Consider the following 72089-nt stretch of genomic DNA (forward strand, 5'->3'; position numbering starts at 1 on the left):
GCTGCTTAGACACCTAACGTATTTAAACTCAGGTGTCTCCAGTCTGGACCCAAGTCCTGCCCAATAATTCCAAAGAAGGAATGAGGCCAGCTAATACTCCAAAGGCAAAAGTAGGTAGGAACAGTCTTCTATATTTACCTGCGCTTATGTAGGATAGGCTTGAGATCAGCAGTAAATCTCCAAGGTGCCATCACAAACCATTGGACACCAATGAACAAGTGCAACAGGTTAAGACTTTCATTAGCCAGCCTAATGTTGCCTTGCTAAAATAAGAAAAAGAGAGAAAAAAAATAAGCCTACCCAACTGCTGCCAATAAATATACACGTTGTCTATCTTGATATGATTTGCCATCCACAAGAATAGAAACAAATTAAAAGTTTATAGTTTAGATGCGAAAGCAAAAAAACACAAACACAACACTCCAAAGTCTCACCTAAATTATTTTTCTGTTCTTAAAGACACTGTTGATAAAAGCTTCGACTACCCAGAGAAAAGTTCCTGTCACCTTCTCATTTGCAAACCTGTGCTGGATAGTGTATTATAAAAGAAGTTTGAGAGGAAATAAAGACACTTCCACTTTAAGTATGAAAAAGAGGTTTGGGGTTTTTTTTACTCTTAAGAATTCAGACTCTCTTCTTCTGCAATGCAAATAATGAAAAAAACTCCTAGAAGCACAAGATTAGATCAGAGCTCTGCTGTTCTATATCCTGGGCAAACACAAATTAAGCTTTAGAAGTCTTAACATTGCACTGCTGAATGAAAGCAAAAACAGATGGGTAGAAATAAGAAAAGATCACTAAGCAGATCAGGAATAAAGAGCCCAGGTGCTAAATCCGTGTGTGAGCTTAGACACAGCAATGCCGAACTCACATGCTGATATGACAGTACCCAGGACTAGACCTTAAGGAGCTTGAGAAAGCATTTTGGTGACAGCTGAGTTCCTCGGAGATAACGTGGAGGGAATGTTAATCTTTAGTCCTGGACACTAAGAAGGACTGGATCCTTTTCAGTGCTGTTAGCTGGGCTTTTACTTCCACGTGTGATTTCTCACCCTACATATGACAGGGTCTCATCCAAAGGTCTGACTGGAGCTTCCTTTTGACTTTATACCCCATGCCGTTTTTTTAATTGGAGTTTTGGGGAAAAAAACATGGCTTTCTTTTTAACAGCAAAAAGTAGCATTTTCAGCAAAAAGATGTCTCTTTCCAGTGCTGAAGGTGAGTAAAGGAAAAACTTAACTGAAAAAGCTGCTGACTGACAGATTCTGAACTGCCAGCTACATACCAGCTTTATTTTATACAATTCTATCATCCTGCTAAGCACTTCACAATCTTTTGTTTCTTTCTCTTCATCTTCTGCAGGCCCATATTAATCTGTTCTGTATATCATGGTCTTTATATTGAAAGCCACCTGAGATGACTTAGGATTTCTCAAAACAGGACAGCAGGTTTTACCTCATGGGTCAGTTCCCTCTCAACACAAATATGGGAATCGGTAAAGGAGGTATCAGGGCCATGGCTACCCGTAGCTGTCTTTTCATAGCTTTTCTGCCCAAACAGCTCCTTGTTTGCCCATGCCCGAAGGCTGTTGAAGGGGAAATTCTAATTGTAACTACTCAGCAGTAGTAATTTGTGACTGAGGTCCTGTCCCAGCATTTCTCATTTGAGTAACACCATCTCTAACTTGGAATAGAAAGACCTGAAGTGTGTCTTAATGTCCCTTATAAAATTCTATCTGGCCACAAGAAGCAGTGCAGTTGCTTGTGGGACATTTGTGGCGAAGTCGGATATTAGGAGTGGATGGAAAGGCTGCCTTTTGAACATCAGCCATCCCCAATCAAAGGCTTTGTGGATAAGGGAAAGACTTAAGCACAGCAAACCCCTGGAGAGGTGAGGATGTGCTTTTTCTCCACATACACACCTGGAAGTTAACATTCTTGAGCCCACACTTCAGTGAGTAGGGAAAGAAGAAGGAGAAAACTAAAGTCTGCAGGCTCAGGGAGCAAAATATGTAGCTATATGTTCTTCTTATTTTCTCACAGCTTTCTCTTTTCCCTGAACTGAGTACAGAAAGCTTTCTTCTCTTCTGAGAGGGGAACAGCAACAGAAAGGGGCAAGGCATACAGGAGGTACGTTTTAGTAAAGAGGTTACAGAATCAGCAGAAATTTCAATAGTCTGATGCAGACCAAACCTCCCACAGGGCAGCTTTGGCCAGGGAATACAAAGGAGCATTTAAAGAGAGAGTGCATGGCTGACAAACAAGATCAAGCATGATAAAACAGATGTAGAGATTTAGGATGCCTCTTGCAGGCTCAGAGCTTGGGTGAGAAACGAAGTAGCATCCCTCAATCGAGCACGAGTACTGCAGTAGGAGGCACCCTCAGGGTTGTATTTTAGGAAAAAGCAATTGCAGAGACTGAAAAGAAAATAAACTCTGATTTCTAAATGCTTATGGATAGCTGATAGCTCAGAGTTTTAGCAGTTGCTTCCATTACTGCCATTTCATGCAAATATTGCAGGTGAATCATTATCATAATCGCCCAGTTTGGAATACAATCATCTGTGTGGTGTTCCATGTGAGAAATATTAATTCTGTTTTCTTGCCTCTGCCAGTGGTGCCAGATGAGAAACTCCACGCTATTTTTTTATGTGTGATAATAAAATCAATTGGATTCCACAATTGTTCAGAAATAAGGAACTTAAATATTTTAAGAGAAGTTGGTCTAAAATAAGAATAGGAAAAAAAAATTATCTCCAACTGTAATTTCTTGCTTGACTGCACAACAATTTTCTACAAACTATCTTCTTCTGTAGATTCAGCTGGAATTCGGCCAGGATGGATCCTGTTAGAAAAACATTTACATCTATCTTTAAAAGACTTGACATCAGCCGTACCCACACTTCCTTTGCTTTGTCTACCCAGAAAGTTAACCCGGGTTTACCTGCCTCTGAGTAGCTGGATGGGGAAGACCTGGTACGTGGCAGCTCTTCAACAGCTTCTCTTGAAACACCCTTTTACAGAAATACAGCTCTTGTCCATATAGATTAGGCAGGTTGGATGGATTTTAGGGAGCATCTTGTGTTCCCCTAAAGGAGGGGAATATGGGAGAAAAACTGAATGTGGTAGATGGAGAACTGACACAACAAACAAGCAAAACAAAACAGCAGCAACATGTCTCCCCACATGTAGTAGCTCAGATTCTTACTTCATCCAACAGGTGGGAATCTTCCATGGAAGTAGTTCTCCATCTTCTCTTATTACTAGTGCTGGTGAGCATTTCCCATGGGATATTTCAGTTTTTCACTATTTTTCCCATTTCCAAGCTCTTTTTTCCCAGGGAAACCTTAAGGGATTAGGCTTTCAGCACTGCAGTCTCCCTCTTGAAAAAAAAATAGTATATTGACTTAGTTGCCCTTTTTTCTTTCTTTCTTTTTCCTGCTAGGAATCTTGACAGGACAGATCAATTGGGCCTACTTAAAACCTGTTTATTTCTAACCATATTATTTTCAGTTAAACTTAACAGAGACACGTCTCTGGACTGCAATCTAAATGCATCAATACTCATTTCTGAGCTGCACAGGTGAAAAAAGCCTCATTTTTCTTTAAAAGAGACATATACTCTGTCACAGAGTCTAAAAAAATACATAGTTCAAATTGCTTCTTCTAAATTATTGAACAGAAACCAAGCAGTAAAGGTGTACAATGTTGTGTATATATAAAATGTGGAAGTCTTTTTGGCTGTATTTGTCAACCAGTTCATTGAATTTTCCATAAATGTAACTTCTGCAAAAGAATATTGACAAGAAACTATTAAATAGCAGTGTTCTGTGCACAAACTTCCTCCATCTGGATGTATTGGGAAAAAAACAGAGGTGAAAAGCATTGAGGAAAATGTGTTTCCATGGGCATTTGCTAATGATTAGAACTCTGCTTAAAGTTTACTAATTGCTGAATATGTCAAAGATTAGTATAGTCTTAAGGACACATACATGAATATGTATAAACATGTTTTATATACTTATAAAACAAAAAATTCATGTGATTATTTCTTCTTGGGGAGACTGACACAATCTGTCTGGTTTTACTTTCTTAATTTTGTTGGTCATTTTTCCACCTTTTTTTTTTTTTTTTTTTTTTTTTTACATTTGAAATAGTTTTCCATGATTTCTAGGTGGAATTATAAAAATCCAATTTCTTCTCTATTTGAATTAAGATGTCCTGGAAGATGAAACTAGGCACCCTTGGATTCAGCAAGCTGCCAGTCCAGTTTCTTCTTTGTAGACAGAAATGTCCACATGAGCATCAAGCAGTAAAAAACATAGTTGGAAATTGGTATAAGATTGCATGGAAAATCAGTAAGGGCAAAGCAGTCACAGGATGAAAGTCACAAGAAAAAGCTAGTGCTGCATGTAAAAGGAAAGCACAGGAAAATAGTGTTGTACTATTCACAAACAGCAAGTATAAATAGGAGAGAAGAGAACACACGACACATCAGTATGAAGCCTGATGTTTCAATGCCATTATAGAACAAAGGACAAAAAATCAGAAGTATTTTCTTATTTTCTGATGCAAACTACTCTGAATATTTACTGTTGTCAGAACAGAACACAGGGAAGAAAGCAAACAAAAATAGTTGAGACTTGTTTCTAAATATAACTTGTCAATAAGTATAAATTGTTCATGACTCTCCTAAAGGGTTTTGCAGGTATCTGGATGGTAAAAAATAAGGTAAAGCTTTTTTTTTTCTAAATACTGTTACAGTGTTTGCATATACAGTTCAAATACTTCCACATTTAAATAAGCAGTTGAGCCTGGACTTTAAGAAAGCAGTTAATGATTTACAGGGCAATCTCCAGTTGGAATATGTTTTTTAAACATCAACAAGTTCTTCAAGAAAAAAAATGTCACTGAATATGTTTGTAAAACATGGTTGATTATTTAAGCCAAGCCATTTCCATACACATGCATGACTTCAAAGCATTCAAATTACATGCACATTTTTTTATTAGGAAAAATGATTAGGATTTTTTCTTGTTAGTAATAAGAAGATTAACAAGTTAATAATTACTAGATCTAGAATATAATCTTTGTTTGACAGTCTAGTCCAATGATCAAGTTGGCAAGTGCTCCACGACAAGAACTTCCATAGGAAACTCCTAAGTATCCTGCAGCACTTCCCTACTTGCAGCACAAGCAGAGGCAGCTGCAGCAAATACAGTTATAACACATCCAGAAGAAAGATTCTCTAAGTCAAGTTTGGGAGGTAGCAAAGTTAGAAGATAGAAATTTCAAATTCTGTCTGCTTAGATAAACAAGAAATATAGGAAATAATAGTGGCAGTGGCAATTCTTGAAAAGCTTCAATTTGAAGTATTTTAATCACTTATTCTTTTAAATTGTAATTGGTTTGGGGGGGTTTTGTGTAGTTTTCAAGATGGTGTGAGCTAAAGCTAATTGGGAAATTCCATAAAAGGGGGAAGATTTAGAAGGGTGCTATCGCAAAGAGGCCACTCGAATGAAGAGAAAAAGAATGTTTTTAAAAATAAACAGGTATATGAGACAACAGCCAAATGGATACTACTTACTGTTTTTCCCACTCAGCCCTGGGCACTTGCTGGGTGTCCATCTGCAGCCTTTAATGAATATGACTTCCAAAAAAAACAAGCTCATAATGTTATGAAAACAGGGTACCTTTCATGTGCCTTAATTTTGACAATCAAAATCAACAATGCTGAAAGCTTTAAAAAGCAAAGGGTAGCTTGGACTTGATTATCTAAATCCAGTTTTGGGGACTCGTATCCTTTTGAGACTCTCTGTCTTTGGACTTAGGGTCCCCAAGACCTCCATTATCATGGAGAAAATGACACGTGCTTATCCCACAATTGCTTTGTGAGGATAATCATATTGAAATATGTGGATTGCTTGAAAACTGTGGTGATGGTTTACGGGTTAGTGAAGGATGGTGCAAGCTGAAATTCTCTGCATGTCTTCCCTGGCAGAGAGGATCTAATGCCCTGAGAAAGCAGCTTGCTCACTCTCAGAAATTTCCTTCTGAAGACAAGTTTTGCTCTGTTGGCTTTCGCTTCCAGTGATGGTGACTTCTCTCCTCTATTCTCCTGGCCTGGAGATCCATCTCTCCCTCCTCTCCTGGTAGTTATGGTTGGTAGGTAGTGATGCAGAGGGAAGTCTGTTATGGTAAACTTCACTTTACAGTCCCTGACTTTCCAGAATTATAGTGTTTGTCTGTTTATTACCGTGTGACATTCTACTAATGCCATTCTATTCACATTATTTTAAAGGTCAAAACAGAGTTCTTTAAAAGTCAATAGCTAGATGGTTTGGACTTCCTCTTCCCCCCCCCCCCCCCCCCCCCCCCCCCCTTTTATTTAGGAATTGTTTCTCATTATTATTGAAACCAGCTGAAATAAGATAGAAGCAGAGTAAAGACAAAATGAGGGCTAGAGTTTATAAAACACAAAGCTCTATACAGCACAGAGCATCTGCTTGAGTCAAATAAAACCTGAAGCTGTGTAATGTTTCTCACAAGGCAGTAAGATGCCATAACCACTCATATCAAAGCTATATTTTGGTCAAACAGAACAAGCATTCACCATTTATCAGGAGTTGAGCCTAGTAAATTATTTGTCACTCTCCCCAGTGCTCCCTAAGCACTGTCAACTTTACGTACTTTGACTGTTTTAAAGGCCTTTTCTTTCTTACATGACATTTGAAAGGGTGGTAAAAGCAGCTTTTTCTTTTTGATATATAATTGTATATTGTTAATATTTGGTACACCATCCCAGACAGTTGATAAAGTACAGAATCCCATTGCCTGTAGGGCCAGTAAGGGCGAAAACAGATTTGAAAAAAGAGCTGTTAATTGTTGTTGTGAAAGGATACTTTATTTTCTACTGCAAGAATACGTGATAGTTGAATGAAGCAGACGTACACCTAAGCTGCAAAGAGTGTGAAAGTTCACATACTTATTCGGTCTCCCACACTCTGGGATTTGAAGCTACCTCCCCCCTATTCCAGAGAACTATTCAGATTATTGAGTTATTTTTACATGACTCTGTCATTTGGCCTTCATTTTGACTTTCATCCCAGTTGTGCTAAAAGATCATTTCAGCATAGTTTTAGTAAAATCAGTACACTCAAAAACATTAAGGTTTTTGTGACTGACATTTTCAGAGGGAAAAAGTCCTTTTATCAAAAATCTCCTTGGCTGGCGGACAAGCAGAGTCAGAAGAGCTGTTGCTTTCAAAGCCCCAAACTCTATACAATATTGAAAACCTCCTACTTTAATCAAGTAAAATCTGTACCAACTCTAACTGTAAAATATGCTGTTAAAGGACAACCACGTTGAGGATGGAAAGTCAGAATTTCTGGGGAGAGTATACACAATACAGGGTTCTCTGAGGTCATTAAGGATGTTTCTTAGATGACTCTTACTTTCAACAGTTAATAACTTGAGTTTCTTCAAACCATTGTCAGCACAGAGTAAATGGTGAATTTAGGGAAAATCCTCAAGCTCTACAGCTATAAAGCATGCAACAAAGTATGCCTAAAAGCCAGGAGTGAATGGTCTCCCCTGTGATGCCACTGGAAGATTTTTTTCTATTGGGAACCCCAGCATCAATTTAAAATGAACATTTTTTTGAGAAGGTAAAGCATAGCAGATCTTACTGTTCCATCTACAACTCCTTGTGATTCATCCTACCCAAATTTAAAAAGTACTGTATGGATGTCTATTTCTGAGATAGTCACTCAACCTTCCTTTAGGATCAAAAGAAAGAAATAGCTATTTTTAGAGCAGTTTATCTGACCTATTTTAGAAGTGCACCTGTGATGATTGAGAATTAAGCCCCAGTTTCTATTAGCTATACTGACTACCATATTTCTGCTGCCTGTAACAGAGAACAAGAGTGAATTTCTCAGATGTTGATACTTACCAATAAGATGAAGCCAACTATGTAACCTAAGTTTGGAAAAGAATCTCTGTGAATTCCAAGTGATCTGCAGAGCAGGTCCTAAGGAATGGTAGTGCAAAACGATGCATCAATCCAACATACTGCCAGGAGTTCTCTCCAAGGATTTTTAGGCTCTTGTACACTGAACTGTAAAGAATTGCTTCTAAAACCATAACACTGACTATGAATGAGAAGGGAACTAAGGACATTTCTGACTTTACTCAGTCTTCTTGATCTAATCTTGTGAAGATTAGGGGAATTGACAAAGCCTTTTGCTTGCCTTTTGCTCCATCTCCCTGCATCATGATTTGCAGAGAAAGGACATCAGAACACATGCCTAAAAGGGAGATGTGGTGTGCTTTGGTTAAGTTCATCATCCAAATGACTGAGGAATGAAACATCTGTATGTTATCAGTAAGTCATCCAGTGACCTCTCTCAGGGCCAAGTGCTAACCCAAGTTGCTTGGGTGACAACAGGACAGCAAGCAGAGAACCTGGGATTTGAAGATCTGTAAAGAATTGTGCTAATGAGCTTTGATCAGATGTAACACAAGATTCAGCCACAATTGGTATGTGTATATGTTCATACTGAATGAAGAGTTAATGAAAAACCAGGTTTTCTATGCATGTATAAATTAAAATCTATATGGGTGAGCGAGAAAATTTAGCTCTGTCTATGGATTTTGTCAATATTATTGAGAAAGTAAAATTTGGTTTACTCTCCAGTTTTAAAACGCTTTTTTGTTATATGTAGTATATACATAGCTTGAAGAGGAGAGGAATATTGTCCTCAGAAATAATTAGAGAACAAAAGCAAGTAATCTCTAAGGGCCTGTCTGCAATTAACTAGGTGATCATATCACAGTGGTAACGCACCTCTAATTTGGACTACTTCCATCCTAATAGGACAACCAAGGGGCTTAAGTGCCAGATAAAAAAACTAACCAGGGGGGATGATCAAGAAGGTATTTTTTTTTCCAAAACACATAACACAATTAACAGTGTTAAAAACATTAATTCTGCACAGGACCTACATCTTCAGAAGAAAATTAGAGGAGACTTAAAATAAAATTTCAATGAGGACAACTTCAGACGTCAGGGTTATTAAGGGGGATAAATAATGAGATGTTTATGAGGAGGAGAAAAGCAGTAAAAAAACTTGTACACTTATGGGTAATTTGAAGACCTAAAGAATGCAATGTGTGATGCTACACGAAGTGACTAAACCAGGAGCATGTCCGTGACTGCAGTAAGCACAAAAATGGACTGAATCAGACCATAAACATTCTCAGAGCAATAGAAAATCTTGTAGTGAGTGAATGGAAGGGATTATTAACTTAAATACTGAAGTCCCTCATGTTGTGATACTGTCCGATTTAAACACATGATAGTCATGAAATCAGAAACTTGTGGTAAATAAACAGAAAAGCTGTTCTAATCAGAGTGGAGAGGTTGTTTTGACATCAGCTGAAGCAGTGACTAAGGTTAGTACTTGGAATGGAGGAGTTGCTTCTGAGCTATGAATTTCTCCCCAAAAGCAAATAAGTGGGTAATAAACAAATTTCATGCAGAGTAAGAGTACTCATTCTTTGAGTAGTGAAAAGCTCCCGTTCAACTGACATAAATGTTTTCAACAGTAAAAACTTAATCTACACTGACAGTCCACTTGAGGCTTCAACTCCACAGGAGGTTGGTACTGAGGCTTGATTTGCTTATCATCCATAGTTCTTCCTTTCACGAAAAGTCTCAGGCTGGATCTGCAGACACTTAACTGGTGCTGCTGGAGGGAACATAAGGACGTTACTGATTACCACCTTAATCCCATCTGTCCTTGCAGTGGCACAGACATGGGTATTCATCTTGCTCAACACCAGGCATTTCTGTGTGGGGAGGTCACCCTAGTTTACCTTTGTAATTAGCAGACAAAAATAGACATCTCCAGGGAGCATTTCACCTGAGAAAATCCTGATTTCTGGTACTAAAAGTGCCTGTTTCCTTCCACTGTGAAAGAAACCTGTATTGACTTGCTCAGATGGAACCTTCCTATCTTGTAGAACCTGGCTTTTGTTATGGGAACAGAAGGAACAGAAAAGTCCACGACTCTTCCTGGCGTATTCCTGACCACACGGGCAGGGAGGACATGTAGGCCGCCCAAACTTAGGATGAAGTTACATTGCTCGTAAAGGTGTTGTGGATACAAGTTTCCCATAGGGCATTACATCAATCCTGGGACTAGAAGGCAAGGTAAGACTACAAACACAGATGTGACTGTGCATCTGTTTCCATCTAATGCTTGGACCACGTAGAAGTTTGTGATCCTGTAATAGCAAAGCAGGCTCATCTATGTCAGGCAATTCCAGGCTTGTAATATTGAATCAAGTATTCCCATTTTTAATCTCATTGTTGATGAATTTAGGATATTGCACCTACGAAGCACATGTGAAATGCTTCCAGGTCCAAAAAAAAATAATATTTTATATTCTTTTTGCAAAGCTGATTGATTCCAGTTTCACCTTACCTTATAGAGAGTTTGCATCTGCACATGTGCAGCCTTACTGCAATCAGGTGCTGCTCTCTCTATGCAAAGAAAGTACTTCGTTTACAAGAGTTGAAAATCTGTATCACTATTTAAGAAATGATCTGACAAGCCAACTAAGCACTGCTTTACAACATTTTCTGATAAACAAAAGCATATAGCCTTTTACAACATAGCTGTGTTGTTCCTTCATTCTTTTGGCCACCTCAGGTCCATCACAGTCTCATGAGGAAAGAAGGGGAGAGAAAAGGAGAGGGCAAGGGAACAGAGAGGACAGGAGGGGAAGAAAAGAGGCTGGTCTTTGGACATTTCTATTGAATTTGCATTTCTTTGCTATGCTAATGAATTGCATAGCCATTCTGAGATTTTTCTGATAAAGCCAGTATATGAAGTTCATAAGGAAAATTGAGTCCAAGATTGATTTTTTCATACTACCTTCCCTTTGGGAATTGGCATCAGCTTATAATATACCTCCTGCACCTTTTGTGAGCCAATGGCTGGAAAAAAAATCAGTTTTTCTCTTCATCTGGTCATTTTAGCTCCATCGGGCCCGAAATTGCAGGTTCTTCAGATCTTTCTCCGTTGTGTTTCCCTTATTTGGCTTGGACCCCGAACTTTCTATTTGTCTGGCAGTAGGTCTCGCTCCTTCTTCCACCCATAAGGATTTTGTGGCCATTTTTCTTCCAAGAAAAATAACTAACTATGGCTTTTGTTCTATCAATAAAAATAACTAACTAAATAAAATGAAGACAGCAAATTACTGAAGCCAAATGATCACAAAAGCCAAGTGTCTCCTGTCTTGCTGAAAGGGAGGGAGGAAGAGTGTTCTTTAATCCAAACTTTGTGATATTCAGTTACATTCAAGCTGTGAGGCAGATGTTCCCTGATGAGCAATTAGCAAAAAATCTGTGACTTGAAATCATAAATCAGTACTTGCCTCTAATCTACAGGGTTGAGAAGTATATCAGGGCATAGGAGGCTACAGACATCACCTTAATGAGATCTGCTAGCTACTGTAAAACTTCTTTGAACAAGGAGTTTGATCCCAGGGTGTGCTGGAAGCCTCCTGAGCAGGCTCCATTCCCATCAAGCCAGTGCTCCCCAAGTATCTTCAAGCCCTTTTCACAGACATAGAAAACAGGCTGCTGAAAAGGTCATTCCTTTACCCATGGCAGGATCAAATACACTCATGGCATGTTTGTCAGATTTTTGTTTAACATGTTTTGTAAGGCTCAAGCAATGGGAGTCTCTCAGCCTCTCCAGCCAATCTATACCAGTGTTTAACTGTATTTGTCATCAGCAAAAATTCCCTGTGAACTGCAGTATTCCTTGGTGCAATGAACTTAAGCCTATTATGTCTTATCCTAGATAATTCCTACTCTCTCTTCAATGATTTTTGTTATGTGTAGTATTGCACAGCAAATAGTACAAAGACTCTTGGGGCCTAGTGAGTGGAAAGAAAAAGTTGAAGAATGTAACTACACTGCAGCATCTATTTAAAAATTGGTACAGAACCGCGATGACCAAAAAAAAAAAAAAAAAAAAAAGAGATGATTGGGTCACTACAGAGATGCCATTGAGACATTAGCCCAAGCAAGTGATGACAGCTAATTGCTTGAAATTAATGGTATAGTTTCTACCCAAGTATTCCTTCCTAAAAGAAAATAACCAAGCAATAACAAACAAGCACCCAAATGAAAGCATCACGCTAGATACGAAACAGAAAAATTAGAATGAAAAGATTAAGGGGAAATTAAAAGATGATTCAAAGATGACCTAGGTGTATGCAGTGTCTTTATACTAATGCTGAATTGGTTTTAAACAGCCGTAAACATAATCATGTATTTAGAAAACAGAGCTGCATGTGTAACAGCTGCCTTCCAAAAACGTGTTCCAAGGACTTACACAGCTAGAGCTAAATGAATTTATAGCCTGCATTAATGGATTGGATTTTGAAATCTAACTGATGACTCATGTCCTCTGAATCTGTTAGAGATAGGAAAAAGCAGTATACATAGACCAATGTGCCACAGGAGTGTTTCCTCATACTACAGCTTAGGATGAGTTCTCAAAGCAGCTCGCTCACCAAACAGCAACTAAGCATAGAAAACGAAGTCAAATTATGCAGCCTTTTTTTTCAAATGCACCTCACACCTGTTTTCTTTTTTAGGAAAAAAACAATCCAAGAATCAATGTTATGCTGATTTAAAAGTACAACTTTCATTGATTGCAGAATGCAAATATCTGTATTGATTATTCTACCTCCCTCTCCTCCTTGCATTTCAAACATATTGTGTCTCTATGTACCTTTCAAACTTGAATACATATCACCTAATTAGTTGGTCAGAGAAGTAAGGTGCATCTGATCAAGATTTCATCGTGACCTTTGATGTGTGTTTCATCCTTCCTCTTCCATGCCATTTCACTTTCAAAGTCTGCTGGATGTTGTTAAGGACTTTGAGCAGCCATCTGAATTCAGTGTCTGCTTGCTGACACTGAATTCTCTTGCTGACAAGATTTCCCAGCCCACAGCGAGGGAACAGGAGACAACTGCCAGGTTGGGGACAGGGAGAAGTCTGACATTTCAAATCATCTTCAGGAAACTTCAATGCAGTCAGAAACTGGGTTATTTGTTGTTGTTTGGTTGGGTTTTTTTCCAAATAAGGTGGAAACCAGGGTGAAAAAATCACTGTAAATAGAAAATATAAATCTGAGATACTATAGGGTGGAAGATAATATAATATTTCCACTTATACCATTGCTCTGACAGATGCAGCAGTAAACTGGATAAAGATCATAAAAAGTTAACACTTTTAGGGGAATACAATTGAATTTTCCATTGAATACCCACTGTAAATTCAATCTGCTAATCTAATTATGAGATAGATTAAATATTCTGTTCCCATTTAGAGTACACATCATGATAAAGACATCATTTGTTGCATTTTGTTTTTGTCTTCTCCAGAGAACAGTTGATAGGAATGAGGAAATGAGCATCAAACAAGAATGAAATAACTGGGCTAAGTTCTGGGTGAAGTTATCGTGCATTTTCATATTGCTTAAAAACTTATGTTTGAGACTATGGAAAAACTGGATAAGGACACACAATGAAGATAAATTCCATAGCAGAAAACCATTAAATAAATCTGGGGCAAAACCAGCAGTATATATTTCAGGAGACAACACATCATTACTGCAAACTGTCTTTTATTTGGTTGTCCTTATCCTCCTTACTCCATTACGGAGAAACAAGACATAATTCATTCACTCAAAGCTATCTACTTTACAGTAAAGTAAATTGTTCTTTAGGGACCATCAGCTCTACTGTTTACCTTTCCATTTGATGATAAAGGGAGCTCATGGTGACTACCTGAGATGGAGATGTCATCTTCCTTGATGCTAGTCAGATGGAACTCATTCTATCAGTCCTGACTACCTGTTCTCTGCAAAGGACTGACATCAGTTTAGAGGTTCTTTAAAGCCAACATTATAATTATACAAGACTGAACATGGTTGGAAGAAATTCATACGTTCTCACAGTCTTCCGGATGACTATGTGGTGAAGACAAGGCTGTAGGTGAAGAAGATCCATTAATTTAACAGCCATTCTATCATGTGGGAGGAATGGTGTAACAACACTCACTAAAAAACAACCAAACAACCTACTTCTATTGTCACCTACTGAGTCTATGTAAGGGAACTCCAACATAGCCATGGTGGAGTAGCGGTGCCATTAAGACAACCAAGGCTTACTTGCACATGAAGGAAAGATTGGAGAGGATAAAGCTCTCAAGTGAAAAGTGGATTGTGCTCTTCTATCTTCTACATCTCTAGTAGCTCAAATAGTTCAACATTTCTTCACTCCATGGGCTAAAACATAGCTTGATTTTGAAATATAAAAGCTAGCCTGTGGGTTGCATTTGTGTTCCTATACAAGCAGAATGTTATTCCATTGTCTAATATAAATGTATACAAATGAGGCTGGGGAGCAGTGAGGTTCATAAAAATTTGGGAACCGGCAAGGAATAAGACACTAATTCTTGTAAAAGTGGGGACATGGACAGGAATTGTGAGCTACCCTGGAGGTCTCCTACACCAGGTCAGCAACATACCATTCTTTTACAAATTTTGGTTTTGCAGCACAATCATCTCCTTACATGGTGTGTATTACTGAATTCCATTACAATCCGGTTTAATTTCTACAAAACTGCACTACTTTAACTGGGTACAGTTACAAACACTGAATAAAGTGTTTTTCTTTCTGCAGGTTTCCCCCCCAAAGTCCCATATTAACATTGGTTCAGATTTTATCTGATTGCCAAGGTAATAATGATTCCTCCAATCAAATAATGCAGGCACAGTGTTGACCCAGGATGTATCTTAGCTCACAACTGAAATGAATTGATTAGCATGGCAGTGTAAAGCTCCCATCTGAAGTCCTTGTTGATTTTTTTATCAATCAGATTTAATCTAATCTATTAATCTCAAATCCTTTCGCTTGTTTTCACTTGTTTTCACTGTTCTTCAGTCTTCTTTAGTTCTTTCTCTTAATATCCTCTTCTACAACCATGTTGTCCCTTTTTCCATTTCCCCTTAACCATTTAAATTTCAATATGGATTGGGTATTTACTATATCTACTATATCTTCACATAGAAGCACGGGAATTAGTGACATAGGTATTTTTTCCTTCAATTTCTCCTTCCCCTTATGTTTCTAAAACAATAAAATGGCATGAAATGCCCATGCTAACTTCTCACTGTCCATCAGTGTAATGGTACCTCTCTTACCTCCATTTTACTTAAATGTACTGCTGCATTTTTATCTTCTAGCCTGCAGGCTCCTTTTTCTAATATTTCAGTTTGAAATGGGAGAGTTTTAAAAAAATTTTTAAACTAAACAATTTATTGTACAGCTCTTATCTGTGAGTCCTCACCTGGTTTTCAGAAAATGAGCAGAACTTGGTAACAGCAAGACATTGCTCCTACACATATGCAGGCCTTCACCTTGGCAAAGGCAGGTCAGTGGAAGGAGATAATGGATCTCTAATGTCCTGTACAGGAAACTATGCTGCTTCTCCATTGCCTATGGATTGTTCAGCATCATATAGAAGTGTTTCACTTTTTTTTTTTTAATTCAAATCGAATAAAAGCATAATACCTTCATAACTTTGACTGACTTCAGTGGGATAACTTCAACATAATGGCATAGAAGAAAAGGGAGAAGAGTTCTTTCCAGTAAAAAAATGCTTATCAAAAGTACAGCTCAATAATACACAAGTGCAGAATATTACTAAATCTCTTGCACAGATTTTTTTCTTCTGCAAAATAGATAAGGTGCTCGAGTCTCATAACAATGAGTAACACATTCAAGGTAACAGGACTAAATGTATCCATGTTACACTAATGTTCAGCACATTATATTCCAACATACTAACTCCATTTCCAATGTCCTGCTTGTTGAACATTTCAGCCATGAAAATGAAAAGCAGTATTAGTGCTTCCATTTCTAGAAGCTCTTTCTGGGATCTTTCTTCTTTCCTGAACATTAGCAAACCATCAATTTAGACATCAGGTTGTCCCTCTAGCCCCTAGCACTCTGCCAGCTCACACAGACACAGATTTCTGCAAGACTCGCAACACCTGTCAACCCTGTGTGGATGTCTTGAATATTCTAAGGTGTCTCAGAGAGTACTAGACAACTATGTTCAGGCAACTGAATTAAGCCCCAGAGAGATATTCAGTTGGCCAGATGCAGACATCTTTCTAGGGTGAGCTGAGGAGCTCCCTACGTTCCGAAGGCTGTGTTGGCGACAGATCCCTTGCCTATGGCTACCTCACACATGGACACCTGCACACAAATATGAGTGTGTGTTTTATTCTGGGAACTGAATTTCCCCTTCTAAAAGCTTCCTCCTCTTTTACTGTTAGTGGATCTTTGCATATATCCAGAAGGTGATTCGTCACATCCAAAGATAGATGTAACATAGATGGCATAAATTGTTTTTCTACTGCTAATGGTGAATGAGTCCTATATTACTAAGCTCGAGCAGGTGCCTAACTTTTAGATGGCTAGGCTTGGCTGAGTCTTTCTGAAACATAAAAAAAGAAAGAAGCTTAAGTATACCCAAATCAGTGGCCATAGTGGTCATATAGTGTTCTATGTTCAGGGATAAACTGGACAAATTCATGGAAGATAACTCCATTGCAGTTTTTTAAATATGTAGAAACATCCAGCTCAGAAAATCCCTGAAGAGAAAATGCCTGAACACTGGGAGAGCACCAGGAGAAAGGACTATATATATCTTGTGCTGTCCTTATGCTTTTCAAAGCATCTACTTTACGTCACTGTTGAAGACTGGGTCAGAAAGTGTTTTAGTCTGTTCCAGCACAACCATTCCTCCATTTTAAGGTGTAATGCTCTCTACGTCCATTTAAGACAGTTGTTGAAATTCACTTTATAGACAGTGACGAGAAGCAGAAACGTGTAGGGCATGGCTCATCTCACTCTGAAGTAGATGTCTAAAATAATTCAGATGGATTGTGCTCTCCTGGGCCAGTTCCTCTCCGCTGGTTATTAAAGCATTGCTGGATAAGTAGCTTAGGTGTAGGTGTCTATATCTTAGCTACTTAAGGTTAGATCCTGTTGAAATGAGAGTTGAGGTGTATATAGGACTTGTCCATTTGTACACTTGTACATTTGGAAATTAAAATAAAACTGCCTGAGCAGTTAAATGTATCCACAAGAAATGCAGAGTACAGGAGGAAACAGTTCATACTTGCCAAATGGATGTCAGAAGACTGACAGAAATGTTGTACTCACTGGGTTATATCCAACACACAAAAGCACCTTCCTCCCAGCCTACACTCCCTCCTGATGCCCTGTTCGCTACCTTTCTTTAACATCCATAATTTAGGTGCCAACAAATTGGGACACGACCCCTTCTTTTTCTATTTGTTCTTCATGGCACCAATCCAGCTTCTATTCACTGCTAAATTTGGATGTATTTTAATGGGGATTGTTTCAGGCCCTAAATGTTGAGATTTCAGGGAAGAAGAGGACTGTAAATAAGTACTGATTTTCTTTAGTTAATTCAGTTAATTAATCTGTTAACAATCAAAACCATGTATTGATTATTCTAGGAATTGTAGATTATCTGCTAATCATACTGAGAGACTTGACTGACCAGAGATGTACATCAGCAAGATCCAAAACAAAAGCATGTCCATTTCTTTGTGGTATAATCCCCTTAAAAAATGGAATTAAACGAATCAAGCTAAAATTTAGAGAGGGTTCTATCAGCACCTCTGAGTCCAGTGGTTTGAGCCTGGGTAAGGGTGAAGGTTTACGATTCTGAGGTCTTCAGTGGGAGGAACATAATACTCATATCACATATGAGATGAGTTCATATCATGTATGATACAAATATTGTGTACAAAGCAAAACAAAACTAAACCAAAACACACGTACAAAGCTAAACAAAACTCAAAGAAATTGGCTAAAAGCCACCTGATTGTTAGACAGTTGCTGTTACAGCCAAAGTAAAACAAAACTCCAAGAAAACTGAGGGAAGTCCAGGCAAAACCTGACCATTCCAGGGGCTCAATACAGACCCTGTGGGCTGGCATAAGCAATGGCCATTTACATTTATGGGGCTACTGGGCCACAGACTACTTCTGCTCTCGAATGGAAAGAGACCATTACGTACACTTCACTGTTGAGTTTGAAAAGCTTTTTTGGAAGAGACTGATGAAGTGACATTTTCATAAAGAGCTTCTGTGAATTTCACTACTGACGCCTATGAAAGCATATCCTTATTTCTTTTTTGGAAGATAAGAGATGACTCAAACATTATTCTTTTTCACTACTACTTCTGCTCCAGTTTGGTTTCGTTTGTCAAATGTAAGGGACTGTCAGAACTAAAGAATATCAGGCTTCCTGGTTCTTTTCCCTTTTTTTTTCAGCCTAACCTGCTGTGTGATCTTGAGCTCAAATTTCTGTACCTATCTCCTCATCTGTAAAATCAGATAGCAATATTTTTGTAAGGTATTTCCATGATCTGGAAAAGAAGTTATTTACCACAACATTTCATAGAAATATTCAGTGCTTGTTGTATACTTGAGATACTTTATGTAGAAGCATCAGTGAGCTCTGCTTGTGGAATTTTTTAAAACGTTGTTTCATATGAAAACTATTTAAGTAAGAGATTGAACCCAATCCCTTGGAAGTAAGATGTGGTCTATTAATTTCTTTATTTCAGGCCCTAAAGGTCATATCATTATTGGAACAGTTCCCTGATTCATACCTCTGAATATATAATCAATGTTTGTTTAGTGAAAAGAGAAGAACTGGCATCTCTTGTTGCAGTGGATGCTGAATATTATTTGATAAATGTGGACACTGAGCATTGATATGAAGATTAAGAATATTATGAGGAAAATGTTTTGAGAAGTGAGTAAAAGATTTTTTTTTCACTCTTCTGTTGATGTACATAAAATCATTCTTCATTGTTTGCATTGGAAGAAAGTAGTAAAATTCCACACTATATTTCAATCATTCTGTATTTAAGTGGTACTTTGCAAGTCCTCCAGTTATTCATTATATTGTTTTACCTATACTCAACAAATTATAGCTGCTAATTAAGTCATCAATTTTAGCATTGCTACCTGTCCCTTGTTGCCCTTGGGATTCTGACAGGGAAATTTTCTGTTATTTGAGGGAGAAGGGAGGGGAGAGTGTGGGGGGAGGATGTAGAGCAACAGCATGTCCCAGTTTTAGTTCAGAAGCAGTTTATGGATATTATAAAAGAAAATTGAATACTTGTGACAGTGTGCTCCCCCCACTCCCAACCTGACCTTTATTTCCCATAACGCTGCTCAAGCGATAACCACAAGTGGTGGGTGTAACGGATGCGTCTGGTCGTGATGGCTGCATCTGCCTCAAAGTGGATTTGGGGGAGACAGGTAACAACCCAACAGCCACGGGTTAATTTGAGCACTGCGCCCACCTAACCACAGTGCTGGTCAAGGTCCGACTCAAGCCAAATTTGGCAGAACCTAACATCTGTAGTCGGTATGTGAATGTGACTATGAGTGAGCTCTCCTGCAGGGCAGCGAGCTGCACGCCAGGACCTCCCCTCGAGTAGGGACGCTTCTCACGGTTGCTCCTCGAGGTTGAGAGAATCCTTATCATGTCAGATACTTGATAAGTGAATTGGGAATAAGAGTGCTGAAACTTTGAAATCTTAGCTAAGTGATATAAAGGATTGATTGCACATATATAACCTTTTAGACATAAACTGTTGACCAAGTGTGGGACTAGGAGTGGATCCAGCTGCACCCAGGCTCCCCTCTGGGAAGGAGTTTAGAACACAAGGAGGTGCTTTCTGAACCTCCTGACTCAACGGGAGGATCTTCCTGACAGTTTTGTCTGACCCTGTCCTCTGTGCAGTAAATAATCAAGTGTACCTTGCCATCAAATCTTGTTACATCACTGTCACATTTACCATTGAAGTTTGTTAACTCACTACTCTATATCAATAAAACATATTGTTGCTTCTCTCTTGCAAGTGAAGTGCATGACTCCATCCGAGACAATACTGCATTCCATCTGTCCTCTCTCTCTCTTTTCTCTTTAGCAGTTAGTGGCTTCTTTCATTATTTAGGCTTAAAGCATTCTGAAAGATAATAGAAATGGAAATAGTGTATAAAAATCTTTCTGTATATTTTTTTTTTTTTTCATGAGAGAAAAGTGCCATTCTATTCTACAGTTTTCATGGGCAAAACATTTTTGCAGAAAGCAAATACACATTATGCAGTTTACAAAGACTCAGGCTGAAATGATGACATCTGCATTACCTCTACTCAGGACACAGACCAGAATTAATGTCTACCTTAGGAAAAAAATGGTTTGGTCTGGGCACAAACATCAGGGATTCCCAGTCCAAAATATGGGACTTTCACACGAGTGCCTAGCACTAAATAACAGTCTTGCAAATAACCTGCTGGAAGGTGGCCAGCTCCTTGAAAAATAAGAAGTCACATGGGCACCTATACAGTGATACCAACACCTTAGATATATCCTCTTTCAGCACTCCAGTCATCAAAACACCAAATGGGGAAAGAAGCACAGCCTCTTGCCCAGCTGGAAACTGGCTTACAGGGCCAAGCATATCCTAAGCATGCTCAGCAGCTTAACAGGCCACCAGTTCATCATTAGAAAGCTTGAAGACTTCTCACAGGTTCAGAGTAATTTGTGAGGTTCCAGCATGACTGAAAGGAAGCAAGCGTGGGAGCTAGTTGGGCTTTTGTCTGGCTGCTCCTGACTCATACAGACATAGCCAGCTGCCAAGTTTGGAGAAAAAGAGTAAATGTGAAAGTCAAAGTGTGTGAATGAAATGTATACATAGAGTTTACATCATACTGTTCAGCCAAGCAACTAAATACGGGATTATTCCTCAGTAGACATAGTTCCATTTGTTGGACTTTGAGGCAAAGGCAGGTATGTTGACAAAAAACATCTGAGGACTAATCTTCTGTGTGAGGCAACACATGTATTAACCCTTCCCTATCAATTAAACCTGTAAATTAGGGACCCTCTGCAACTTTTTTAAGCCAACAAAATGACAGGCCATGGAGGCTTTTATTAGGAAATCACACTGACTGTAAGAAAAGATTCTTGTACTGAAAGAAGACAACACACCATAAATATAAATATATGTGTTTAAGTATTTTAAAGTAGCAAAAAAATTAGATGTTTTTCTGTTTATAACAGCCACAAAAATACATGAACCAATTGACTCCCACCAAACGAGAGTGAAAATCTTGTTCCATTTTTTATGCATAAGAACTCTATACTTCCCTTCATCCTACACCCAAGTGGTTCTTGTCTGTTGCTCTGAAACATCTCTTATTCCTATCAGATTAATTTCTTTTTCCTCCCATATAGGCAAGTATTCCATACTCACTGAGAGACATCTGTTTCTGTCACTACTGGTCATACAGACCATTACTTAAATTTCATCTTGATGCCTTTTTTTTCAAACCATCTATGATTATCTCCATATACTCAATAGGCTTTTATTTTTACACAGAAACATATGCATCTTATTTGCAATGCAAGAAAAGAATACAATACATTCCATTCTTCTCCCAGCTCTTCTAAGAGTGCAAAGGCATCTTCAAATTATTTTTCTGAGCTGAACTCTTATATTTAATCTTACCCTCTCCCAAGAGAGTCGCACTTCTGTATTGTTTCCTTTATTTACTGGCTACTCTGTTGCAATGATGATTGTTTTCCAAGACACAGGGAAAAAAGTAGAAAAATCATATTGAGATAGCCCTGAAAGCCTAGATTTGGCTGAAAAGTGACTTGCTTTTGATTTCTCTTCTCCAATTGCCTTGCAAAGGTCACAGGAAGGCTAAGCTCCGTGATGTTCTTGGTGACAGTGAGCCAGGCTCCTCACTCTAACTTGGATGAATACTCCTCCCCACTTTCCTCTGTTGTCCTAGGAGACAGAGATTTGCAAAGCAGGATTTGGCCTCCCTAAATAGGCATTGGCCTTTTTAGGTGCCTTTTTCAGTTGTGCCTGATATATATCATTAATACAGACCCTAAGTGAGGTGTTTAAGACAGGATGGATACAAGCCTATGTCCCAGTTCATTAAACAAATGGATTCAGAACCATGTAAGTTAGTGATGTCAGATAATATGCCAACATCACCCTAAGGAAGGAAAAGAAGCTATTGGAAAGCAGTTCTTTGAGTATGCTAGACACTCATGTCATCAAGCTGTTTACTTTTATTTCTTGAACTTATGATCTTGTGAGGATCATTTGGGTACAGGTTGCTGGGTTTAAAAAAAGCATCTGAGATGGCTCGATACTAGAATTATATGGCATATGCCCGGGCAAATTTTTTTCTTCAAAAATGATTTGTTAAAACTGACATTCTGCTGGAAAAAAATTGATTTTAAGGAATTTTTGGAGTAAAAAATCAGACAGAAAAAAATTGTATAATTCTTTTACAGAAATGTGACCCTTTGGTTTAGGAAGTATTTTTATTTCTTTGCTTTGAAGTATCTTAGTTTTTTGTTCTTGGAAGTAGATTCAGATATATTGAGCCTCGTACAGAGGAAAACAAGAGGATTTTCTGTGTATGAGCTATGTGAAGATTTTAAATTTCTGAATCCAAATTTGAAATGATAAAGAGCTATCTTACGGTCATGAGAAAGAAGCAATGCATTAGTCAGCTCAGTGGAGGACTTGACTGCCTTTATAACCTCCATTTCCTTTATGCTGTACCAGAAAAGGTTACTTATGCAGCCCCAACGGTAATGACTCTGCCTGACATTTCAAGGCACATCTAACAAACATCAGCATAGAGAAACAACCTTCTCAGCACAGTTTCAGGCAATTAATTTGTCTTCATCCACAGTAACTTGCTTCAATGTCACAAGGATTAATTAATCAATGTTGGTAAACTGGTTATAGGATGAAACGCCATTAGATAGTTTTATTAAATCTGGTTTGTTTCTATGACTGATTTTTTTTTTTTTTTTTTTTTTTTTTTTTTTTTTTTGTTGTTAAAAGCATGATGATCTTTGTGCTGCATTTAAAAAAGGGGGGGAGGGGAGCTCTTAACGCTGTTCTAGCACTACAAAAATCAGTGAAACATTTGCCTTAGTGTGCTGGTTTGGGCTGGGATAGAGTTAATTTTCTTCATGTTAGCTAGTATGGGGCTATGTTTTGGATTTGTGCTGGAAACAGTGTTGATAACGCCGAGATTTTTTCCTTACTGCTGAGCAGTGCTCGCACAGAGCTGCGGGCTTTTCTGCTCCTCACGCCACCCCACCAGCGAGGAGCTGGGGGGGCACAAGGAGCTGGGAGGGGACACAGCCGGGACAGATGAGCCCAACTGACCCAAGGGATATTCCAGACCATGGGACGTCATGATCACCATATACAGCTGGGGGAAGAAGGAAAGAGGAGACATTCAGAGTGATGGCGTTTGTCTTCCCAAGTCACCATTACACATGATGGAGCCCTGCTTTCCTGGAGATGGCTGAACACCTGCCTGCCCATGGGAAGTGGGGAATGAATTCCTTGCTTTGCTTTGCTTGCGTGTGCAGCTTTTGCTTTACCTATTAAACTGTTTTTATCTCAACCCATGAGTTTTCTCACTTTTACTCTTTCGATTCTCTCCCACATCCTACTGAGGAGGAACGAACAAGTGGCTGCGAATGGCTGCATGGAGCTTAGTTGCTGGCTGGGGGTAAACCACAACATCCAGGGAGAAGTCCTTCTGGAAGTTATACTGAAGTAAAAATGTCCAGATTCTCTTGGGATGAAAAATGTGTGGTGGCATAGACTGTGAACTATTATGACATGAAACAGTACTATCCCAGCATTGGGCTCTGAAATACTGCTTCTGATAATTTTACAGAAAAACATGAATTGGCAAATGATTCTTTCCAGTGTAAGTATAAGAATATTTTAAGTGGCAAAGTCCTCACAATGATCTTGGATGATCCCTTAAAGAAAAAGATGAATATACCCAATTTACAGTGTACCTTCCTATGAATTTTTTTAAAGTTTGTCACTATCTCAGCCTCTACCGCTAAACAGAAGCAGAACATTAGACCGTAGTGAGATTGTAGTTTCTCCATTCACACAAACGTGTCATGTTTTCTCTCTCTCTTGACTCTGTAATGTAATGTGTATCTGACAAAGGTATAAAGTGTAATTACGGGAGAACAGGAGAATTTTCTACCTATTTTGTACTGGTTGTAAGGAGTCCATTAAGGACAAGACAGGATAATCACCTTTGAGTTCAATGGTAACAGATTCACTCTCCTGTGTTCCCACAGAGAGAAAAAGAGAGAAAGAGAGAGAAATTAATGGTTTTAGGCTTCATTGTGAAAAACTGGAAAAAAATAAACACAACAGATGATTAAATTTTGGCCCACATAAGACCAGTAAGAGTTTTACCATTCATTTCAATGGGATCAAGAGTGTAACCAGTGCCCTCTCAATTCTAGCGCTGAAACTTCTGTTAGAAGGTATGTTCATGAAGGGGCCGTCACAGAAAATTACACAAAATAACTTTTGCAGCAGCATCAAGCATCAAGATCAAAAGGGCAAAGTTGTTACGTGCTCCTGGAGAGCCCTCCCGTGCTCTTTTCTTTGTGCCAAAACCAACAAATAAAAACTTCTGAGAAAATACAAAAGAAGCTCTTGAAGGGAAGGAAGCTGTATCACCTTTAGACCAAAAACCGCAACAAACCTGCATTCCAAAGTGACCAACTAAGACATTCAGCCATTTCCATACTTTCAGCTCTATTGTTGTCCCACCTGCCCCATAATGCTCACTTCAATTCAGTTCGATCCAACAATAGTTGTCTAAAAAACCTGTATGTAGCTCAAAACAGGAAACTACTGTAAATTTACTGGAAATGGATGTCCTAAACAGAAAGGGTATGCTGCAGGCAGCATGACGAGGGGAGGGTGACACAATTGCTAATGAATTTAACTTTATTTAAGCTTAATTCAGAATCAAGGTCATCATTCTTATTTGCTGTTCCTTCCATTAAAACACTATATCTGAATTCTGTTCTACAGCTGTTGGATCCTCCCATTGACTTACAGTGTAAGAAGGATTTTTCTTCTTTTCTTCCTCTTCTGAATATGAAGGAGCATGTACTTAATATTGATCATATTTTGCTCTGTCAGTAAGTTCTGACTTATCTTTTTGGCTGTTTGTAGCACAAATAAGAAAACAGTAGAAATTTCCTCACAAAACTTTGGTGAAACAGTTTCGCTCCCATGTCAACTTTGTATAAAGACTTCACTGTCTATTTTCTGTCTTCTTCCTTTCTTTCATCTGGGGGATGTATTCAATATGAATCAATACAATCTCAGAAGATTAGTTTAACAGTCTTGTTCTTCTTATGACTAAAGGTTGGTACAGATTATTTGATCATCTGTGACAGCATTTTTGGAGTGAGGAGTAAGCAAAACATGCACATGAACTGTTTAAACATTGAAACTCTCATTAACTTCCTCTAAGCTGACTTTCCGCCAACCTAAAATAAGAACTTTCCTAACAAACCTTTTCAGACAGAAGAGTCAGGACTTGAAAAAGTTTTGCTGATATAGCTGCTTGCTTGGAAAGAACCAAATCATAGTCTTACAAACCCCAATAACTCCATGGTATGGAGAAAGAAACGTATGCAGGACTGAGCCATGGGTTTATACTCTATCTCTCTAAAGGGGAAAAGTGGTGCTATGTAATCCATTCTATAGTGTGCAAGTAGGGGAAAAAGTGTCAGTGTGTTTCTTTGCAATACTGATATGACAAATTGGGTCGTTTGCAGCATTGTGCCCAGCTCAGCAGAGAACTTGAGTACCTGCTTACCTTTGGTAAATCAACCATCCATGTAGTTAAAGAGTTAAGCACATGCTTGAGGCTTGTGATAAACGGTGTTATAAAATCAACACACAACCCTCCATCCTACTTCTAGCACTGAAGAAGCAGAATGGATAACAGGTTATTTGATTGCTATCTTTTTTGCTTGCAGAGTTCATAGGGCAGCAGTCACTCCACAGAACCTGTGGCCACATCCTGAGATTCTTCCTAAATTTTTATCTGGTCCTGAATTCAGATTCAACTCATCTTCCTTTCGTCTTCTGGGAGCATTTTGTAATATTCTTAGTACTGTCAAAATCTCAGTCAACCTCACTAACATTAATTCATGGCTTCATAAATTTATTAAACAGATTACATGACGTGTTGGTAGTTACAGAACTTTGACTTGGGTGTGCCTTTCATTCCCTTTTCTTTTCTCATCATTTTTTTCTAATGAGCTGTGGCTACCATTGATGCTTAACCTTCATCTAAAAAATGCAGACCCTGGATCAAGTATTCAGTCTCAGTAGGACGCACTTCAGTAAACTGATTAATTCTTTCCTCCTTCATCAAACCATGATCCATCTCATTGTAGACCTGGCACTATGCATCCAAGAATGGAAGAAAGATGGATTGTGGAGACTAGTGTCATTCAGATGCTCAGAAAGGAAATTCTGATTGAAATCCACACTCTCAGACTTTCTGTTGAACCTTTGTTCAGACCAATGACTTTCTACTATATAATTTGAAAACAACATAAAACCCAAGGAGTGAACCTCAGTGTTCTTCTTACCCTAATACTTAATTCAAGGGCCAAATTCACACACATATTTTTGCTCAGTTGACTCTGATGCTAAAAGTTGTATCCTTTCCTGTCTCATTTTCAGGAGAAATGGTGAATCTTCCATCATAACATCATGTAGTCTGCTGGACAGGGCAGTACAAGGGCAGACATCAGCTTAAATCTATTCACACCAATCCAGAAATCAATCCCAGGCCTTCTAATGAGGAATTATGCAAACAGGGGGTGACAGTCCTGCCTTCATTTTGGGGACAGTGAGTCCTCATTAGTTCAGCTATATGCTCCATCTGGTCCTCTGCAGGGGGAAACTGCAGAGATGGTCATGAAAGCTAAGCTTGAGTGTAAATTAAGCGAACAAAGATAACATAGTTGGAATAGCTGGTGGGGACTGACCTGGAGTTTGCCTATAAAATTAAATCCTGATTGTAAATTTTATTTTTTGTTTATTTTTTACAACTATTAATGTCTCTCAACCCCTATTTCTGAGCACAGTGGCTGATTTCAGCTGAATTTCAAATAACGGTAAATGTCTCAGAAGTCACTAGAAACCTAGAAACTCAGCAAGAGGGAGGCTTAAGATTAAATATTTGTAAGTTTACACTTTAGTTTAATTTGGTGAACTAGTGAATGAAGCAAAAGACCGCATTCCACAGTAAAGCCGGTTACATTAGTTTTGATGCCCACAGGACTACCTAGTTATTACGATGCTTAACTTAGAGGTCTCTAATCAGCTTTTTTGGTTATCTCTCTAATTCAATTGTTCAGCAGCAAAACTAATTCACAAAGCAGGGGCAGGAACTAAAGCTTGAATCACACCTTAGGTACAGGGACATACTCTCTCCCTATACATCGAGGTCTCAGCTTCTGTACCTTTTCTAATGAGATCAGCCAGTGCTGCTGTTAATGCACTGAGGACAATTAATGAACAGCATCCCAGCAGTGATCCACTTTTACTGATGACATTATGTACATTAGCATCATTTCAAATCTTTATTGTCTTTTCAGATTCAATCTGAAGTTCGCTCTAGTCAATGGAAACTAAAGATAGGAAAAAAATTGAAATTTTCCTCTCTGAAAAAATCTGACTTTTAATTATTTTTAATTTCAAATTGTGACAATAGAAATGTTTTCCCTGAAAAGAGACTTTTAAAAATCCATTTCAGGATTTTTTCATTTCAACTAAAACTTTATCTTCCTAGATGCTTCTTTTGAATAATATTGTTAATTTATATTTTTTTTTACCCTGATGGCAGAATATGAAGACAAGAGAAGATCTTTTTGGACTGGTACATATTTTGCTAGCAGTGTATTTTCCATCAGAAACTAAATCCCATGCTAAATTCCCAATCAGGTCTCAGAGAAATCTTTCAGTGGGTGTTGGATCCATTCTAGCAATATATATAAGGAGAGGGAATGATGTTACATAGTTCGGCAAAGCTTTATCACTAGGGAAAATAAGCCTGTAGGACATGTTTTTCTTTCTGCATAATATCTACAGTGGATTTTTATATGGAAGAAGAACTAGGGAGAGCTAAGAGTAGAAAAAGTCTCACACAGTTTTTCCCTATGGCTGTATCCTGCAAAGTAGTGTCACGTGTCTTTATTCTGCACCACTTCCTCCCATCAAAGACATTAAATAACTTCTCATTTTTAGTGAAAATACTAGTAAATGTTTTAGTATAGGCATATTTGAATGGAGTTGCCAGAGAATGTCATCAAAATTTCAGTCCTTTCCAAATTTCCATTTCAGAAGTATAATACATTATGGTTAATGAAAAATCTTGGACAATATAAGTGACTTCATACTGTTAATTGTAAAATAGTTTTCATAGTAACGTGTAACTGAAAGCATGGGTCAAATACAACTGAAAATAAGGATAATTGTAAGGGAACAAAATTAAAAGGGTTTTTGTCTGAAATTTAGTCTTTCTTGTTTGATTTCTTTTGTCCAGTAATACAAAAATCAGCAGGAGAGCATTAAACAGAGGCTTTCACAGTTTTAAATATATAGCAGATTTAAAACACCACGCTATTCAGAGTATAAAACATTCACTCTACAGTTCAATCTGATCAGAGTCTTATCGGGCATATTCCTTTTTAGAAAATTTTCCAGTGTTGGTTTGGAAACATTACCACAGAACCAGGAAAAGTACTTTTGCCTCATTGTGATTTCCACCACACTATAACTCTGTATAAGTTGCTTTGTACGGGGGATCTATCTGGTATTTTCTGTTTGTACAAAAACTGGAAAGTAAATATTTAATATCAGGCAATTACCATAACAAAATTTCTGAATTATGCTACAAGTGAGACGAATATCTTTATGGGCAGATTTAAAAGAAAAGACATTTTGAAGCACCTGACAACAGTAAAATAATCAAGGTCCCAGTTTTCCTTTTTTCAGGCACTGACTTAGAGCGTATTCTGCAACACACGTCTCCCAACACACACTTTCCCAGAACCTCAGGCTGCTAAAGCATAAACCATACGGTCTTTTTCTACCCCCCAGGATGTAGTTAAACCACTGAGGAGTTCTCTATGATACAGCGAGAGAGAGGAGAAAAGAACACTCTGATTGCTGTAACCAGAATTTAGAATACTTGTAAGAACCTTTCACGAACTGTGACGCCGCTGCTGCTTTTTCGTAACGACGCTCCCGTTCGGCTGCACCCGTTTCGGTTACCGTTACGTCCCGCGGTGCGGCGGAGCCGTGCAGTACCGGCACAGGCTGCTGCCTTGGTTTTTGCTGAGAGCTGACCTCTTCTGTCTCTGCAGCGAGGCATCGCCTTTCTGTGCGTGACACCTCGTGTCCTCAGAGCCTGGGGAGACTGGCAGCGCTACCCTTCCCCTCCAGACTCCTCATTCTCTGCAAAAACAACCTAAAGGACCTCAGGCTCAGCAGCTATTGCAGCCCTGGAATCAGTCCCTCCCTTCCCAGCTTCGAGGGGTAAGCATGCCCAGCAATTACTGGAGGGCACCTACATACTTCTGAGCCCTCCGGCCAGGCTTATAGGGTTGTAAGCAGCTTCCCGACCTGGTTAGACGCATCTCTTTGTATTGCTGGGGCCACAAAGCACAGTACCTTCCATAAGCATGTTGAGCTCTTCCTTAAAATCAAACTCTGTTTCTCATTCCTATTATTTCCTTTTTAAACCATTTCCAGAACTTCCTTCCTCCAGCTGTTGGAAACCCTTTTCTAAAGACCAGACTGCATGTATCTGTGGACGGTCCTAACAGGTTGGGTGAACATGCGCCTCCGGTTCGGATAATGCTTAGCCCTCACCTTTCCCTTCTAAAGGAAAAAAGAACGATGCTGTTGGCACCCACAATAAACAGGATATAGTTCTAGGATACAGTTTTAAAGGACAGTTTGAGGAAAGTTGTTGGGTCGTAAAACCACATTATTTGGCATAACTTACTCCAGACGGGTAAATCTGTAAGAACATCACCTACTCAAAAATCAATGAGCACAAACTGATGAAAAACTGTCTCCGTGTCTAAAGTTCCACTGTATAAGGACACGTAAAAGAGGCGAGACCACATATATATGTATACAAGACTAGAATGACATATGTAGATGAGACCAAGACTACAAGTATACATGATTCTGTGCAAATAGTGGTAAAGAGGATGGGGGAATGGAATATCTGATTTTAACAGGGGATTGAATTAATCTGCAAGATATCTCAGGAATTTAATAGAAGGTGCATAATCAGTAAGATACTCCAAAAATTGGTACAAATTAGTATGAACAACATAGGTAGTGTGAGAAGGGAAGACAGGTTGCAAAGGCATCAGGTAAATAACCTACCTGTAGCAACAAGCGCTACAGAATCTTCTGGGAGTAAAATCCCCCGACTAAACATGGACAGTATCATTTTAGGGCTATAGTAGCAACAGGATTATGGCAGTGACTGTGAAAGGTTTAGGGAGATTAGAAAGATAGAGCAGACAGAAAACTAAGTGCCTTGCTGACCCCTACAGGTAATAGGTTGAAGCCTTGAAATATGAAATTTAGCTGAAACTGTCCTGTTAATGCTGATTTGTAGGTGCCAGAAATGTGCTGAAAGCAATTCACAGATTCCCAATTTCCAAGCTCAGAAGAGACTGCTGTGCTAAAGCAGTCTGGCTCCTTCTTTCCCTAAAAGCCAGAATGTCTTGCAAGAACAAACCAAAGGCTCATATTTGACAATATAATCTTGTTTGAAGTGATCCCAGCAATTCTGAGTCTAGAATCCCAGTGAGCTTTTCCAGAGTTTCATCCTGGGAACTATTTTCTTTTTATCCCCTACTGAGAAATATGTTTAATTTATATCCCAAACCACTGCATTATATTGTTATTTGATCTGTAAATCTGAAGAGATTAAATCCACTCCTATCCTTATTCAATAGCAGACCCACTTTCCACAAACAGATGCCAGCCTTCAATGCTAAAGTAATTTCTCAGATAACATTTCAGAGAGGTGATCTTTGGATCTGTGGATCCTAAAAAGTTTACTGCCACACTCCTTCAGCATCTATGGAACAACTTCTCTAATGCAGACTGAGACCTTTATGCAGCACTACTTCCCATGGTACTAGACCTAAAGGGAAGAGCACTTCCACATCTAGATTTTTATATCTTTTTTTATACATCTAAGGACTAGGTTAGCAGTTTACTTTTCTTTTTTAAAAAAGTTGTGGTTCTTACTAAAAGATTTTTCCACCGCTGTCGACGGGTCTTTCTCCAAATTAACACTTTTCAAGACAAAGTGGTAGTTAATGGGGTTAAAAGATGTTGTTATGGGGGATCATCTGTATGGCTGTGGTCAGGGCAGGAAAATCAATGAATTGTTTTCATATACCTGTTACAGGATCAGATCACTCATTCTGTCAGAACTGATAGGTCTGTATCTTCCTTTGTGGGGTTTTAGTTGTTTTTTTCCCCACCATGGATTTTTTTCCCCAAGGACAAAGGGGCATTGCTTAGGCTCTCTTCTATTGCAGTTTGTAAAAAACAAAATAAATAAATCATAGGCCTCTTTCATCTTTAATTTCTTTCTTTGGTCATTTACAGTTCTTGGTGACATGATGTATGATATCACTGTTGGAAAACCGCAAGGAAAACTTATGCTTCTGTTTAGCTGCTTGGATACCTCATTAAACTCAAGAGAATTGCAACAAAACACTGATTTCTTAACAAGAAAACTTTTTTATGCACCAGTTTTGTTGAAACTTTCATTTATAAAATATCCTTAAATCCACTGCAGATTTTCTGAGCAAAACCAGAAAGAGGCCTCCCTGAGATGTCGAAAGCCCAGTCTGAAAACTCTGCACAGACAGGAGACCTTGACTTGCACCTTTTACACCTCTGATGTATGACGTAAGCCCTGATCATGACGCAGAAGAAACAGTCTTTGAAGTGATTTGAACTTTGGAAGGGGAGACATAAAGAAAGAACCATTCATAAATGTCACACATCCAAAAGTCTTGGTTTTACTCCCATGCAAAGGAGAAAAAAAAAAAAAAAAAAAAAAAAGTTAGAACTTTCTTACTGTGATAGAAAATAATTGCTAGTGACTTTGACTCAAGAAGCAGGTAGCCCTCAGAGATGACCTCTTCAGAGGTATGTCCTCCTGACATATTGACAGGGCTGCAAAAACTTTATTAAGCCTGTCTTGTGAATTCAGGGCTACTAAATTTAACACATATTGTTTTAGGAAGTTATGCTCTGCCTGTACATGATTCTGGATAGGCAAGTATATGAGGGAGAAAGACAAACAAAAAGAAAGTAGTCATGATTTTTTTTTTCCCTCCAACTTTGTAGACTCTGGAGTTTATAAGGAAAAAACAGAAAAGAAAACATATTACCAGTAAGAATAAACATCCATGTGGCAGTTTGCAGTCAATGCCTAATGTTCAAAAACCAGCAGGAGGGAGGATTGTTTTAACAAAGTAATTTTTCAAGTTCACCAATGTGAATAATCAGGTTACAACTGCTCTCCATCAGGGTGAATATGAACCTGTTAAAATAATGAAACCTTTTATCAATGGCAAATAATGAAGGCAAAATGATAAAGCAGCTAAAGCTTGATAGCCTTCCCCAGCAATTTTTTTCCCCAAGAAAGTTAAAGGAATGGAAAAAATGCAAATAAAATCTAATTCTCCAATTCTGCTGTGGGCTAGGAGTGATGGAGACATTAAAATAAGACCTTACTGAACAGTCTGAGTGCACCAGAATATGTGCCTTGATGTCTGTGACACCTCTTGGTCTGATTTCTGTCACAAAGGCTACAGGCAAACTGGATGTGACAGGGGAGATTTTGAATATGAAACTCTTGCATTATAGCAGTAAAGGCAAGGATGTAAATGACATGATGGATGCATTAATGCAGTTTAAACCAGCTCTGAAAAAAAAAGCAGTGGTTAATGTGAAGCCTCATTATGCAGGATAGGTGCTACAGAATGCACAACGTGCTGCTACAGAGCTTAAAAAATTGCTAAAAGTAGGCAGATCTACTTGTGCTCTTTGATGTGTTATGTTTGCACTTTTTACATTTCTTTGGCATTGGAAGTAATCTGTGCAAGACATACATTTCACCATGAAAATGAAAAAAACCAGCTACCTTCAAACTTTTATCAGCTGTCCCAGCAGCTTGTAAAAGAGATCAGACATCCAGCTTGCTGATTGTGTTGCATACTGATGGCAGAGAGCTGGCAGGGAGGTCGTTCCCTGTCCGGTTTCTGCAAAATGAACATTTCAATCAGTGGGGTTTTTTCCCATTTCTGTTACCACACGATCCAGGATTTTCAGTTCACATATGAACACATGCATGTGCATGCAGATGTTAGCGTTCATGTGGCTATGTGTGTTTGCATCAAGGCTTTCTTTTGAAGTTTTTTGCCTATAGGAACAGAAATCCCTGATTATTTGAGAAAATGCAGAAGACAAGGTCCCCAGTCCTGCCTTCTAGTTTGTTTGTATGCTGTATAAAGTGGGAAGTTATTAAACAAGAAAACAGAATTAATCCAAACAAGCAGAATCTCCCTGCCTGGTTCTCTTATCCTCTGAGGGCTCCAGAGCTAAATTCTACGTTGTTTCATCTCCTTCAGCCCTATCAACCACGATCACTTAGCTGTACGATGATTCAGCTCAACACAAAGTTGAGTCCACTGTAGTCCTGTTCTCCCTTCAATCTATTTGATAGCCTTATTATGAACATTATTCAACAAAATGGAGAATTCAAGTCTGAATCCCTTCAAGGCAAGAGGAAACATAAGTAACAATGTAATGTAAAGGAATGATTAAATTATCCTCTCTTTCAGTTGGCTTTTTCAAGATACAAGACCATGACTACCACCGATGGAAGGTTATATGGGAGACCTTGAGGCCAGACAGGATGCTTTAAAGCATGTCTAATGGTACTAGAAACCCGTGCTTAAACAGCTGATTCAGGTTGAACACCACCTACTTCATGGATCGAAAATGGCTTTAGGTATGAAAAAGATGATTAAGAAAAGCAAGACAGAAAGGCTGCCTGTAGGCACTGCATCTGAATTGTAGGTACCTAAGTGTGTATAGCAAACCTATCATCACTTTGGGCAGTATTCAGCTCACCTGAAGGCACCAGACATGGCTGAGTTGAGCATCTATGCTCATGTTATAGATAACAGAGTCAAGAGAAGCAACTTCATTACCCATACATAGGCATCTACTACTGTTTGAGAAGCCTTAAAACAGCTCCTCTAGACTCCAGCTGCCGCTCCAGAAGTATATGAGTCACCTCTAGGTCCTGTGTCATTTTTAAAAGCCCTATGCAGATGCCTTGGACACTCCACAACATATCAAACAACACTAGGTTCCTATATTGTGCCTTTACTCCTATAGAATTGTGCCCACACAGTGGAATTGAGATAGCCGTTTGGCTCACGCCGGGGTAGACACCAATAGATGATCTGCTGGCTAATTCTCTACACTGCATTGAATGTGTTGACTAAATCCCTAGTGACCAGAACAGGAGCATAAGCACCTACTGCACACAGATGGTCCACAATCAGGTGTTTGAATTTGTGATCTGAATCATAACCTTCCGTCAGGTATTGAATTGACCAAGAGGAATCTCTGAATAACGATCTGTAGGTTCAGAAATGTAAATTCCGTCTGAATTGTGGTTTACATTTACATGCAATTTTCAGAATCTTCCATTTGTACCATACCAAAGCATTCAGAATTAAGGTAAACACATACACATTTATGAGTCTAATAAATCTGTGACATGTAGAGGTTGCCTGAAAAAGGAGGAAGTGTCTTTCTTTTTTGACAGTCTCCAATTAATATTCTTCCATTTTCCAACTCAGAATGGCATTTTAATTTTTTAATTGGCAAATTAACAGAAAATTAAAGTGATTAAATAAACCAAAAATGAAACACTTGAAGTAAAGCGGATCACTTCAAGGTTACTCCAAATGTTCCCTGTAATGTCATTGATATTTTCACTTGTTGCAGTACCCATTTCATCCTTCCTATTCCCAACATCTATTCCAATTATACCCTGATCATGTCCACATCTCTTCTCACTGATCCTCATTTTTCAGCATGGTGACTGAATCAGAAGCTGGTTTTTCATGCAGCTCTAGAATGGATTGTGCCTATTGTTACTTCTGAAAATTAGGGAGCTTCCTGTGGAATCAGATTTCTGAGACTGCCAGTGTGGCAACCTATGAGAACCAAAAGCAGATCAATTCAAAAGTGGTATTTTTTCATGCATATTATTTAACACGGTTCCATAAGTTATACTCATGTTTGTTTTTTAGCTTTTTAAGATGATGTTTTGTATTGCTTTTTCAGGTGAGTGGTCAGTAAGTAACTAGAAATTATCCTTATTTGTAAAAAAAGCTCTTTTGTGCTGGAGAAATTTCTCTGCCCCAGCATGAACAGGTAATTCAGATTATTCAGAGTAGCATTAATATACTAATTTGTTTTTGGATTAAGTGGCTCTTGTAAAGTTTCAGCTTAAAGTAATTTTTAAAGAGGATATCAGGATGGAGATTCAGAAGTTTTTAAGTCAGAGAAATAAGCTAAAACTCCAACCTACAGAAATATACCACAAAAATATGACTGATTTGCAATCTGATCCCAGAGTAAAGCACATAACTGCAGTTCCCCGAATTGAAAATACAAGCTGCTTCCATTTTACTGGGCATTTATGAGATAGAAGGAAACATCAAGGGTGCTACAAAATAGAGTTTGGGTCATTTAAGTGATATAAGCCACAGACACAAATGCAAGGAAGTTATTTTTGTGGTGTTTTGGAAGATGTAGTTCATCTTCTTCATAACATACTAGAATTACAGTTTGTTCCTCCCCTGCATCTTTGGATATGATGCCGCATTGTCTACTTCCATGACTGGGATTAAAAAAAATAAAAAAAAAAATCTCTTAACAAAATAATACCATTCCATTGCTGTTAAATACTTTTCAAGTTTTTCTATGCACATTATCAGGATAAAAACCTTAGCAAAATGATTATGAAGCCCTAGTTCTTACTGGTACATTGGCTTTGTGCTAATTTCATGCCAATTTACACTTAAAAACCTACTTCTAGTATTTCCTGATATCAGCTCACCTCTCTCAGTAAACAAAAAAAGAAGTGGGATTAACATTTTTATCTTTGATTACTATCACTAGCAAATAATAGACGCAGCTCAGGCACATAGTTAGAGGCAAATTTTGCCCCAGAGAATTTGCCATCTGTTTAGGCAAGTCTGACAAAACGTAGGAGGAATGGGGTACAAATTTCCCGGTTTTATAAGGAAAACAGAAGAGGGTAAAAGAAGCTCACAAAAGAAATATGAGGCAAAGAAAGGAACACATTTCCTGAACTGTCTTCCAGAATCAGAATATACAATATTGTCCCTACCTGTCTTAGCATTTATGATGAGGATGTAGGGAACATTTATGAAAATTAGTATGAATAAGTACAAGACTAAGATGTTTCCTAATCTAACTGCTGCAGGGATGCATGCTGTCAGTGGTAAAAGGCAAGCTGAAGTCCCCACCGCTCCTTTCTACTCCACTGCAGTACTCCTGGCCTTTACTGCAGTTTGCACATCTGGAAGGCTTACTAAATTAACTAAGCTTTGAAATATATTTTAAATAGAATTTCTACCTTTACATTTATAGAAATACTTCTCTTTCTGGATCTCGGAGAACTTCAAGGATGTGGGGATGTAAAGGATGTAAAGTGGAGGGACCCCTGGGCTCTGGGGATGTCCAAGACAACACCTGACTCCATTCTGGGCAGAGATCTGAGAAAATACCGGTCTCTTTTCCCAGCTCTACCCTGGCTCCCAGAGAAACCTTGGGGTACTGGAAGAACTGCAGTACATGGAGCACTTGTCATGTTCTTGCTGGTCAATTCGGCTGCCCAGGAGACAGAGCTGAGTAACGCCAAAACTCTGCCCCCTTCCTTTTCTCCCCCCATTCCCACAGCAGATGCTGGTCCCCACCCCTCGTTCCTGGTTAGCAGAATGCTACTTTGCCTGTGATGCTGGGAAGTCTCAGCTCATCTCCAAAAGCACCTCTTTCCAGTCTTAACAAACCGATGTTACTGATTTTCTTTCCCCCTACCCAGGAACTACTTGTTTTCAGTAGATTTAATGACACTTTTGAGATTTTTCTGAATGGGATTTGTCTCGATGATGATGATGATGATGATGATGATGATGATGATGAGAACACTTTGCTACAAGGATACAAATGACAAAGGTTGAACTCTGGGGTTAAAGGTAGAATGGATGAAGGGGATGAAAGTTTGGAACAGATTTTATCAAAGGATGTAAGCAAATCTCAGCTAGGGGTGGCTGAGCTGACTAAATTTCAAAATGTGACAGAATTGACAAACGTGACCATCAGATTTTCAAAAAAATCTAACAAATCTGGGACACTGGCTACAGATTAGGAAGCACAGTATTTCTACTTACAAGAAGAAAGAAAAAGGAATTCAACAAGTATAGACCAATTAGGCTGACCTCAATAATATGTCAGGGATGTAGAACACATTTTCAAGTGAAAAATTAATGAAAGACATGAAGCTAAATGGATTATGGGATAAAATGAAACATGAATTTACCGAACGTAGACTAAGCCAAACTAACTCAGTGTGCTTTTATTCTTGTAACAGAAATTATTTTCTGCAGACAGGCAGCGCTCAGGCTCTCATCTCTTTGGACTTGAGTAAAGCATTTCATATAATGAGCCACGTGGATTATTTTTACAGAAACAGAATAAGATGGGATTGCTAAAAAGCTGTCAGGTCCGAAAGATCTTGTTAAAAGTCATGTGGAATTGGATCATGCGATAGGAAGAGCTTCCCATCTGGAAGCACACTTCAGATGCATTCTTCGAGGATCAGCCGTGGGACTAATTTTACTTGATATTTTCATCAGTGCCCCTGGCACAAAAAGTAGGAAATTGATCATTTGGTTTGGCAGCAAGTAAGGAAGCACTGTCAATAAAATGAGGAGAAAAATGTCAGACAGGAACAAACAGACCTGCTTGACTAGGGGGATAACAGAAATATAAAAAAGTGTAGTTGTGCGAAGTGCCAAGACATGTACATCTACTAAGAAAAATTATCACTATATCCTGAGAGTTTCTTAATGGGAAATGGTAGAAGATGAGAAAGAACAGGAAGCTATAAAAAAGCTAATATAATCCTAGATTATTTTTTTTACTGTTGAGAGAAGGAATTATTCATTCTGCTATATGTGACTGTGGTGAAGTGTCAATAAGCACACAACACACAGTTCTGGTCAGGTTATTTGTAAAAAAAAAGGAAGCATAACTGTAACAGAAGCAAGAAAAGGATAATTGGGAACAGAAGATTTACTGTACAACAAAATTGGAGAAATACTTGCCTACCGTGTCCCTGTCTTACAAAAATGGAGATGAAGAGGGGACGTGATTGCCCTTTGTAAGTGATCTATAAGGACAGATAGGAAGTGACACTTGAGAAAAAGTTGAGGTAAAGGACCAAAAGAAATTTAAACTAGAGATTAAGAGAATGCTTCTGAGAACCTGAAGTGAGATTATGAGATGGTTTCTCAGAAGCAGTGGGAGGATTTACACACTGTAAAACAGTGCTTGTTAATGCCATGGCAGGGATTACATGTCATGCTAGACTGTTATAGCAAGGAACTGGATTCAGTCCTGAGAACATAAGTTAATCAGTAGGAACAAGGCAGTAGAGAGAGCAACTGTTGACAATCTGCTGTTTAAACTTTTCAACCATTCAGTCCACCCCTTAGTCTCATTTGTTGTTACACAGTGATGGTTTCAGTGTGTCCCATCTCCGCAATGCAATAAAGGAACTATTGCAAGGTCATGAAGACCACAATCAAAATATCTCCCAGGTCCTCAGAAAAAGTACAAACTCACTTCTGGAAGAAGACTTAGGGAAAAGGGAGGGAAGAAGAGGGAATCTCTCTCTTTGAAAAACAGGAATAAGGTATCTATTTAACCCCCTGCCTGGGTTAGGATACTGGACACAAGGCCAGGGTTGGCCCTAGGCATAGATAGAGAAGGCAGTTGGTGTCAGTGCAGCAAAATATCCATACCCAATTCACCTGTAGCAGAGAGGCATGTTAGCTACTGCTTCTGTAGTAGGATGCAAAAATGGGGTGGAGGGAGAAAGCAGCAAAATCGAAATTTAGCCCGCTGAGAAACCTGGAGCCATCTCTGCTATTACTGGACAGAGTAAGTGCTTACCAGTGCTGTCCCGTCCTTTGAAAGTGATGCTAACATCCCTGCAGGTGGGGCAGCTCAGAGTGCTATGTCTGGGGCTAGGGACACCCCAGAGTTCATGACGATTCAAACCATTACTTTTTTTCTTTTCACTCCTGAATGGCCATTCTCAGCCCTCTAGCTGAATTGGGCACATTTCACTTTAAGTGGATCCAGTGAAGGACAGAACAGGCCATGTTTAAACCTTTGGTGATGCCTCCTGAAAACACAGGCATTGATTTCCTGAACAAGACTTTAAATGGAAAAAGACCGATTCAGTTTAAGTTGAATCCCCTCATAGGAAAACAACTTATTTTTGCGGGTAAAATTTTTGCTCAATACCATTTTATTGTTTTAAAAAGATCCACACACAAGAAAGCAGCAAAACCCCAAAATAAACAGCCTTGTGAAAATGGCTATGCCAAATGCTTCTCTGACACATTTAGCATCTCTCTAATAATATTTTTTATAATTGTTTCAGAACGAAAATGTGCAACATAACAACCTGCAAATGGTTCATGCATATTCATGCCTTCCATGTGTTAACTACTGGGGAATGTTCTCAGTTTGCTTCATATTATAAATTGTTACTTACTTACCATGCCAGTTGGTGACTCTGAGGTAGCATATGTGAAATGAATTTACAGCTTCTATTACTGCTAGTTGAAATTTTCCAGTGAAACACTTTTTCAATTAAAAAAAAAAGAAAAAGAAAAAAAAAAGAATCACCCCTACCCATTAATCAAGAAGGCAATGTTTTGTAGAAAAGTATTTTTTCAGATGACCTGACAAAACATGGATAGGTTTTTATGGGAAGCAGTTTCCAACTATCCAGGAAGATCTCATGGGTGACTTCTGGGTGCTCCAGAGTAGCTCCACCATGGCAGTAGTCCCCACATGGCTCTAATCTGGCAAAATCTTATTGTGGGATGTTTTTCAGAATCAGGGTTTCAGTACCTTCAGGGCATGCAACTCCAGGTCAGCTGTGAAAGAGCTACCTCTGCACTGATGTTTTCAAAAACCCTGCTGTGGAACAAGAAACTCTGAAGTTTGGGAAGTGCATCTCTTGTCAAAGGTCACCTCCTGGCTCCATGGCAGTAGCCTCCTGCCATTTGCCTGCAGCTTGAATCTCAAAAATTCCAAAGTTTGTGCTATTGAAATGGCAGCCAGGACTTTGCAGCCCTGGCTTCCAAGCTGTCAAGATGTCATCCCCAAACCCTCCTCACATAAAACATGATATGCAAAACTAATAATGACATAAACATATTATTAAAGAAAAAGAAAAGGGGTTTTGGACAGCACACAATAATTTCCAAATTCTAAAAGCAGATCTGGCTAGAAAACTTTTTTTTTTTTTTCATCCAGGAATAAAAATATTTTGCCTCAGCTTTGTTGTATTTATTTTGTCCTAAAATAGTTAAAAATCATTAAAATTTTCCAAAAGCATACTCTGAATTTTTAAAGCATAGACATAATAAAGCTGCTGCAAATGTTTTTAGGAGACTGAAAATGTGAAATGTGACATATGAAAGGATCAGATCCCTTGGTTCCTTCTTTGTCTGAGTAGTATACAACTGAATTCATAGCAGGAAAGGCAATTTAGTTTGAGGATCCAAACCCCTTTGAAAACAACAGAAAAAGTTCCACATGTTTTGAATAAGGCCCTTTATTAGCAAAGATTATTTTATATGTGTGTGTATATGGACATAGACCAAGAGATAAACTGAGCGCAAATTTAATGGGATGGACCATGGAGGAGATGGTGTTTAAACTATCTCCTGTGCAGTCTTTAAACATGCTGTGTTTCTTGCTGTGCAGAATATTCAGCACATAAAAATGAACTTTCTTCCCCTTTTTGTTCAGATATTTGCAGGTCACCTTTCCACTCACTGGGAGAACTGAAACTTTCTTTTTTTCTCCAGCCATGTTCCATCTATCACACTATACGTTTAGAGAGGCGGGAGCAGACGTGTCAGACACAGAAAATGAGAGACAGAACAAAGAGAAATAGGCCCCTGAAGGAAAGAAAGAGAGAGGTTCTGAAAGCAGAAACAGAAGAAGTGAGAGAGATAAGGGACCCTGAAATAGAGATAAATCAACAGAGAATCAAGTCCCTTGAAACAGAAGATGAAAAATTTCCCTAAAGAGAAAAAGGCAGCAAGGGACATCTGTCAATCAGAAGGACCTACAAGTCTCCAAGAATTTTAACACCATATTGTTATTCCAGCCCCAAGATGAAAATTCATCTGTATCATTAATGGACATCTTATTAATCAGCCATTTCAATTGTAACATTTAACGTGGATTACAGGATGAACAGTCATCAGCCCATCAACCATCAGCAGTTCTCTGCCCGCTTGGGAAAAGAGGAAGAAGTAATCGATATGAGGTGCATAAAGACCTAGTAAACAGTTGATCAGGAGAGCAGGTCTTGGTTGCCTGATGAATGTTTGATTTACTGTGTAAAAACCATCTTAGCACAGCACTTCACATTCAGATATTCTGCAGTCCACTGTACTTTCCTCTATGGTAGATTGCAAGGTTTCCCATAAAATGAAGAGGGGCAGTTTGGTACTAAATAAAGCAATACTCCAAAATCAGCTGAGTGGGTCATCTAAGGCAGCTGGAAGTGAAAAGAACAAAGGGAGGATGTCTATGCACTAAAACAGATGCCCTTCTTATTTGATCAGATATCCAAGATCGTCTGTTGTTTAACCATCTGCAGAGCTGAGCCTTGAAAGCGCAGTATGCTTCGGGTGGCTGCTGTTTGTTTGTCCAAAACACATTCCATCTAAACAGACTGTCATCAAAGTTTGATAGGTCTCTGAGATAGGTAGATATGTTCCCCCCCTCCTTTTACCATTGTTTTTCATCTAGCGTTAACTTTTTCCTGGTTGTTTGTTTGGTTTTTTATTTTTGCACCTAACTATCCATTTCTAAAACAGAAGTGGAGGATGGGGAAGGGAATTGATCAGGTTATTCTTAAATCTAGAACATTACTTCTCTGCAGGAGATGAGCATTGCAAACAGCTCACAGAGGGCATCAAAGTTCAACTACATTCAAAATAAGCTGTCTTGCTTCTTACACGTTGGAGTCCAATTGAGAATGCCTATTCTCAGCCTCCTCATTTGAACATTTAGCTTAGAAAACTAGGTGAACAATCATGGGCTTAGAAAAATAATTTATTTTATAGTCTAATGCATAGAAATCTTTCCTGGGAGGAGTTAAAACTCTGTACAAGTTTGTACTCCAATGAATATGCAAGTATTCATCTCTATATTGGAGAAGCTTTCAGATAGGAGACAGATTTACACTTCTAGCACAGCCAGGTCTGATCACGAAGATGCCTGTTTGAAATGTGAAAGACCTGCACAGAAATCATTGCTACGATGCAAGCAGAGCAGGCAGCAGAGCATGGGTTGCCTATATCCTAGCTAACTGCCCAAATACTGGGGACATCTGTAAAATATTTACTGTACTACTAGTTGCACTTACATGTGAGCTGTCTGTGACTTATCTTGTCCCTGGGCCCTTTTGCTTAGAATATGACGGGTAAGGTTTTTTTGCATAATTTGTGATGTTTGGAAGCATCTGGAAATAACATGACCTGTGATTTAGCATAATTTTTTTAATTTTAGGTGGTATCCAAACTGAGACAGCTTGTTAAATGGCAGCTGACAGAAACAGCACCTGAAGAATAAAGATATGTCATTAGGCAGTGCTGAGGAACAGCTGTGAGTAAAGAAGCAAACAGATACTTAAAAACAGAAGAAAAACTGGACCTTAGTCTTTTGAGGTTTTTTTTTAGCTCAAGCTTCCTTCTTTGGAAAGCATCTTCTTATTCTGCATGTTACAGTACAAAATGTATTCTTGACAGAGGTTGGGACTTGTAGACCGAAGCAATACAATTACTAAAATGGTTGAAAGAATGGCTCAAGCAATGGTTGGCAGCATTGACACACAACTCTAAGCAAATCTGTCTGTGTATCTACTAAATGTCAGTAATCAGCACATTATAAACCATGGAAATAATGAAAGAATTAATCCTGAAATAGCAGTGAATCTTTTTTATTTACCAACGCTGGCAAATTCCTGAATGTCCTTGAAAGAATAAAAACCTGGGCTTTATATTCTCTTGGATGTTATCTGGTAGGCTTCAGTAGAACAAAGAGGAGAGAGAACAAAGGTCACTTTCAATCTGTTTTTTATTCATAACATTCAACTTCAAGACCTAGCCAACTTGGCTATGTTGGGTTGTTAAATGGATTGGCCTAGGGCAAGAAAATGAAACTAAGTGTACTCTAAAAGTTTTGGGAATTTGGATCAGGGATTATTCCATCTGTTCAATGGCAGGACAGACACAATGTGGTTGATGAATGATGGAAGTGCTTTTTATCACTGTGGTGTTAATGACATAATGAAGGGTTTTTAAGAGTGTAAATGTGGTGTCCTATAAATCTGCTTCTATACATTTTCCTTCATTTATCAAATATTAAGGGGATTTTCACCTTCTGTTCTAGAAATCGTTGCAGAGCTACTACATTGATTTAGGAGGGCTTTTAGCTGCTTTGATGTCTATTATATTTTACCACATTGGTGAGTAGGCTTTATTTCATCACATATTCTGTGGAAAAGGTTTCAATATTGATAAAATCTGGGAAGATAGGTATGTAATAAATTTTCTTATTTTAATAGGATTACTTCAGAGAGCAAAGTGTGAGGAAAGGATTTGTACTAAGCTTATACTTGATCATCAGTTTAACCCTTTTGATGATATACTTCCTTGGAATCTGTTTATCAGACAAGTGTGAGAGAAGACCCTTACCCCCACTTCCTTCAAAAATGATTTCTGCTTGTTCTATCTTTCAGTTGTTAAAAGTGATTTGTTGAGAATTTGGGCAATCTGGAGAATCTGTACTCCCCTACAATTAATCCCTCCAAAAATAAAAATAAAGTAACAGAGATGGGTTATTCTCTTGTTGTCATTGGAGATTATTTTTCCTCTTTCTTTATCTTATCTTTTCATTCCCATTTTCATTTATTTCGTCTTGCATTTTCCTTTCTTCTTTTAACATTTCCTAAGCAGTATTTAATAACTGATGATACATCAGTCTGAAAAGTTCTATAAAGAAAAGATTGTATTTGGAGGTTAAAAAAGAATATGAAAAAATGGTTCTACTACTTTTTATAGAAATACGGATCTGAAGAACATGATGCAATTGCTGACACAGATGTCTAGTGCTATTAGAGAGACTCCTGAGTGCCTTTTGGAAGACACCTGCTCTCCAGCTATGAGAGGGCTCAGGGTTCCTGTGGGTCCTGCGTGACATCTGACCGTCTTGTCCTGGTGTCTCAGATAATGTAGGGCATCTCAAACGGTGCTGGGAAGTTATGGTTGATCTGAGCTCAAAGGATTTTGGGATTTTATTCCAAGTTAGAAATAAAACATAAATGTTTACAAATGGGCTGGGTGTTTAATCTCTCATTACAGTCAGTAGAGACTTGTAGGAGTTCAGCAAGTCTGGAGTCTAAGGAGCTATTCAGGTGACAAAGTGTGCATATTAACTCAGGGTAAGCTAAACACCTCTAAAAGTTCATTAATTTTATTCCCTAAATCTAACTGACAATAAAAGGAACTTAGACATCTACCTTACAATGTAGGTACTGACATTTAAGTGACTACAATCTCGAGCTGAATGCCAGCCGCAATATCCTACAGATTATAGCAAGGTATGAGCTATTTAAGCACCAGTATAGATGACAAATTTAAGTTCTCATTATCAAGTCGATGGAATTTGGACCAAGAAAATTTCAGTGACTTTACTGTTTTATCTGTGGTGTTCTCTCCACAAGCACTGAGATAAGAGGGCACCCAGATAGCCATGGATTAAGGATAAGAGTGTTACTTTCTTGATTAAATGGCAATGTCACATTTTGTACCATTGATTGAATTATGGCATGTCCTGCTTCCAGACGACAGTGGATCAACTGCTTGTCCTCAGAAAGACAGATCTTCTGTCTCTCGGGTATCATAACATGTGTTCTTGCCTCACCTACCACCCAACCAGAACATATTGTCATGTAGTATATAATAAAGAATATTTTTTTCTTGTTTCCCCTTTTCAAGATTAAAATGGATATGGATGCAAGCCTTACTTAGTAGCCAGCAGATACTGATATTTTGAACAATCCAGCTTTACAATTAAGATAAAGCCTACCTGGGCAGAAAGAAATGTTGAAGGTTGCAAAATTTGTTTTGTGTTACTTTCTCACACAATGCCAAGGCACAAGAAAGGAAATGAAGAATACAAAACTACAAGAATTTCTTTCTGTCTTATGCACATGACCTCCCTCTTCCTTCAGGCTATGTGAAGACCTCCTGATAATATGAGAAATGGATCTCCTCTTTACAGTTCTCAAACTTGATACTATCAAATCTACAGCTCTTCTCATCCTAGAGAATATAAAAGGACCTAGATACTTAAGAAACGGATCTGAAGCACAACTCTGGCACTTAATCTTAAGAACATCATTCTAGATTCTAAAATACTTCAAGAACATGGTATCATCCCCAGAAATCCTCCCTAGGACTGCCTGCATCTATTTCCAGATTTCAGTAAATCCAAATCAGTCTTCTCTATGAACCCAACTGGATTTATCAAATCCGTTGAAATTCTTGACCTAATCATTGTAAAGGTCAAAATTCTAGAGATATGGCCAGAGAAGGAAAGAGCTTTCCCTTATAGGTAATGTTCTCCTAGTCAGGGTATTCCTCTGAGACATGGGAGAGGGAGTTCAATACGTTTTTCAGCCTCAGGGAGTTTCAACACAAACTACTTCCAGGAAGATCCTAATCAAAAGGAACTCTCTTGTTCAAAATTCTAAATTCTTCTGTTCAGATGGAAACCACAAGATGCACAATTCTGCACAGAGCACAGCAGGCAAAAATCCAAGCTTATGTACAGAAAGCAAATTCAGATTAAATAGTGCTGAACAAAAATCTGCTTCAACTTAATAATGCACAGTCATTGTTTTAAAACAGTTTTTAAGCCATACATTTTATAGTCTTTCAGAAGTACCTGTTACTGTGTACATGCAAAGCAAAAAGTGAAGAAAAAGATGAAAAAAGTCAACCTTACAAAAGCCATTCCATTTTTTCCTAGTTTTCTACCAACTACTTAGTGGAGCAAAGGCTAAGTTCTGTTCCTAGTTCTGACGTTTTCTACAGTGCCCTTTTTTAAACCAAAATCCAGCAGCTGTATTTATCATTGAAAGCCCAGAGCATGGGTCAGGCACTGTAATCATGCAGCTGAGCTAATGGTTCTGCTGCATAAAAAGGGTTATGGGTGATGTATTAAAAAGCCACTATGGGTTTTCGATAAGAAGTCAGATGAGATCATTCAAATCAAATCATAGCAAAAAATCCCTTGTCAACCAATTCAAATCTTTCCAGGCTCCACATATTTTCCTGTAACTCATCTCCCTATTGATCTTTTGAAGCCTTTACATCTCAATCCTTACTGCAAATAAAAGCCATCGGATTTTCTCACTTTTGTCTCATTGAGACCACTGTCAGGCATGTGGCCCACAACATTCAAGCCCCAAAACAGACATACCAAAATAATGGAAAAGTTCTTTTCATAATATTACCAATAGACTGGGAGGGAGGCAAACTGCAATATAGAGACATGTCCTGATGTGATTTTCGGCTGAGTTTTGCAAATTGGTTTCATACCTTTTGGGTAAGTTTCATACAAACTGTTATACTTTTGAAAGATTATCTGAAATGTGCCTGTGAATCTAAGTTTTGTTGCCTGTTGCTAACTGAGATGACACAAGACCAATCTTTCAGTTCTTGTGTCTCAGCACACTCGAGCGTTTCATATGTAGGCCATAAGAGTGTGAACACCCATTACACATGTCCTGATCTGTTAATGTACCTCACTGACATCAGTTTGAAAAGGCAAAGATGACACCATTAAGACGGGCAGTCTTCAAAGACATTATACGTTACAGAGCAGAATGTAGGGGTTAAGTGAACTAGCAAATCTGTTGTGCAGAGACACCTTGTTCTTTCTCTGGTTATCACAGGTAAACATGTTCTGCAGGATGCGTAAGAGGAGGAAGACTGAAGTCAATAAAGTACTCTGAAAGTCTCTGAGCAGGGTATATAAAAAAGCCCTCTCTTTAGCAAATGCCAATGGGTCTAATGTTCAATTTGTTCAAGTCCTACAATTTATTCATTGTTTTCTTTAGTGAAGATAAGATACTGCTGGAAAGCCGAATACAAATGCTGAAGGATTGTTCCTGGGTAAAAAAGAGTGGCATGTAACAAGTGCTTAAGTACTCACTGCTTAGTGAATAATTTAGGGAAGATGTCTCCTCACGATTCCCAGGCAGAGTGAGAATCCTGGCTTACAATTTCTGTGCTTCAACACAGATAAATAGGATACCTTAGTAAGGCTCTATCTACAGAAAGATAAGAGGCTATACTGGTCTGGGACAAACAATGGAAGTTCATTTTCTTACAAGGTTTCCACCATTCTCCTGCAAATCCTTTTTCTATCCTTTTTGGAATAAAAAGTCCAAAAATTGCTGGTTCATTGGACACTTCAGACCATAGACTGGTATTGTAAAAGGTATAAGAGAGTGAATGTGGAAATTTTGACTGATGTGCCACAATAAGGTAATATGGGTAGGAGAGAGCATAAAGAGGAGACTGAGATAAGCAAATATCACTGTAGAGATAACAGTTTTTACAGAACCTTCCTATAATTATTATATGGGATTGGAGGATTCTGGAGCAAACATTAATAGGAAAAATACTTCAGGTTAGTAAAAGTAGAAAAAAATAAGAACATGTGCTATCTTCTCAGTGAACCCAAATACCTACTGGGAGAAGGAGGGTAGAGTCATTAGCATTATTTGTTCATCATTATCACTTATGAGGAGGTACATCAATGTATGTCTATATATTTAGGCCCTGTGGTTTTAATGCTTGAAAACAGCTGCAAAATACGGCTGAGTTTCATAACAGACTCCTGGAAAGATCAGCCCCTGGCAGTGGAATGAGCTGTTTCCAAGAGAAGTTCAAAGAGGCAGTCATTAAGGAAAATGTCAATTCTAAATTTATTTTCCCTGTTTCTTTCTTCTTTGTCATCTGCTATGAAATGGTCCCCAATGGCTTTGCCATTTTAGTTTAATATGGACTCATATGTAAGCAACAAGTCTTTCAGAGCACTGCCATGGCAAGAACTTCTGCCCATTCAGGACTGGGTAAGAATTACTATGTCATTCCAGAATCTGTGTGGGTTTGTATTAAGGTAAGTGTTTTTTTTATGGAAAGATTTGCAGCACATGAAGAAATGAAGAAATAAATTCAGTGAAATATAATGACTTATATATCCCTGAAGTCATTCACTAGAGTGGAAGAAACACTGGAGAAGGCATGTGTCTTTAATCCACAAATGTCAGAAGGAAGAAGTCACCACCTGAGATTAGACTGGTCTCAAGATATCTCAGTTCAACAATGTTTACTTGCACGGACTTTCAGGCAATTATATCCAGAATACAGCTGGCTAATTGCTTCCATTCAGTATGACTTAAGTCCTACTCTATTTAATTATTAAACACCTTCAGAAATGCAGTTTTTAGTCCCTCTTTGTCTCTAACAAGGCTAATACGTTATTCTTCTGTCAGAAGGATTTTTTGCTCAACCACCACACCTGCAGGATCGCATAAATTTCTAAATATTGCTTTATTCGGTGTGGTTTCCTCAAGCTGGATCTGTTTTTCTCGAGGACTTCATGCAACTCAGTTTTCCCACAGGGCACCAGGACAGAGAACAACTGTCAGCGCAAAAGGCAGCAGGCAAGCACTATTTGCTTTTTCTGATACTGCAACTATAGAGACTGTAAATGGGAACTCCAGAACTTTTATCATTAACAATGTAAAGGAGAGATCACACTGCCTAATAAGGTTTTTTCCTTTATTTATTCAGGCATCTGCACAAATATAGACATGTATTTACATACCTATATATTAACATGTATTGATAAATACATTTTACTGTTGTATGGCATCTAAATCTGTGATTATCCAAGCACTCAGAAAGTTGGTTCATCAAGGCTCCTCTGTCTCGTCATGAGAAATACTTTTTAATTCCCAAGGAGCCTTAAACAACAACCCAGAGCAGCACAACCACAAAGCTCAAGAGCCCCTTTTTCGTGGGATGTTCACACCTAAAAGTTCATCCAAATGCTCTCAGTGTTTGCAATTACCACATTAAACCTGTAGATTAGATCCAAATGTGCCTAAATTTAGACATCTTCCATTTCTGTTTCTTATTTGCATTTTAGAAAAAGGCAACAGAACATGGAAAAAAAACAATCATAACAAATAACTACACATCTAACTTTAATTTTAGGTGACATTAATCCCACTCTTAGTTACATACTTTCTGATGTTTGCCGTGATTTACGTAAGTGTCAGTCATAAGGCTGGCTATTGATCCATCACATCAACAAAGCAGATGCTGAAGACTCATTCATTACTCACAGAATGAAGTTCCTGAGGGACTCACATCATATGTAATCTTCCAATCAAAGACAAAATAAGTCACTGAACAGAACAGGACTGAGTTAAAATCCAAAAGTTTCAGGGGTTTGTTTCAGGCTACCATGAAGATGGATGCTACCCAGAAAGCTGAGCTTCTTCACAGTCCTAAAAGAGTTTAATACAGGGTTTAGGGCTCATACCTAAACATTTTGCAATTCCCCTAATAAGGATGAACAGCGAAGTGCAAAGCCAAAGTACAATAACAGTTTTATGAGAACAGTCTGTTAAGAAGCAAAAAAGTTTTGCAAATGTTTTCCTCAGCCCCTCATGCATTTCTAATGCAACAAGCTGAAAAGGGCTGATAATCATGAAACTGCGGTAAATGTGCCATGAGATAAGTCAAATAGCTTTCAGAAATTCTAATAAATTCTTTTCATAATATGTTAGCATATTCTGCCCTGTGGATCTCATTTTTACCTGTTAGAGAACTTGTCTGAGATCAGACAAAAGAACTTTTCTGTTCTACTGGCATGCTGAGTGGAATTCATTATTAAACATCGTGCTAGGTTAATCTGATTTGAGAAAAAAACCCTAAAGATGCAGGGGATCCTTTTATAAAGATAACATTTTCTGAGTTAAATTAGATAACTGAAAGAAAAAGCCCACCAGAAGAAAACAGAAGCTTGTGGATTTTTTTTTTTTTCTTTTTCCCCAGAGTTCCTCCTTACAAAATAAGAAGGCAATACAGATTCGGTTGACTGAACTGTCCAAGTGACAGCATTGAACTATGTAGCATGCAATGCCTGATACATTTCTTCATCTTCCTTACGAAAATCAAAAAGTCTTATGGAACTCTTTTCAGAGAAGACCTTCGAAGCTCCTGGTAAGGATTCTCAGACAGAAGAATGAATGGGGTATTGTTCATAAAAAGTGAAGATTTGTGCTTAAGTATAGTGCTCTTACAGCTGTCTGCCACTTAGAGACTCAGACATAGTAAAGGGACCAGCTAAGCTATACAGCTCCCAGTGCTGCAATTACTGCTCTGACCTTCAGTCTGTGAAATATTTTGGGACCCTTATTCTGAGAGAGATTCCAGATTCACTGAAATTTGACCTTTTCCTCCGGCCCTCCTAACTTCACCATCAACCTAAATTATGGGGTTTATATAAAGAGGGGGCAAGCTAAATGCAAAATCAGCTACCCACATTCAAACTGACCCTATGCATATTTTCCTAGGGAGGCACACAGGCCTGCACTTTCATGGTACTTTGGAATTTTGCCCCAGGGGAAAGAAGGGTGGATTTCCCTTAATGTTTTGGAACCAAAATCTTGCAAGAAGAGTATGTGAGCAAAGCCCCAGCAAGGTGTCTAATGTCCTCTTTTCAGTACCAGTGTTTAAGCCTCATTGCTTCTGATGCTGCTGTCACCACTCTTCTCCAGAAATTAGGGCCACAATGGTGTAGAAAAATGGTTCTTCTTTGGTAAACTGCCTTAGGATGGGGAGACAGACTATTTGAGAAAAGCAATACTGCTCACAGGCTCACATGTAGGATTTCTACCCTGCTAAGTGCCTACCTGAGTACCAGTTTCAGCTGGTAATCTACTCTCCAAATCTCAGGTTCAATTTAACTGGATTTTCTCCCATGTTAGAATTAAAATCTCGCTAGATCAGCTTGACCATGGATATTACAGACAGAGCTAACATGGTTTGCTCTGCAACTTTCTCTATCCCTTTTCTGAGTGCCACTTGAAGTTCAATTGCATTCTTGGGTGAAGAAGATGACATCCGCTTACTAAATTAATTCCATGCGAGGTTGTCTGCATGAAAGGGTTGGGTAGCTCTGTGTACCAGTTTTGAAGATGGAGAGGAAGAACTCAAATTCAGGCATAACCAAGCAACAGGTTTTGAATTCTTTACTATGGCACAGAGGGAACAAAATTCAGGCATCAAAGCCTCCTAGCTAGTTCTCTTAATAGTACAAAAGGTCATTTTTCCAAATGCTTAAACTGTACCCTCAGGCTTTCAGGAATATGTGCTGTGTCGTTATTAAACAAAATCTCATTGCATTAAGAAGCAGCCGTTGCTTTTAGAAAGACAGAGACGCTCATTTTGCCAGGCACAGTATGGCTGTTAAAAACAAAACAAAACCAAGAAAGCCTTATCACATAAACAGCAAAAACTGCATGTGAAAATAAAGTTTGTAATTAAAATTGACATTTCCCTGGCTCCTGCTTCCACTGGCAGCCATCTTACTGAGGTCTGACAGGTGTTCGCAGGGTTGCCAACCCCCTAGGTTAATTCTGTGCATGAAGAACAGTGAGAATAAATTATTTCTGTAAGTAGAATTCTGAAAAATTAATTGAAAAGGTGGACTACCCACACAAAATAGAAATAAACAAAAGCATGCCTCAGACATCCTTCAGTATGGGAAACTGGACAGAGAACGCACTAAGGCTCAACTTAGTGTTAAGTGGAATATCAGAGACCTTAAACTTCACCAAAGGCAAAGGCAAAAGGGAGGACCTATGCCAGCAGCCATGTATGAATTCTGCACTGAGAGTGGTGAATAAGCAGTACGTTTCAGGGCATAGCAGCAACTTTGCTCAATATAACAGTACATATAGACAGTCATAAGTGAACCAGCTATCATGGGTTAACATCATAATTGACCAGATTTGTTCAAGCTCAGCAGCTGCAGGATCTAGATGTTGAGATTTCCTTCCAGGCCACCTTCATCCTTTTTCCACAACAGTTGTCATATGTTTTTCTAAGTCCACAGACAAGGGACAGATTTTACTTTACATTTGCAATGTCATAGGAGCCCAGAGTATCAGTGCCACAGTTCATCTGAGAAGAAGCAACTTGATCACTCGTGATGATCTGTTTATAACCTAATTTGGGCGAAGCAATACTAGAGCAGAGCTAGTTGAAAGTATAACCTCTCGAAACACGTATAGTGCAGGCACTGTCTCCTCTGCACCAACTGTTTCACTCTGCAGATCTGTTCCTACCAAGCTGCAGCACTTGCTAATTTACAGACAACCTCAGACTCGAGCAGAGAGAGATTTAATCTCCTGTGCGTTCCTGACTCCTCTCGCAGCACGGAAGGCAAGGCAAAACCATCCACAGCAGAGATGCACCCAGTCCACCTGGACGGTGGCAGCAGCACTCCCAGACCCGCTTGCCGCTTTGGATACTGGGTCCCGGGTGCTAACATGAAAACATCCCACGTCTGCCGAACTAAGTGGATTTTTATTCTATTAGCAAAGATTTTGTATCTGCAGGGGATCTTTCAGTTGTACAATCACAAACTGTACTCAGGTCACATCCTCTCTCCTTCTGTAAGCTGCTCTGTCTCTAGGTACTGTGCATATTGTTATCTCCAGGCTGAGCCTCATACATTCACACTCATTTGCACATGTCTTTGTGTGTGAGCTAGTTCTTTTAAACTTTAAACTCAAAATAACCAGCAAAAATGGAACCTTCTGCTAATCCCATCTCTATGGGACTGTTGAAAACCCATGATTTATGTCTTTAAGCTGTATTGCACACCTGGCCAGAGCAATCCAAAGCAATTCAGGTTCATTGAAGTAAGACCTTCTGTGGGCCTGCTCTGTCCCGTCAGGACAGTCAGGGTCTGCAACCGACCTCTTCATTTAAAGTGACCTCCCAAAAGAGCAAGACAATCCTGTAAGCCTGCTTGGGTCTCCCCCAGACACTATTCTTGTCAGCATGCCACGCAGCCATGTGGACACAGCCTGTGTCCCATTCCTTATCGCAATTTGGATAGTCCTCAATCTTGCTCCTCTGTAGTCTGTCTCCTTGTGCTCCAGCCCAGCCCGTTCCTAGTTCTGGCCCCTCTGGTGATGTCCCCTTCTCTTTCCTTTGCTTGAACTGGCTTTTCCAATAGTGGTTGTTACTTGCCAAACTGTTTCTTTTTCTTATTATCAGTCCCTTTTCCTCTCCCCATCTACCCGCCATAGATCAGACCTCTAAATAGATCTTAATGGCTGGAGACCAGCTGCTTCTTAATTTTCTCGTGTTTCTTTCCTTTTCTCCTCCTCCTCACTCAGTGACTACTGGGATAGGACTAGGTGTCAGGTAAACTTCAGTCTTTGAACTCAAGGTAGAGCTGGACATCACAGCTTCGCATCCCACAGCATCACTAATACATTGCCTTAGCTCTCACACAACGACTTTCCTTCTTCTAGGAAGCTCAGCATTAGTATTAAAGTTAACAGGCAAGTCAATGTCTCTAACATTTGTCGATTTTTATTAGGTTTTGCAGACACACACACTAAATTTTAGCCTCAATAAGCCCAGGCTCAACTTAATCAAAGTTTAGTGCAATCTCAAGGCTCAGCTGTCCTTTCAAATCCATAGTCCCCTTCTGACTCTGCCAGTCAGTGAAATCTTTTATATCTGATGTTCTCAGCTCCTTGCTCAGTCCCACAACTGAAAGGGATCCTTCAGCTGTGACTTAGCACCTTGCTGTCCTTACCAGCCCGCTGTTCAGGGCCACATCACGAGCTGCCTCCTGCTCTTGCCCAGGACACGTCTTTGTGTGTGCCCTAGGCGCTGGCTGCACACACTGCTGGACCAACCAAACACCTTGTACCTGTGACTCCCTCTTTCCTCTTGCCCTCTTCTTCTCTTTCTCAGCTATAACTAACCGCAGCCCTCCCCTACTCCTGGCCACATAATTTTAGCTTTCAACCATTTGTGTTGCCTCTAGCACCTGCCAGACCTTTTACTGAACTCATGTAGCTCACTAAAAAGGCAGAAAAATATCCAGTATTCCGCTAGGCTTGTGTTCCTCCACTTTGGTGAGGTATATTAACTCGCAGAAAAGTCTCTGCAGCAGGGAACCACAGGGTAAGCAGTGGGAGAGCAGATGAGGTGGGGGACAGGGACGATGGGAGTGTGCAGTAAGACCTCGCCTTCTGGAAAAAAGGACAGCTTATTAATTTGTCTCACCCTGTCTTGAGAAACTGTGTCTTTAGACTCAATCTGTCCTTGACAGTACAAGGGAAGTGGCAGCAGTGCAGAGCCAGGAACAGGGGAGGGGAGAACAGAGCTTCTAACTCTTCATGCTGGCAGATGTTTCGCAAAACACCACTCTCAGAGGTAGAAAAAAGGATGGGCAGAGTGAAACATCTCTCATTTGTCATACCCAAGCTTTCTGTACGGTCTTTCTGGCTTCCTGACTTTCACAACAGTCTCTGAACATGCTCTCACCTCACTCTTTTGTTCGGTTGGCTTCTTGACTGTGCTAGCTCTCTTTGGTCCAGGTACCCAAGCAACTTCTTGCTTAGACTTAACAAGGCTTACAGCATGACAATGACAGCATTTTCCTGCTTAATTCCATCCACAGACGCAGGCGTCAGTCCATATACTTGATTTTAGCCCAGTCCTAGCCAGTCAGCCCATTTACCTCCAACAAAGTTAAATCTGTCTAGTAATCAGATGGTCAGCACCTCTGGATGAGTCCCCAGGGGGGTTTGGATGTGGCACCTTGGGAGCTGGCATACTGCCTCAATTAAGATACCCCCAACGATATATTTGACTCTAATTTCTATGTGATCTAGCCACCACAAGAACAGAGACCCATAATGCATGAGCACAGTTAGTCCTCCTGTGCCCCATGGGTAAATTAGAAACTCTATCATCTTTCTTGTGTCTATTTTCCCTTCCACCCAAAATATTACCTACCTTTTCCTGCTGAGTTTTCCTGGCACCTTTTTTTTGTTAGTTTTTTTTTAATGATAACGCTTTACTTTTACTCTGTTGCCCTTCAAAGTGATTCACAATAGGTTCTTAGAGCACTTCACTATAAGAGATGTCAGACTGCAGCTTTTTTTCTCTAAAACTGCCTTAAAACTTGCAACTCTATCCAAGGCAGGTAAATATTCTACAGAAAAGTGAGTTTCCTAGTATTCTGACTCACATGGAGACAATATGACACGCTGTATTTCAAAGCAAGCTTTCCCCCCCTCCTGTTGTGATATAAGAAGTTGTTTTGTGAACCCCATTGCTTACGCTGAAAAGATCAGGGCAAAGAAAAAAGTGAAGAATCAAGTCCTCCAGTAAAGTGAGTTTTCAACTAAAAATATCTGTGACATTTTGAATAGAAGGAGGACTCTGTGTGAAGAAAGCTCGAAGTCACTATTCTCACCTCTTCTGCTAGGTGTTTGCTGCTCAGTAGAGACTTTTTATGAGATCATCACCATGGTACTTATAACACCCTGGTCAGCAGAGACTGTGAGGTTAATACTCAAAAAGAGCACATTCTTTTTTTTCTGTAATATCTACTGTGCAACTGTTTTTAAGGTATTCCTCGAAGAATTAAGGGATGAGATTGCATGACACAATTGCCTAGTTTGTCAGGGAAGATTTGATGTCCTGAGGAATCCCTTCCAGATCTGCAAATGTCTTGTGTCGGTGAAAGATGGTTTACAATGTATTTTCTTGTAAATATAGAGCTATGATACAGCTGCACACTTTTGCCTTCCCCCAACAAGGAACAACAACAGAGGCCTCAATATTTGCTGTCTCCCTTTGGCACCAAAGTTTCTGTGTCATCTTTAAGTTTGATCTAGGCTTAGTCAGCTTGTGAGTCCACAAAAAAAGAAGGAGCAGAAGGGGTGAAAGCAAGCAAATCCCTACACCAGACTAGTCTTCTCAAAATTTGCACAAGCATTAATCAGCACATTGCTGCAAAACAGAACAAATAAGAGCATCGTGTTCTTTTGAAAGACCAGTTTAAAGGGTTTTGAACTGACTCAGGCAAACATATCCCTCAGGGACATCTTTGATTTCTACATTGTTCTCCTGATCACACAGTGTGTTGCCAGAATGAGATTTTTCACTGTTTGTCTTCTTTTTCTTATTGGGCACAGTATTTAGGCAGAAAATCTGTCAGAAAGGAACGGCTGCATATAAATGTTATTCTTAGTAAGGCTTCTGATATTATAGCTCAGCATGTTTGGAATATTGATCACAGCACTAAATTTGCAATTAAAATGATAATTTCTTTTTCCACTGATTTTTTGACTAATTTTATGCAAAATACAGCCTGAGATTGACATAAGGGCAATAAAAATTGCACAGAAAACTCTGTACTGACTTAATTGTTAAACACATGGTCACATGCCATGGAAGGGGGCAGGCACTATGAACCAAGAAGTGAACCGGGACATTGAGTATCTTTATAAAGACAGAGGCTTTCATTACTGATACTACTTGCATTTTCATTCATTTCTTCTTACCTTAATTTCCCACGCAATCTTCTTTTCTTTTTCCATGTTAGACATGATCAGCGTTCACATTAGCCAACAGTGGTGCAGAGAACTGCTGACTTCAAGACAGAGAAAATTAAGGTGAAGAGAGTTAGAAGTGTGACCCTTGGGATTCTAATTCTGGAATATCATTTTTATGACACACCAACAAAAATAAGAATGCTAAATTCAAAGAGATCACATGCAATAATGGCACGGTCAGGGGTATGATATGATCATCATGAGTTGTTTGCCATTTTAGCTGGTTAAAAGTTGGATTCATACATGGTTCTCTTCAGGCTAGTAAGTTTAACTGGATGGTTTTCTTAATGCCTACAAATTTATTCCTTTGCAATCAAAGATCTTAGGTGCATGCACTTCAAAAATTTACCTATTACTATATAACATAAGTCAAACAGTCAGCACAGTTTATTTTTTACTACCGCACTCTCCAGAATGTTCTAAGTCCTTGTCCAACGAAATCTAAAAGAGCACCACTTTCTGATTTTAGTACTTATTCAATGACGAAGCATATTGGTGATCAATATGCTCCAGTCTTCTCCAGTCAATATCTGAACTACAGGTCAATCTATTAGAACCTTTTCATCATTCTTCACAAAATGTGTTTTTCTCAGATTGTCTTCCTCATTCTCCTCCTTAGTTTCTTTAGTCTATGGCATCATTAACCAATAATCTTACTCATTTACTGCACTGATCCACATACCAGTATTTCAGATCCCCTCACAACTGCTTATCTCTGTCCCTTTATTTTCTCTCTTTAATATCTGATTTCAGAGTCTGCATCAATAATTACTTTTCTCCATTTTGTGTATAAAAGGATATTTGAAAAGGCCTTCACTGAAATGTCACCTAATTTTTTAGTCTGATCCAATAAAGCCAATTAATAAATGACATTGTAGTACTAGTGAAACATTACTTATGCTTATACTTGGCAAACATTGAATTTAATTTAACTCAATAGGTAGGATTTTTCATTCTTTGTTTCCCTCCATTTTCTTAAAAAAACCCCCTCACAATTAGCAATATGTACAATGGTTTCCTTATCAAGCAGAAAATGAAAAAAAATACAGCAAAGCCCCTTTTTTAAAACCCTTTTACGTTTTTTATAGTGACTAACATAGTACTGTAAATATATGAAAATGAATTGAAATCACTCATTTTTATGACGATAAGGCATCTTTAATATTTTCCAATACTTTTTACTAACAGGAGACCTCATTATGTTATTTAGATTATTACAGCGTACACTGCAAGTGCATTTACTCATTATTGATGTTCCACTCATATCTGTCAAATGACTAGAATTTCATTACTCCCCTCATTTTTTCCTAACTACCTTAATCTTTTGTTTAGCTCCACTATTTCCCCAGGTGACCTCACTCTGGGAAACATCAAGGAACATGAGAACAATACAGAAATGATCACCTACAATTTTTTATTGATCCTGTGTTTTGACAACACCAACCTTCTCTACCCAATAAAAACAATAATCATCAATCTTGCATTGTAGGAGGCCTGGACAAAGTTAGGCATGTGAATGAGTGGTGGGGGGAAGTGCCAATAAAGTAAATAACTGGATAAACTTAAATTGTTCCCCATTGACTAAGTTTTTATGTTGGACCAAAACCTACCAATGGAAACCCACTTCTAGATGCCAGGTCTGTCAAGATGATAACATGGGATACAGTGCAATCATTTAATGATTTAAATTTAGTTTAGTGAAGCCAAAACCATCTGGTACAAAGGACATTTTGGCAGATTGAGTACAGTGAGAATACTGTTCTTGTTGCTGTTATGGTCTGATAACAAAGGAAAAATACACATCCAAAGCCATTAAAAAATCATTTGCAGTCTATCTCACAACCAAGTTAGAATAATAAGAGGCAGAGCACTAATTATAATTGTATGGAGTTTCCCAGCAGAGACATTGCGAACCAATTGCCACTTGTCTGTTCTCAAGTATTTTCGGCATGCAAATAATCTGTAAATGCATTCATTTGTGGCATCTTTTCATTTATGTGACAATATTATTACTTTTCTGTTTTCCCTGGCAATTGTTTTATTGCCATCTGGGAGTGATTAGTGAAACACTTCAGAGAAAGTAAGAACATCTCTGAATCTGCCCCTGATTTTAGGTCTGGGTTAAAATGGACTCTTAATAAAATAAAATTGTGCATTTTGGGAAGATAGGCAATCTTAAGATGCTCATTTCATAGCTAGGACTGGAACAGAAAATGAGATAAGACCACACACACACAAAATACAAGGGTATTAGAACTGGATGCAATATTCCATTTTCATTCTCAGCAGTGTTATTTAAAAAGGTAAATTTATTTCTTATATGCTTCTCTCTTTACAGAGCCAAGGATTTTTCACGGTCCTTTTTTGCTGCACAATTTTGTGGACAGCTGGGGCAAAGCTGCTTGACCACATCATCTCCTAAGCCACCTTTCAGTCTGCCTGATTTCCCGAAAATTGTCCCCCACTAAGACACTATGCTTTTCATTCCTTCCTCTGAAAGACATGGCTTTGCCTTGGTATTAAAACTCATTTTTTTTGAACAGGTACCTCTTATGAGGTGACTGCAGGCTATGTCACTTTGTCATCCACAGAATTCATATTTTTCATCAAATCACTGATGAAAAAACTTGAATTCTGTCAAGCTAGTAACCACTCTTCATAAAAATCCCAGACAAGCACTCCAACAATAAAAATGCCACTTCTTATTTAGCTATCAATTAATCAGTTGGCAAACATGAGCTCTATCAAGATTTTCAAATGCTAAGGAGGACATGGAGCACTGAGTCTGAAGAACGGCGGAAGCCCAGTACACCTTTGCAATAGCTCTCTGGGAAGTTTATTCCACCCCAAAGGCTGAGCAGTGACTAGCATGAAAGGTGGGTATTATTATCTGTACAGAGGTGATAGTAACTAAGAATCATTTTCTTAAATACCTGCCCTGATTCCTTTAGACTCTACGGTGTTTCAGGTCCTCTAAGAATAGCTTTGTTTCATTTTTTCTCAGTATCACTTTAGAGAGTTTCATAAGTCTTGAAGCTGGAAGGCTGCTACCACCTACCCTGAAGTGCTAACAACTCCAGAGGTAATGTAGATGTGACTAACAGAGAATATGGAGGAAATAAGACAGAAAAAGGGAAGAAGAGTAGCGTATGATATGAGGAAGGGAGAACCAAGCAAAAAAAAGCAGGAACAGAAAAAAATAAGATATAATTTGTCGTTATTGGACCTGGCAATGTGCACGGTAGTCTTTCTCGAGGTTGATCTTGTTCCTCATCTTGCACGGAGTTTCTCCCGTCCCCTTGCTTTCAAGGAAAAGTTTGCACAAGAATGCTGGGATAATCAGATAACAGTTGAGCAATTCATTTATCTCTGTTATCCTCCTGCAGCTGATGTGGCCTTCTCACCTGCCTACATGTTAGGGCCTGCATCGTGACAACACTGATTTATGTAAGTCACTTGACATAGATCATTAGCCCCACTGAAAGCAGGCATATGTGTGGCAACTCGTAAGCCTAGTTATTTGTTCACACCATATTTTGCAACTTGGGCTCTGGAGTGGAAGAAGGACCAAAGGGACTGATGAATAGACTACCTGCCAATTCCATAACCAGCCCTTTAAATATTGTACTATTTCCACAGGAAAACTTAAATCAGATCAATAATGAACACAAAAATGCAAAACAAGAAAAAAGAATAAACCAAACCCCTCGTGCTGCAAACTCTTTTACATTAGCGATTTAATATTATTTTTGTAATTTACCTCTAGAAAGAATGAGAGAACACAACTGCAAGGTAATGTCGGCCTGATTAGTATGACTGAAAATAATAATAGTATAAATGAAGTAAAATAAACTGTACAATAATGAAGCTGAAAGGTCATCCATATTCCACATCTCACAAAAGTTCGTGCATCCCACTGTCAGCCAACAATGCAAAAAAATCTGTATATGGATGTGCGAGAGATGAAAGCCACAAGCAAAATGTTATACTGTTGTGTCTTTTTTTAGAAAAAATAGTTGTCTTGAATGTTGTCAGATAAAAATAACAATTTGCATAAAGGCATCATGGAGCATATGGTTTGCAGATAAGTTTTTCTTTTAGAATTATAATAAAGCATGTGTTACTTTATGGTACAATTATAGAGGGAGATGAATGAATGTATGTTGTGCATTTCTGTACAAATTTATACAACAAGGATTAACTTTGCTGCACTCTTTACCTTTTTGTAAGAAAGAAATTACTCAATTTCCAGGCATGAATAAACAAACAACTTTTATATATTTGGAGGTAGTTAAAAAAAGGATAAATTAGGCCCTCCAATTATAGTGTTGCAAACATTTTCTCTATTTGATGAATTTACAAGGATGCAAAATACCTGTGTGAACAAATAAACATTGCCTGTATTCAATTAAACCATTGCTTCCTTCATGTTTTAATTACATAATTAATGTGATAAATTAAACTGTTTCTCAGTGAACCGTTTAGTCTAAGCTTAGAATTGATATTAGTGTACTTTGCTATTTGTGCACAAAAAGTAATTTGGATCATGAAATTATCTCTGAGGTACTTCCCTGTTTTCACTTCCACTTTAAAGAAAAAAGACGATAGACACTAAAACATAAGTTTTACTGTACTTTACAGCAGTGGAACATGCAGAAGACTCAAGATTTTTTTACCATACCTGGCCAATACATTTTCCCCAGAAACTTTGGGCTAATGCCCAAAGGGGATCAGAATAAGATGTCCTAGCAGTGCTAATTCCCATCCTTTTCTGTACATAGCTCCAATTAGCGTTACTGAATAAAGTGTCCTTCAGCAAGGACACCAACATGGTTTGCCTGCAGGATTCTTTCCTGTATACATTGGCACACAATGGGCTCTGTTTTTTCAGCTTATTTCTTATTTCAGTTAAACTGTGCAACTCACTGCTTCAGGAGGCTATGGAGAGCCTAATTAAGAAGGTTAGATATATTCACGCAAGAAAAATTAATTAAGAACCAAGCTGCAGATTGCTGAAAGCTGGTGGGATGCACAAAGGAAATGCTTGTTGTGCGCTCACTTTTTTCTTATGATCTGCCCCAGATTTCTGTGTCTGATCCTGTTGCAGAAAGGGTGTTACTCCCAGTTGGGAGATAGATACAACTTTTAGCTCCAGCAGAGAGAGAATTACGGCCTGTCTCTCAGGGCAAATACATTATTTAACACAACAAGCATAGGCTTTGGGCAACGAAAATCAATCAGAGTCATCTGAAGGATTATCCTACTTGATTGAAAGTCCCCTCAGACAGAGAGCTGGTCTCTCTTTGGGCTTCCAGACTTCAGCTAATGTAAAGCTTCTACTTTATTTATGGACTTTATTGCTAGTACAAACATTAACTGTTAGTTAGACATCCATCTGGAAATTCATTCCCAGTAATGTTCCACTTCCCTGCTCAGCAATAAGATGCTATTAGTAGTATCTGCTAAATGTATGGCTGGCCAAAAGCTGAGACCATCTAGCCATTCAAAAGAACTCCAAAATATCAACAAAACTCAGAACGCAAAAGCCCCAAAAGCAAAAAAAAAAAAAAAAAAAAAAAAGAAAAACCCACAAGTCAGTATCTTATTTTACACTTTAAGATGGGTTTCTGGTCTGACTTAGCATAGCTATTTTGATGTTCTTATGAAGGTCCCATGAGAAGCAACAAGCCATGTTCTGTTACATGTCACTGTAGAGTAATGCTCCGCTCTTTCCTAAATTGTGTTTCTGGCTGGGAGTACATCACTGCCTTCACTTGTGGTAAGAACAAACTGTGGTGCAGCTCACAGGACTCCAGAGCTGGAAAAATTAATACCTCTACTAACATCTTTGGGTCCACAAGATCTCATAGTCTCACACATCAGGGGTTTTTTTGCCAATCTGCAGAGAGGGAAGGAGAAGTGGTAACTAAGGCTAAACATAGTGGACTGCACATGTCCTTACTCTCCTTCTCAGCAGATGGGGATAAGAAAGAAATTCTGGTAAGTACAGCAACACTAAGATGAAGGATGTGCTCTCCCCAGCTTATCATAACTATGTATCACATTTTTCCATCCCACATTTCCTGCCTTTTAATATCATAGGAAAAAATGTAGTGAGGGCAAGGCTCAGCTGGATAGGGTATGGGTATGACATCTGGATGCTGACAGAGCAGGTATAGCTGCAAAAAGGGACGGGGCAGGGGGTGTGTGTGAATAAAGCTATGCATGAATATGTTACAGGATCATTCATACCCCTGGAGTACCATCTGTTGATCCATCCCACCCAATTAAATTACCACCTTACGCCTCGTCTCCCAGATGTTAGATAACAACACGTCACAGTTTCTGGAATCTCAGAAGGAAGCACCATCCCAGCTGTTCATTAGAACTAACCAAATATTCAATTATTTTTAATTGTATTTGAAAATGGAGTAATTCATACAGAGGCTGAATACTGCACATAATTGCTAGAGGGCTCTTTTCATTCTCTTTAGTGTGGCAGGGAGATGGGACAATACAATTGGTGTTTCTGCTAATAAAACTGAGCCTATATGAAATCTGGAATGAGAAAGATGCAGTGAGGCTTTAAAAGTTTTTACTGGCTCTCTGGTGCACTTGAGTAAATCAATGCAATCTGTATTAAAGCCAAGAAGTTGTCCCCATATAGCACTTTCCTAAAACATCAGAGATAACATTTCAACAATTTGAAATGAATTATTAACTTTGCACAACAAAACATGGAAAAGAAATGCAGGGCAGAGGGGAACCAAACAACCTTTACCAACAAAAGTTGCAGAATCTTTCAAGACATTACAGTCTCAGTTCCTCTGAAGCTAAGTGCACATTAAGAACAGGTTGGTAGATTCCACATAGTATCGTTCATAGTTAGGGTAACTTCTCAGGAGACTCATTTCCTTAGGGAAGGAGGATTAAGGTGCCAAAGAGGTGGATAACAGTCTGCCCCTGTCTGCAGGAGACTTAAAAGCTAAAGGGAAGATTACTAAAGGCCTCTAAAGAAGTAGTATATGTAATCTTAGAAGCTTTAGGAAACAAAAGTGCCATTTCAGATACTCTAAGTGTTAGGTAAGCCAAATTAGACACCTGTGCCACTCTGAAATTTTTACAGGAATATGACAGGTCTACTGAAAGAAAAAAAATAGACAAAATACACATTCTCTGTTCCTAAAAACACATTTGTCTTCCATGAAGGAAAGGAATGCAACATAAGAGTACAAGAGAAGCATCACTCCATATTCAAACCTCAAATCTCCCAAAAAATTTTAAAACAGTCTGACACTGTATTTTTTCTTCTTTGCTCAAGACCATCTTGGCATGTGTCTTTTTGGTGCCAAAACATTTTCTTTCCTCATAACAGAATGCATTTATGAGATCAATCTCCTGATAACCTTATGAACAGTACACCTTACTCTCCCTAATGCCTCAGGTGCCACCAAAGCTTTGTTCAAATAACCCAAAGTGAGGCCAGAAGAGGTTTTAGTAACACCATTTCTTTGAACTCAGCAGAAAAACATGAAAATATTGAAACAGTTCTTTCAGGATTCTTGAGCCTAGTTGAAATACCTAGTTTGGCTCAGTTTAACCTAATTCATTTCCTTAAGTTCCTGCAGTACTTTCAATGACAGTTGAACATGGTGTGGGGTAGTCACACTCTCTGCCTTCAAGCACCTAACCCTGATGCCTGAATAGGTTTCTGAAAGCTTTACTGATTCTATATATGACTCCTTATTCTGTAGCCAAGGTTAGGTACCTCAAGTTAGTCAATGTGAACCCCTCTTTTGTTCCTCAAAGAGTGTCATAAATGTACTCACGTCAAGCACTTTTTGCACGTGATGTAAGGGTTTTCTTTCCATGTGTGTGTTTTTGAACCTGCAGTCAAGAGAATTTCTTTCATTTCCTTTCTATTCAGCTATTACTAGGCAAGAAGAAATACTTGACACAGACTGAAAGCTTTTTATTTGCATTCCTGTGTAACCTTCTCTTTTATCAATTTGTCATTTTGCTGATATGCCTCTCATGCACCAAGGCATTTATTAGAGTCATTATCAGAGAGCTCTCAGATTACTTTGTTGTCATGACAAAATGAGTTTTGCTATGCCCAGCTTGATGGATGGGCTGGATATTTTTATACTCTTCTGGAAGCCAGATCCCAGTATTTTTGACACTCATAGTCCTTCCCTAGTATGTAAAATCAAGGCCAAGCATGAGTACATTATAAGAAACAGTAACTTCATTGTCATAAAAGAAAAGCCCTAAGCTCCCAGAACTGAAGTATGAACTACTGAAAACAGATCTAAACCTGTTTGTTTTTTTTTTTTAAACATCAGCCACAGTTTATGGCAGGGATAAATTACCCGTAAATTTAGCCACCCAATAGCTTGACATTCAGTCCCTGCAAAGCAAGATACATCTCATCTTAATACGTATCTAAGACTATAGAGAGAATCCAAATGGCTGCTTAAACTGCACACCAAAGCTTAGCTTCATCCTGATAAAGGTAAGATCAACGCCTGAGCAATTCACCCTAAACTCTCTTTAGACTCAATGAAGATTTTATTAGCACACTCAATAGAATCGAGCAAGTAATCCATCTCATCCTCAATCAGCCCCTACTTTTATTTGATCAGATGAATCTCACCCCAAACTCCATATTGATGCTTCAGCTAGACTGACTCTTGTATGGAGTGATGTAAAGAACCAAGGACCTGTTTACTTCATGTTTTTCTTCATTCACCTCCCTGCGACAGAAAGTAAAACACTCTCCGCAGCCAGCTCTGCCACCTACACTGCAAAGAGAGCAGTCCATGAAGGAATGAGAAGTTATCTTTGTTCCTCTGCTTTTCGAAGGAGCGTGAAGAATACCTTAAGTTCTTCTTTTATACAAATGGAAACTTTTAATTCTCCTTCTTATTCTCCATTAAGTATTTTGTAGCTCAGAGAAGAAATTCTCTGCATGGTTCTGCTTTTCTTATCTTTGTGAAAGGCACTCTGCTAGGAATAGCTGGATATGAGCAGTGACTCTACCTTTTTTCACGTTATCTTAGTCTTTCTGAGGATCCTTCATACCTCTGTAAAGCTGTGAACCAATGGATATGTACTGGATTTATGTCTTTGCCAGTATTTCATTGGTTTAGGAGCTATTCTGATCATAAGCCTATGCATTTAAATTACAAAGCAGTTGGGCCAAATTCTATAAAAGACAGGTGATAAAATAAATTTTGTGCTTCAGAGTAGTTATTGCTGTCTATAAAGTTATAGCCAGCATTGGACAGGCATCAGTATCTACTTTCAATTTCCACTCAAGGCCCTATAATGCTGCTCTGCAGATCTAAAAGACGCAGTCAGCAAATACAAACTGACTAGCAGCTGTCACTGTACATTGTCTCCCTTTTCCAAAAATGATTCTGTCATGCTGGACAAAAAAACCCCTGATATACACAGAAATTCATTAGTATTTGTTTTTGCTGGATCCATTTGCAGAATGCAAGTCTGAAAATGCATAGCAACACATTGTGGGGAAAAGCGATTCAAGCAGAAACCTGTCCTAAAAAGTTTGTGACTGCCAGCTATGTAATAAGACCTACCACAAATAAGAAATAACCCTACAAGTCATGATACCTTACTTGTCTCCACAATCCCATACCCTTTCTTACACACCTGTCCCTTTTTAAAGAGTGGGTTTTCATAGGAACTGTTTTTCAAGCTACAGTAACCTTTAATCCAAAATAAAACATTCAGAAGCTGCCATCAAAAATTGTTAAGCCTATGCTCAAGCTTATGCCAAAATACTATTACAATAAATGTAGAGTATCTCATCTCCCTCTCCCTTCATTGTTTCCTCTATTTAGCTCACTTGTTCTTTGGGACAAGGTTCTGATATTTAACATGTTCATATGGGTGATACATAGCAAATAAACATAATGAGCACGTAATATATTGAATAGCTATCACTCAAGAACAGCATCTGTTATATCATTTGATATAAGATATGAACTCTTTCCCTGGTGCACTGAAACTTATCCAACTTTCATCTCTACCGTATATTTTTATACATTAGCCATTTATATAAGTTTTATATATGTGATTTTTTCCCATGTGACTTACTTAAATCTGAAAGATGTTGTGTTTCTAAACTATAAGGGTGGGTTTTCTTTTAAAAAAAGTGGTCTTCCCTGTATTTTTTCCAGAATCATTAATAGCTGCAGACATAAAAATGACATCACAAATGATCAATGAAGAATGCAGCTACATACACATAGTTTATCTGTACTGTTTGGGACAGTATACCAAAGAAAACAATCTCCTTGGTACATAACCCCAGGCAATTCAACTCTCCTTTAAATTGTGGTAAGCTGAACAGAGGTTTTTTTACAGATATTATTAAGTGTAAACTATTTGAACAGCACAATGTCTGATAAGCATCAGCTCATCGATTTAGTCTTACAGATAAACTTCAGTGCAGCTAATGGATTAGACATTACTGAAATATGGAGAAACCCTATGATGAGCTGAGTCCATTAATCCTAAACAAATTACAGTCTATCAAATGCATAGAGATAATTAATCATGGTATAATATATTTATAGTATATAAAAAGCTCATGGTGATGCTCCATGGTGACTATTACCAAACACATTTTTAATTTAGGTTAGAGAAGTTATGGGGGTCAAATGAATATAGAGGAATTATTGCAAACATTTTTTGGATAATTACCAGATAATATTATTTACAATTTGAGCTATGGTTGCAACCAGGAGACTGGCAGGATTTCACAATGCTGGGCAGTAGATGAAGACGTAGAATGCAGTCTCAGTCCTAAGGAGTTTACCAATGAATATCATAAAACATTAAAAGACTTTTTTCAGTCATCATCACATTCAGAAATTCTTGTTAACGTGCAAAGATGCCTCAATTAATCTAAATTAGAGCCCATTTTCATTGAGAAAAAGTAGCATTCATCACTAGAATTGTTTCTACTGTCAATAATGATAATACTTACATGGCAGTTTTGAGCCTCAAAGTGCTTTACAAACATCAGGTAATAAGCCTCTTAACACATCATAAAATTACTTTTAGGCAGGTGAATATTCGTTTTACTCATTACTGAAGGAAATACAGAAATTTATGAGTTTGGGTAAGCGGAAATCATTACAAGAAATCACAATCAAAAAAGGTGACTGTTAACCCTGCATTAACCATCATATCATGCATCACAACATCAGGACACAAATGTATTATAGTGAGATAAGTGAGATTTGAATATGCCGCCCATCAACTACTTTTTAATAACAGCCAGCTTTCTGAGAAAGAGCTTGTGTGTCAGAAGGCTTTTCTGGTTTAGTTTGGTTGTGGGTTTGGTTTTCTCTGCTATGTAACTTGATCTGACAAGGTATATTATCTCTCGTTAGAAAATTCTTGTGGCTTAATCAGTGGCACCTTGCAGGCCTTTATAAGAGAGGTTGGTCTTAGCTTGCCCCACTTACAGTAGTCCATCATTAGAAGAATAAAATGGCAATATGTGCAGGTTGAGATAACAAACAAAAAACTGAGGTTGGCATATAAATTATTCCATTAGGCCTGTCTTTCAACATACTGGGGAAAAAAATTTAAAAAATTAAAAAAAAAAAGAAAGAAAATATAAAAGGGACAAATCACCAAATAAAATTTCTATTAATTACAAGCTATGTGATTGAGAGGAATATCAGTCATTTTTAAACTTCCTTTTGGAATGATCCTTTCTACACTCTTGGCATGCCCTGACATCACCTAAGAAATCTTCCGCTGCAGGAAAATACTGTTCAATTTTGCTTGAGATCTTTTACAGTTTCCAAAGTTATGGATTCATGTACTTTTGGATTTGTAGTTTGGCATTTTGCAATAAAGATCAGGTTTGCCAAGCATGTTTTTCAAAAGATATTATACATATCCTAGATCCCTCAGTTGCTCTGGATTGGAGTAGTTTCATCGGTTTCACTCACACTTCAAGATGAACTCCATCTATAAGACAAGATTAATACATCACTAACATAGGCAGAGTTTTCTTAAGCTTTGTATGATGAAATTCAGCTGGCCAAGGTCTTGAGGAAGATTTGGTCCACCTTTTCTTTCAACTCATTAAATGTTTATCTATCTCTAAATCTACTAGAGAAACATATCTCCCATAAAATTGTGATCTGTTGGTTCAAATTAAAACACAGGTTTTGAAGACACCCAGCTCCTTCCCATCCACCAGATCCTTGAAGACTAAACTCATCCTCCCCACCCTTGTTTGACAGCTCAGCAGCTTTCCTTGGCTTCATGCGGTGGAACAAATTCAACATATTCCTCTCTCTGACTGTAGAAAAGGCTTCTTTTCTACACTGCCCAAGGCTCAGCTCTGGGGACTGTGCTTTGCAAGGAGCAGGCTCCTGCTTCTTTTGGGATTCCCCTGTTCTTCCCAAGTGCTACAGTCTACCTGTTTCCACAACTCTCTGTTCATGGCTTGGGAAACACATTATGCCACTCTAAGGTGCAGTTCTCCTGAAAGAAGCAGTCTGTCTCCACTCTTTCTATATGATGTTGTGCATTCCTAATGCCGTATTACTCTTTCTTTTATGTTTTGCAGGATTTCCCTAGCTGTGGGGTGAACCAGAGTATGGAGCAAATATGGATGAGAAATCTCATTAAAAATTATTATCAGGGAACATTTCCCTGTATTGGTTTACCAGTGGCACAGTGAAAAGGGCAACCTGGGAGTGGGAACAGAGGGCCAAACATGGCTGTTTCAGTGATTGTACTAACTTATTCTGGTTTAAAATATCATGTCTCGCATCCTAAAAATTTCTTAAACCAACACACATTTAGAGATCCTCATGGAAGACACAGTCTCCTCTTTATTCCAGTATGTTCTGCCAATGTTGAGAGACAGACCTTCTTCCTACTGCCACTGCCCACCCAGGTACTCCTCTAATCATTGTATCTAGTCATGTAATTAGGCAAAGACTCAGAAACATTTAAAGTCTTCTTCCAGGTCATGAATCAAGTATTTTCCTGAGCCAACAAATACAAGTATTTATAGTTCCTGAAACTCTACTTTGAAAAACACCTGAAGAGTGATTTTTCATTTTTTGTCTTTCTTCCAGTGCTTTATTCCATCATCAACAAACAAAAAGGCCATTGTACTGCAGCTGTAGACCTTTTTCTTAACACTAGTTTTTGGGGACCATTATCAGGCTTGAAGGTTTTGGAAAAAGTCCCCAAATACTCTGTTTTTCAAAGGGCTTCAGAGTTAGAAAAGAACCATCCTCTTTCAAAAAATACTGTCCTTTCTCAGATTGGTTCTATAAGAAATGAAGAAGTCTCTTTACTTCAAAAATTCGTTAATAAGAAATGCTAAGTTCTAGTTAGATTTATGAAAAAGACTGATATCAGTTGAAAATGCAAAGTCAGTTGTTTGAGATATCAATAGCCTACATTGTGCTAGTTAATTTAAAAAAATAAATATAGCTATTCGTTAAAAATTCCTATGAAGGTAAATAAGTGTTTTCAAGAATTAATTTCCATGCATTTTTTTTTTTTTATGTGCATAGCAAAATCTAATACAGTAGATGTAGAAAAGCAATTATGTTTCATTTGGCACATAAAGAATTAAATCGCTTTGGGTTCTTGTGTCCTTAACTTTCATTTATGCAAACTGTCTACCATTGAAGAATGATTTTGAAAGACGACATTGATCATCTTGTGGTTTGGCCAGGAAGCTGTTTGTAAAAAAGTATGAGAAAGTAAGTAGTTAGCGAAAGCAATTTTTTACTTTACTGAAGTCCTATATTTCACAAGTAAAATGCTTAAAGGGATTTGACATCATTACTTTCACTGCATCCAAACAGAAAATGAAGAGCAGGAGGCCTCCTGAGTGTTCAAAAAGAGGGGTGCATCTGAGGGAGAAATATATTTTCCTTGCTGTATGTTGGTACAAGAGCGAGGTCGAGACTGTAGTCCAGAAAGATGTGCAGGTTTAATACAACTTATTCCTTCTTCAGAACAACAGCAACACATTGCTTTCTCAGTGTTGACTGAGAAAGTTCACAAGATCCATATCTCCATTCTGTTAAGGAAAGCTACTGCTGACTTGGCAAGCCAAACCTGATTGTTGAAAGGTCAGGACAGATTAACTAATAGACGTCTTGATTTAGCATAGATGTTGAGGATTTACATGTAAAGGGATATAAAAGGTACTAGTTGCTCTTAGCAAACTACTAAGGATGCCAGCTTGCCAGATGCTCCACGTGGAGAGCTGAATGTTTTCATTACCTTTCCTTACCAGTAATGGACAAACCATAATATCACTCTGTGGAAAGCCTTATGCCATACTTAAAATACAGTTGCTTGTTTTGGTGTTGGGTTTATTTCAATTTCTTGTCCCTTCATCTGCTCAGCAGCTGAGGCACCTTTAACTTACAGGCAATACTGCAGCTTGTAAGGCATAATGTACAGAGGGAGGATTTGGGATATGTATTGTGTATCTAATGATTTCAGATTTCCCAAGCAAATTGCAAGAAAGAGGGGAGAAGCAGTAATTCAGAAAGCATAGCTGAGACGATGTTTTTTCTTTTGAGAAAAGTAAAATCACTTTAAAAATTCAGTCTTACGAAGAACAAAATTACTCATGAACATGCATTGGATTTAGTAAATTAATTTAACTGGGGAAAAAAAGCGTGAAAACACTGGTTTTTTGAAAGTG

This window comes from Aquila chrysaetos, chromosome 1 (assembly GCF_900496995.4).
Source record: "Aquila chrysaetos chrysaetos chromosome 1, bAquChr1.4, whole genome shotgun sequence".
Taxonomy (NCBI): domain Eukaryota; kingdom Metazoa; phylum Chordata; class Aves; order Accipitriformes; family Accipitridae; genus Aquila; species Aquila chrysaetos.